Raw genomic sequence first — 72,089 nt, forward strand, 5'->3', positions numbered from 1 at the left:
TCTGTCTTGATCTTTCTGGATTGCTTTGAATACTCTTGGGGACTGGAATGTGTTCTGAGTAAAAAAAGAAAGAAAAAAGGACTGTTTGAACCCTCAGGCTCTGAGTGAACTTATCAGACCCTGATCTAGACTTGGCATATAAAGATTAACTGGGACTATGAATATAGTGGATCAAAGAGGAACTTGGAGTGAGAGGATGAGAGTTCAAATCTTTCCTTAGACACTTACTAGCTGTATGATCCTGGGCAAGTCAACTAACCTCTCAGTCTCAGTCATTCCTCTGTAAAATGGGAGTGATATTAGTACCTACCTCCCAGGGTCATTGAGAGCATTAACCTAGATGAGAGAGTGCTGTGCTTAAAGGGTTATGCAAAGATTAGTTATTGCTGTACTGTTGTTTGGGGGTACCAGGCAATAAGCTTATCTGGCTTATTGGCAGATGTTTGTCTCTAAAGTCAACATAAGCTCTCTTTTATAAAACGGTATTTTGTCTTTTCCTGGTCCTCTTTGCTCAGCCCCTTAATGTTTGTAATGCCATTTTGTTATTCAAGTCATTTCAGTTGTATCTGACTCTTTGTGACCCCATCTGGGGTTCTCTTGGCAAAGATGCTGGAGGAGTTTGCCATTTTCTTCTCCAGCTCATTTTACAGATGAGGAAACTGAGGCAAACAGGGTTAAGTGACTTGGTTAGGGTCACATAGGTAGTGTCTGAGGTCAGATTTGAATTGGGGAAGATTGAGTTCCTGGCTCCAGACCTGGTGCTCTGTGCACTAGGGCACAATCTGGCTGCCCTTTGTAATGCCATACCCATTCATAAACTAATTCTCTTAATTCATGCTCAGAAATACTGTTCTCACTACTCCATGTAGCTTCTCCCTCTACTCTTCTCCACTCCCACCCCCACTTACATGGGCCTCTGCTTGGTGCTGTTGTGTTTTAAGGGACTGACCACTCCCAAGGAAATGGTTTTGGCACATGTTGAAGAGTCATGGGATCATAAGATTTAGAGCTGAAAGGGATTTAGTTTCAAAGAGATTTAGTCTAACTTCCTCAGTTTACAGATGAAGAAACTGAGGGCCAATGAATGAAAAAATTATTTAGAAAATCCTTACTGTGTGCCGAGCATTATATTGAGCTCTGGAGAATACAAGAAAAAATGAGACAGTTTCTGATGAAGGATGCCAAACTCTGGGGAAATTGTACATAAGAGAAAAGTTGGCTTCCGGGAAGACAGAAAGGCTGGGAAGTCCTACGATATAGCAAAGCCCAGGAATGTTCAATTTTGCCCAAGGTCATCCCAGTAAGAAGAGGGGCTGGGACTTGGTCTCTAGTCTTCTGAGTTCAAATACAGGGCTTACTCTCATAACTACAGAGCAAGTCCACTAGTGCCCTAGAAGAGATAGGGACTTGGGAACCATCAGACTCTAAAGAAAAATCTAAGAATGCATAAGTGCAATAATTGAATGTTGGGCAAATAAATTTATCTCTCTCGGTCTCAGTTTTTTCTTTTGTAAAAGGAGTGAACTAGATTCAGGTTCTTAACCTTGGACTGGTGAATTAAAAAAAAATAACATTTTTGTAATCCCATGTATTCTGTGTTTTTTAAAAAATCCACTCTTCAGGGGGCAGAGCCAAGATGGCGGAGTAGAAAGACATACATACACATAGCTCCGAACCCACAACCTATAGAACGGCTACAGGGGAGTAATTCACAGCGAATTCTGCACCCAGAGGCCACGGAATATTGGAGCGAGGGAGATTTTTGTTCCGGAGAGACCTGCAAACCTCTCGCGGGGGGGTCCTTCACGCTGCGGACTGGGCGCCGGGACTAGGAGTTGAGTGCAGCCCAGCCGCGGGCCACGGCACCGAGAGAAAAAGATCCGAGCAGGCTTCGGGGACGGGATCTCCAGCGGCCACGCGGGTCCCTCCACCCACAGAGGGACCTGCAAACCTCTCGCAAAAGGTCCATCGCGCTGCAGACGCGGAGCCCAGCCCAGACCTGCGGCGGCCGCGGCACCGAGAGATACAGATCCGAGCAGGCTTCGGGGATGGGATCTCCAGTGGCCGCACAAGTCCCTCCACTCACAGGTGACGGGGGTCCATGAGAGAGTCTCTTTGGCGGGTCGAGAGGGGAGTGGGGTGCCCCCATAACTCAGGCCCCCCTGGGAGGTAGAAGCTGAGAGGCGGCTGCAGACCGGGGCTCCCCAAGCCGGGGGGAGCCTGAATCCATTGTGGAAGGTCTGTGCATAAACGTCCTGAGGGAACTGAGCCTGAGAGGCGGCCCTGCCCCAACCTGACCACCTGAACTTAATTCTCACACTGAATAGCAGCCCTGCCCCCGCCAAAAGCCCTAAGGCTGGAAGCAGCATTTGAATCTCAGTCCCCAAACGCTGGCTGGGAGGATCCAGAGGCGAGGTGGGTGTGAGGAGAATATTCAGAGGTCAAGTCACTGGCTGGGAAAATGCCCAGAAAAGGGAAAAGAAATAAGACTATTGAAGGCTACTTTCTTGGAGAACAGGCATTTCCTCCCTTCCTTTCTGATGAGGAAGAACAATGCTTACCATCAGGCAAAGACACAGAAATCAAGGCTTCTGTGTCCCAGCCCACCCAATGGGCTCAGGCCATGGAAGAGCTCAAAAAGAATTTTGAAAATCAAGTTAGAGAGGTGGAGGAAAAACTGGGAAGAGAAATGAGAGAGATGAAAGAAAAGCATGAAAAGCAGATCAGCTGCCTGCTAAAGGAGACCCAAAAAAATGTTGAAGAAATTAACACCTTGAAAACTAGCCTAACTCAATTGGCAAAAGAGGTTCAAAAAGCCAATGAGGAGAAGAATGCTTTCAAAAGCAGAATTAGCCAAATGGAAAAGGAGATTCAAAAGCTCACTGAAGAAAATAGTTCTTTCAAAACTAGAATGGCACAGATGGAGGCTAAGGACTTTGTGAGAAAGCATGATATCACAATACAAAACCAAAAGCATGGAAAAATGGAAGATAATGTGAAATATCTCATTGGAAAAACAACTGACCTGGAAAATAGATTCAGGAGAGACAATTTAAAAATTTTGGGACTACCTGAAAGCCATGATCAAAAGAAGAGCCTAGACATCATCTTTCATGAAATTATCAAGGAAAACTGCCCTGAGATTCTAGAACCAGAGGGCAAAATAAATATTCAAGGAATCCACAGAACACCGCCTGAAAGAGATCCAAAAAGAGAAACTCCTAGGAACCTTGTGGCCAAATTCCAGAGTTCCCAGGTCAAGGAGAAAATATTGCAAGCAGCTAGAAAGAAACAATTCAAGTATTGTGGAAATACAATCAGGATAACACAAGATCTAGCAGCTTCTACATTAAGGGATCGAAGGGCATGGAATAGGATATTCCAGAAGTCAAAGGAACTAGGATTAAAACCAAGAATCACCTACCCAGCAAAACTGAGTATAATACTTCAGGGGAAAAATTGGTCTTTCAATGAAATAGGGCATTTTCAAGCATTCTTGATGAAAAGACCAGAGTTGAAAAGAAAATTTGACTTTCAAACACAAGAATGAAGAGAACCATGAAAAGGTGAACAGCAAAGAGAAGTCATAAGGGACTTACTAAAGTTGAACTGTTTACATTCCTACATGGAAAGACAATATTTGTAACTCTTGAAACATTGCAGTATCTGGGTACTGGGTGGGATTATACACGCACACATGCACACATGCACACATACATAGAGACAGAGTGCACAGAGTGAATTGAAAAGGATGGGATCATATCTTAAAAAAAAATGAAATCAAGCAGTGAGAGAGAAATATATTGGGAGGAGAAAGGGAGAAGTTGAATGGGGCAAATTATCTCTCATAAAAGAGGCAAGCAAAAGACTCATTAGTGGAGGGATAAAGAGGGGAGGTGAGAGAAAAACATGAAGTCTACTCTCATCACATTCCACTAAAGGAAAGAATAAAATGCACACTCATTTTGGTAGGAAAACCTATCTCACAATACAGGAAAGTGGGGGACAAGGGGACAAGCAGGGTGGGGGGGATGATAGAAGGGAGGGCATGGGGAGGAGAATGCAATTCTAGGTCGACACTCATGGGGAGGGATAGGATCAAAAGAGAATAGAAGTAATGGGGGACAGGATAGGATGGAGGGAAATATAGTTAGTCCTATACAACACAACTATTATGGAAGTCATTTGCAAAACTACACAGATTTGGCCTATATTGAATTGCTTGCCTTCCAAAGGGAAGGGGTGGAGAGGGAGGGAGGTAAAGAAGTTGGAACTCAACGTGTTAGGATCAACTATAATGTTCTTACCACTAGGAAATAAGAAATACAGGTAAAGGGGTATAGAAAGCTATCTGGCCCTACAGGACAAAAGAGAAGACGGAGACAAGGGCAGAGAGGGATGATAGAAGAGAGAGCAGATTGGTCACAGGGGCAATTAGAATGCTTGGTGTTTGAGGGGGGGAGGGGATAAAAGGGGAGAAAATCTGTAACCCAAAATTTTGTGGAAATCAATGTTAAAAGTTAAATAAATAAATTTAAAAAAAAAAAAAGAGAAAAAAAAAATCCACTCTTCTGAGAAGTGGCCCATCCGTCCATCCTAGGCTTTCCCAGACTGCCAAAAGGGCTCTGGATAACAAAAAAGATAAAGGACACCTAGGCTAGGTGATCTTTGAGGTCCCTTTTAGTTCCAGACCCCTTGATCCTAGAATGTTTATCTGCATATACAGAACAATTTTAGTTTCATTTTCTTGAACTTTTGATTTTAAAACAACAAAGTTTTGGGCACAAGGAAGAAAAAAAATCATACAACTGCTCTAGAAGTATAAGAAAAGAATGAGGCACAAGCTGTTCTGTCAGGGAGTTGGGTTCCCTTGCCAGGTCCCTTAATTACGGTTCTATTCATTTCTTCAAGTTTAATTTTTCCTAGCCTTTGACTAAAAAGCAGATGATGCCTCATAGAGAACTTGGCAGGATTGATTTCTTTCTTCTTCTTTTTTTTTAAAGGAGCCAATCTTCATGGTTCCAGTCTTGATTCTGTCAACAACTTGCTGTTACATTTGGGAGAGTCATTTACGGTTTCTGTGTGACTATTTCTCAAACTGGAAAATAAGGAGGATGACAATATCTACCCTGGACTGACCTCCCAGGAATGCTGGGAAGGCAGGTGATACCTTGAGTGCACCCCGCAATCTTTCAGGAGAGATGTTCATGGTTACAGAATGGCTGGAGGGTCTTGCAGCTGGCTGTGGTCCAACACTCTTGTAACCTAAGAATTAGTTTCTCTTGTCTACTTTTAACTTACAGCCATTGTTTTTTTGGGGAGCCTCTGGAATGATTGCCTCTGAGACAGATGTCAACAACTCTCCATTATCTGAACTATGAAGAAGAAAAATGATGTAGATAATTCCAGGGAGAGGTAATTATTTCCCTGTTGTACTGCTACTTTTTTTTTTTTAATGCAGGCTTATTTTATTAATTGTATTTTACTCATACTGAGATGAAAAAGAACTGAGTATAACAGATAGGTAGGAATAGTAACCTCAAAGAGGAATGAGTCACAGGAAGTAAGTTGTTAATTAAAATATCTCGTATTTTCTACTTCCTCTTTGGTTTCTGCTACAGAAATGTAGAATGTCAGCTTTGGAAGAGACTTCAGAGAGGCTCACAGGTCTGGAGCCAGAAGGAGCCGCAAAGGTAATTTTGTCCAGTTGCTTCATTTTACACATGGAGAAGTTGAGGTCCTAGAGGGTTTTTAGGTATTATTGTTCAGTTGTGTCTGACTCTGTGACCCCATGGACCATAGCATGCCAATGTTATCTATGGGGTTTTCTTGGCAAAGATACCGAAGTGAGTTTGCCATTTCCGTCTCTAGTGGATTAAGACAGAAAGAGGTTAAAGTTACTTGCCCACTGTCACACAACTAGTAAGTGTCTGAGGCTGGATTTGAACTTGGGTCTTTCTAGGCCCAGTGAGCCACCTGGCTGCCTCCAAGGCTTTCAGATACCTAGACTTGTATCTGGAGCTGGATAGGATCTTGGGGGCTATCTTCTTCGAACACATCATTTACAGATTTGGAAACTGAGGCTCAGGGAAGTTATAAATGTCTTACCCAAAGTCAAACCTCTAGGAAGTGGCTTTAACACTCATGTTGATGCTCTGTCTGAAAGGCTGATTTCATAGCAACTTATTTTCATCAGCTCTACTGGCCCACATTTCCCTGTGTTATCAGCCACTCAGCAATACTGCCATGCTCTGGACTTTATCATTACTTGGCATTTCACTTTGAAATCTCAAACTTGTTGCTCCTGTCGGACCACAGTATAACCGCCTTCCCCCCTCCCCCCCCACTAACATCCAGGAATTCTATCCCTTAGCCTTTTTAATTTACATCAAGATGTTCCAGTCTCTAGACCAGGAAGACTCAGTCCCTTAGCATCCTTACAGTTATGGTCAATTTCTTTTTGTCTTTCTTTTCCTGGCTACCATTATTGCTGGAGAATTTCAGAAAGCTGTATTTGTTTGCCTCTCTACAAATGAATTCTACTTAATATCAGCTAACCCTTTTTTGCTGCATAGCAATGTTTTTAAACCTCTTAGTCATTCCTTAGAATATGCCCCATCTTCTCCACTCTTTTCAATCCTCTGTCCCTTCTTCCACCCAAGCTCTTCTTAAAAGAGCTTATGCTATACTTGGGGAGACAGTCTTCTTAGCTTCCCTTTTCTACATCTTAACTCATTGTCTTCGCCTTCCTTATTGTCTGAGTAAAAGGCAACTTCTACTCTTTTCTAAGTGGGGCTTAGGTTCTATCTCTTGAACAAGAGTTCCATGCTTTTTTTTACCTTTGCCATTCAATGGAAACTTCCCTCTTGAATATCACTAATGATTTTTTAACTATTATTTTCTTTTCTCAGTCCTCATTCACCTTTATGTCTCTATAACATTAGACATGATTTACCCAGATTCAAACCTATGCTTAGGTACCTCCTTGAAACTCCTTCTCTTAGATCTCATTAGCAATCAGCCAACATTTAGATTGACAATTAGAAAGATATAATATGTCAGAATCTGGCTGAACAAAGTCTAAAGACTTCCCTGTCTTCAAGGAGTTTATAGTCTATCAGGGGAAATGCCGTGTAAGTGCAGTAAGTTTTTCTATAATGATTGTTTTGAAAACACAAATCAATTCCAACACAATATGTTGGGGAACAATTTGGACGTAGCATGGATTTTGTGTTTGCTTATGCTCGATTTTATCCCTGAGAAACTGTGAGAGAACGTGGAAAATGACATCACTTTGTAACTAACGAGCTGCAACCCTTCCGGTGACCATTTCCATCAGCAAACATTAGGTCTTTTTCAAGATAAAGACTTATATTTATTGTGTATATCCTAGTGCAGTAGGAATAGCTATGATCTGTCCCCTCTCTTCCCTCTACCTTCTGCCATGGGAGAGTTTTGGCATATGAGCCTGCCCTCTTGCCCTCCACAATTCAACTTTGCCAGCCCTGGGCAGACTTTGGACACTGCCAATGTATTACAGTATTTATATATTTCTTAACCTTTAACATGTAAAAATGTGCTACTATTTTTTATTAGGTTTCTATATATTTTTGTGTGTCTCTAAAGTTTTTGAATGTTGAACCCATCAATCTCATTTTCTCCATAAGCCCTGTGGTTTTTATTGCTTGATTTTGTATGTCAAGATGATTTCGGGGAACTCATGTGTTCTGTTACAACAGTACTAACTTTAAAAATGTGAGATAATTAGGGGAAGGGTGGTTAGCAGCTGATGGGTATCAGGAAAGGTTATAATGGTTCTCCTCTGTATCTAACTGGGGTCCTCTCACTGGATCCTCAACATCTTACTTCCTAACTTTAGATGTCCCTCACAATGCATTTCTTGGTTCAGTGCTTTTCTTAATGCCATTTCCCCAAGTATATACTACCCCCTTCCCTACTAATTCTGCTATATGTGAAATAATCATATGGTCATAGATCTGGAGTTGAAAGGGACCTGAGAGGCAATCTAGTCCAACCACCTCATTTTACAGATGAAGAAACTAAGGTTCAAGAAACTGTAAAGAGATCGACTCAGGTTACATAGGAAGTGTGAGAAGAAAGAAGAGATTTGAATCCAGGTCTTATGACTCCAGAACCAGTGCTCTTTCCACCATACCAGGCAGCCTCCCTGGGATTTAGGATTTCATTTGTGTGGGGGCCTGTTCATTATGGAATAATTTTAGAGTGAGTTCAGATTTGGCCACAGATACCTACTATGTGATTCTGGGCAAATCAAATAGCCTCTCGACGACTCTGTGCCTTCATCTGTAAAGTGGTGATTATAACACCTGTACCCTTCACAAGTAGTGAGGACCAAATGAGATAAAGTGCTTGGTAAGCCTCAAGCAATATGTAAACAAAATTTATTATGCAGATGACTCCAATTCTCATCCTCAGTTCCTACAGTTTGGACCTAATTATCTTTTGTTGAAATTTTTACCGAAATCTTCTGTTTTCTACATTACTATCATTTCCAAATATATCCCTTCTGCTTCCCCTTCCCAGATACCCTATAATTAAAAATTTAAAAAGCAGAAAAAGGGAAAAATACAGTGTAGTAAAACACCCACATTCTTCATCCCGTCACAAATCATCTATTCCAATCAAGCTCTAAGCAAACTAAACTATGCCCCCTAAATGGCTTTATGCTCTCACTTCTTTATATCTTTGACTATACTATTTCTTCTACCTAGATTGCTGTTCAGTTGTTTTTCAGTCATGTCTGACTCTTCATAACCTCCTTTGGAGTTTTCTTGGCAAAGATACTGGAGTGGTTTTGCCATTTCCTTCTCTGGTTCATTTTACCGATGAGGAAACTGAGGCAAATTGGGTTAAGTGACTTGTCCAGGGTCACACAGCTAATAAGTGTCTGAGGCCAAATTTGAACTCTGGTCTTCCTGACTTCAGGTCCTGAACTCCATCCGTTGTGCCACCTCCATGCCTCAGTCTACTTACGTTGTCCTTCCTTAAACCACTCCATTAAAATTCCCACTCAAATGATATCACCTCAAGCACAGACCTTCTCTTTGCATCCATGCAGTCTTGGTTTGATCTAACTGTGTTTCTTATCCTTACTTTCTTTATTGCCATTTCCACTTATGTATTGTATCAGGGTTATCACTGTAGAAAGTAGCTAGAGAATATCTTGACAGATCTTTTTCATTTTTCATATATTTGTTGTCCTACTTTCAGTTTCATCCTTAAATGTTCTAGAGATAAACTGGGTCCACTGGGTCTCATACAAAGCTTCCCACCTCACTCTTTTACTGTTTTTACAATTTTTTTTGCAAATCCAGCAATGGAGAGATGCATTGTAGACATAATTGTAGATGTAATTAAGTTATATCTTGTATAGTACTTACGTTTTGCTTTATGGCTATTTGTGTACTTATCTTTCCCATCAAGCTGTGGGTAACTTTAGGTCAAGGATCATGTTTTTTTTTTTTTTAATTTTTTCACCTTTGTATCCTCTATAGCACCTAGTACAACGTCTAAGTGATATCTCACATTATATTTTTGTAAATTTGTCCTTTGTTTTGGAAGAGGACCAATGGATGATATCTTGACCTGTTCATGAACTTGATTTAAGTGAATTAGAATTATAAAGTCATCAGCCTGGCTCTCTCTTCCAGGACTCTTAAAGGCCAGTGGCAAGATAAAAGTCAAGACCACTGGCGATGGTCTGGGGTACAGTGGATGACCTGGGCATCGATGATGTCTGACCAAGCTCTAAAAGTGCTCCCCAGCACCTGCTTCAGTTGCCTTCATTGTTGTTGGAACAAATTATTTGCATCCATTCATTCCACCGTAAGGAAGTCTTCAATTGCTTAGGGTGGACATCATCTGAACTCACTGCCTGGTTTAGGCTTTTCACTTAGTAGGGAAAAGGTTTGGGAGAGGTTAAGAGATTTTCCAAGAGTCATTCGTATCAGAATTAGTACTCAAGCCCAGGTTTTCAGATTCCAAGTCCCTCATTTTTCTACTCTGCCATGCTAATTTTTAACAGGCATTTGGTAAATATTTAGTGAATGAATGGATGGTAGACCATTTCTTAAATTCTTCAGATTCCTCACATATACTACATGCTACATACTTTGTAAGTACTTAGTAAATATTACTTGATTGACTAACTACTTGCTACCGATAATCCACACAGTGGATATCCCTATACCTTTCAAGCAGTGTCACCATTACTGTTTCTTGAACAAGACTTTTCATCTTGCGAGCATTTTCTCTGGTACCCTGGAGTTGTTTGCGTGTTCTCTCCCATAGTTTGATTGTTCCTTGAGATCCAAGACTTTCTTTTACCTTTCTTTTTATCCCCAAAGCTTAGCACAGTGCCTAAAACACAGTAGGTACTTAATAAGTATCTGTTGATTAACTATCCTGGTGGACAACTGAAAAGATTCCCCCATTTATGAGCAACATGGATTAAAGTTCAGGTTCAGATCCAAGTCAAACTAACCTTTAGAATCAGTCCCTAGAGGATTTCAGTTTCCTCATCTGTAAATTAAGTTCTCTTCAAGCTCTATGCCTATGAACCCATGATCCATAGCAAATAGCTGTCTCAAAATGTTGACTCTTCCCCAGACATCCAGAAGGGGTCACTAGGTCACTAGGTTTGAAACTCGAACAGATGTCTGAATAAATCCTTATTAAGAAAAACCAAGTGCTGGCTTATTTTTTTTAAATTTTTTTTCCAATTACATGTAAAAACAATTTTCAATATCCATTTTATTTTATTTTGACTTCCAGTTTTTCTCTCTCCCTCCCTTCCCCCTCCTTCCCTGAAAACGCAAGCAATTGAATATAGGTTTTTTTTTTTAAGTATATTCTAGAATTACAGTTCTCAAAAACTTGCTAACTATAATCATTTAAGTGCTTACTATGTTCCAGGCATAGATGCTGGGGACATAAAAACAAGAATGAAACAATCCTTTTCCTCAAGGAATTTATGTTCTTTTTGAGGTAGATAATGTGAGTATGTATGTGTGTGTGTGTGTGTGTGTGTGTATGTGTGTGTGTGTGTGTACACAGAACAAATGTGAAATAAATACACATGGACTAGGAGAGAGGGGTGAGGATGAGTATCAGGAAAGGATTTCTCAAAGTGATATATTAGCTAAGTTAAAGTATTCTGTAAGTCAGAGAAGGAAGCACATTCAAGGCACCAGGGACAGATGGAGATGGATGATGGATGACCATGTTTATGGAACTGAGAGAAAGCTAGTATGGCTGTGCCATAGAGTGTGGAACGGAAAATAATGTATAATGAGACTGGAAAAATAGGTTGGGGTGACACTCAGTTGTGAAGAACTTTAAAAGCCAAAGAGAGGATTTTATATTTTGTCCTAAAAGGAACAGGATTCCAGCAGTATTTACTGAGTAGCAGAGTTACATGGTTGGACTGGTATATAAGAAGAATCATTTTGGCTGCTATGTGGAAGATGGAGAAATATGAGCCAGGGAGGCCAATTCAGATGCTATTACAATAGTTCAGGAAGGAAAGGAGGAGGACCTGAGTGACTGAGTATGTGGAGACAAGGGATCAGATGGGAGAAATATTGTGGAGGGGGAAATAAGATTTGGAATCTGATTGAAGAGATGGGGGTGAGGGAGAGTGAGGAGCTAAGGAAAACGCTAAGGTTACAAACATAGAAGCCTGGAAGAATGTTACTGTTCTGAGCAGATATAAGGAAGTTGGGTAGAGGAATGTAGGGGGAAAGATAATGAGTTCTATTTTGGACATGCTACGGTTGAGCTGTCTTTTAGACATCCAATTTGACGTGTCCATTAGGCACTTAGTGATGCAGGACTTGAGCTCAGAGGAGAGACTCAGGTTATTTATAGTCAGAGTCATTTCCCAAGGAATAATCGATAGGTTTTCCTTGTATTTCTGTCTCAAATAAGACTCCTTCCCATTTTTAAAAGTCAAAATTCCCTTTCACTGTCTTTTCCTGCACATGCATTTATGTTCATATGCTATTTTATGGTCTCATATTGCTTTAATATTTCCTGTGTCAATTATGATCCTCATAATTATCTTAGGATTTAGGTAGGACGGGAATGATCACTATTTTGTAACTATAGGTTAGGAACTCCCCCAGACTATTGCTCATTTTCCAGAAGAGGAAAATAAGACCCAGAGAGGAGAAGGGACTTGTCCAAGTTTATATACGCAATTTAGTGATGGAGTTTGGACAAGAACTGCTAGTCCTTGACTTCTAAGCCAGTGCCATATGCTTAGAAAGAATATCTTGACATGATCCCTAAACAGGCAAACCAGTAACTTTGCACTCCCTGAGCTATCAATCTAGTATCTCCTAGATGCCTCCCAAAATCTTAAAATGAGAAAGTTTAAACAAAAGTGTGGTCAGGGTGAAGCTGGGTTGTTATTCTGCTAGTAAGTCTTCCATGCAGCAAGGAACACAGGTAATGACCCTAAAGAAGAAAGAGGTAGGGTGGGAAGGATTGTGGAAAGGGGGTAAGAAGAAAAATAGACAAAAAAAATGATCTGGAAATCTGGAAAGTTCTGTTCTGGGGATGATGGTGGGGGAGAAGTTAATGGATAATTACGAACTCAGCTCTCCAATTGTTTTGTCTTCTGAGTGGATGTTTCCATCACAAATGCCACATAGAAACAAATTCAGAGTTGGCACTAGAGTGCACTGGCCCACTTCATCCTCCTGAGACAGATGGCAATTAAGAAGAGAGCTTATGGCATTTACCCCTTTGGCAGTGACATCAGTATACTCATTCCCAAAATTCCTACTATGGATTAATTGAAGAAAGTCATAGGATCAAGAGCTGGAAGGGACCTCAGAGACCATTTGGTCGAATCCATTCATTTTTAAAAATAATATTTTATATTTTCCTAACTGCATATAAAAAACCATTTTTACCATTCATTTAAAATTTTTTTTGAGTTCTAAATTTTCTCCCTCCCCCCTCCCTGAGATAGTAAGCAATTTGATATCACTTTTGTATGTGCAATCATGCAAAATATATTTCCATATTAGTCAATGTTGTGAAAGAAAACAGACAAAAACCATGAAAAAATAGAAAAATAGCATGCTTCAATCTATATTCAGACTTCACTAGTTCTTTCTCTGGAGGTATACAGTATTTTTCATCATGAATCCTTTGGAGTTGTCTTAGATCATTGTATTCCTGAGAATAGTTAAGTTATTCACAATTGATCATTGTACAGTATTGTTATTACTGTGTACAGTGTTCTCCTGGTTCTGCTCATTTCACTTTCCATCAGTTCATAGAAATCTTTCCAGGTTTTTCTGAAACAACCATGCTCGTCATTTCTTATAGCACAATAGTATTCCATTATAATATATATATGTATATATATATTTATATATACATATATATATACCCACACACACATGCCACAACTTGTTAGACATTTGCCCAATTGATAGTCATCCCCTCAATTTCCAATTCTTGGCCACCACAAAAAGAGCTACTATAAATATTTTTGTACCAAGAAGCCTTTTCCCCATTTCTTTGCTCTCCTTGGGATAGAGACCTAGTAGTGATACTGCTGAATCAAAGGGTGTGCACAATTTTTATAGCCCTTTGGGCAAGGTTCAGAATTGTTCTCCAGAATCCAACCCCTTCATTTTACAGATGAGGGACTTAAGGCAGAGGGAGGTTGAGCTTCTTTTCTTTCTATCAGAGGCAGGATATGAACCCTGGTCTTCTGACTCTAGTGGCCAGGTTCTTTCCCTTGTCCCACACTGCCTCTGTAATGGGGATGTTTAGCCTGTAGAAGAAGATATCAGAGAAACATAATAGCTGTAATCAAGTATTTGAAGGGTCATTTCATGAAGCATGGATTGACCTTTTCCTGCTTGGCCTAGGGTTTCAGGAATAATAGGTGAGTGTTACAGAGGTAGGTTTAGGCTTAAACTTTTTAAAAATTAGGACTCAGAAATAGTGTGAGCTCCTCCTGGTGGTAGTGAGTTCTACATCACTGAAGGGCCTCAAATGAACATTGGATGCCAGGAATGTTGTAGAGGGAATTTCATAGTTTAAAAAAAAAATAACAGCTCATATTTCTATACTGCTTTAAGGGTTGCAAAACACTTTACAAATTTCTCATTTGATCTCTCAACCACACTGGGAGGTAGGCGATATTATTATCATTCCCATTTTACAGATGAGGAAACTGAGGCAGACTGATGTTAAGTGACTTGCCCAGGGTCAACAGTGTCTGAGGTTAAATTTAAACTTGGGTCTTCCTGACAAGATATAGAAGTCACCTATATGTTTTGAACCACATAGACTCCAAGGTCCCTTCCCACCCTGTGGTTCTGGGATTCTACATCCATATATCTTTTTGTCTTACCCCAGTCTTTATTATTCACACCAAAAAGTAGGTATTCCTAATAAGCAAATCATCTCCAAACTTTTCCTGTTCCATCACAAAAAGTCAGCACATTGTCCTTCTCATGATGTTTTGCTCAAGCTAATGATATCAAGTTCACTGATTTATTTCTAAAGAATAGTAGCTGGGCGGGTGGTAGAGAAAGGCATTACCAGAAGTGTGCCAGATGGTCAGGAGATACCAGCCTAGGATTAAAATTAATGCAGATAACCCACAGAGTGGCTTTGTCATTCATGATTATTGAAGAGTTAACTGTAGAAAGGTCTTTACATCAATTAATCGATGCATGAGACACTGTACTAAGTGGTGGGGATTCAAATACAATGGGATTCAATGCAATGAAACAATTCCTTTTTACAATGTCATGCTGCAAATTAAAGGGAGAACTGAGCTAGAACGCAGTTTAGCACATAGATACCGTGAAGACAAATGCTGAAAATTTTCTCTTAGGACATAAGTCATAGAATCTCAGGGTTGGGAACAACCTCAGAGGTCATCCAACTGCTGGATAAGAACTCCATCTTTACAACAACCCTCAAAGATGGTCATCCAGTTTTCACTTGATACCTCTAGTAATGGGGAACTCATTATCTTTCAAAGTAGCCCATTCTATTTTCAGATAACTCTGATTGTTAGGAAGATTGTCTTTATATCAAGGCTTTAGCTGACACAGAGAAGCTACCATCAACTGATCCTAGTCATGCCCTCAGGGGTAAAGGAAAAGAAAAACAAACCAAATCTAATTCCCCTTCCTAGTGCCAAGCCTTCAAATACGTGAAGATGGGAGTGTGTTGGTAAATGTTTAACGATCAGCTTGGGTGGAGGAGCGAATACACAAAGAATATTCTTTGAAGTTTAACTGGTATTATTAACATTTTCTCCACTATTTTCTTAAGACTAGACAATGAAAAGTAATAAATCAAGCCTTTGGGGATTTCTATAATGTAAATGCTCACACTGAAAATTTAGCAATTGCCCCCTCCCCAAGATAACAATCCTGTATCCCACAAGTCTTCTTTTCTCTAGAATGAACACAGTGAGTAGTAGCTGCGGGATCAGTGGTTGAGAGATAGGCACAGGGTTGAATATGGTGGGAAAATTGGTAACCTGTTGGCCTAAGTATTGGGGACTATGCAGAAATTTGGACTAGATAGCTAAAATTCCTTCTGATTTTATATTATGCACTATTTGGTAAATAAGAGCAAAAAGTCCTTCTATTTGGTAAATAAGAGCAAAAAGTCCTTCCCTCAAAATTACTGGTCACACATATTTTCTCATCCTATTTTCCCTATGCACTGAAGCTCTGTGATCTCTGGTGTGCTTTAAGAGAGACCTGGTACATTAGGAAATAAATCTATTTATGAATGCACTGGATTTGCAGTTAGTGAACTTGGATTTAGATCTTGACTCTGTTGATGCGACCCTTGGCAAACCATTTTATTTCCCTAGGCATTAGTTTGCTCATCTATAAAATGAGAACTGTTATATTCAGTAACAGCAAAGTTCCTCCCTACCAGCTCTAAACCAGAAAGACTAAAAAAAAAATTTTTTTTTAAATGAATAGGTTATTTATTTACGTAGGAGAAAGATGGTTCCCTCTCACAAAATGATTTGTCATGAGTTCATTTTAAATAGTGAGGTCTTCTACTGCATTCGGAATAGAGTTCTGTTGACATGTTAAATCCAGACCCAATTTTCAGGGACAAGGCAGTTGTGTACAAACAGACCCATCTATCTAAAGAAATTGAAATAAAAGGTTTTTGGTGTGGGGTTTTTTTTTTCTTTCTTTTTACTAGCAAGGGAATTGCATACTCCAGGCCAGGGCAAATTCAAACTGCTCAACAATAAAAGATAAGCAAAGAAAAAACTAGCAGATTCAAGGCCAGGATTGCGTCTCTCCCCTCTCATAATAATAAGGAAACAAAGCATCGTTTCATATAGCAGAGCAGCTTCGTGCTTTGTGGCAGTTTCTGAATGAGAGATTTCAGGACAATGAGGACAACTGATTTTCTTTCACATTTCTTTGGAGAGCTTTTGTTTTTACAATGCCTCAATTTCTCCCAACATCCCTACCCTTACCCCTTGAAGAAAACCATTACATAGAACAAAGGATTAATAGATAAAAGAGGAAGAAGAAAAACATTTTTTAGCAAAATTGAGCATGATCAAAAATGTACAAAAAAATATATAATGTTCCATATTCATGGAACTCTTGCCACTCTGCAAAGGAATTAGGGAGGGGAATCTTCAGATCTCTTTGGGGCCCTATTTATTTTTTGTAATTCTGCAACGTTCACTTTCAGTTGATCGGTCATAATTGTTCTTTCCTTTTACATTACTGTAGTCACTGTGTAAATTGTTTTTTTGGCTTTGCTTCATTCTTGGGGAAATTTATCCAGGCTTCTCTGTATTCATCACACTCATTGTTTCTTCTTGAACAGTAATATTCCATTATATTCAGGTACCACAACTTGGTGTCATTCCCCAAATGATGGGTAACTACTTTGTTTCCAGTTCTTTGCTACCTACAAAAATGCCATTATAAAGATTTTGGTGTATATATTCTTTTCAATGGTTGTCTTTTTTTTTTTTTGCCTAGTAGTAAAATCTCTGGATCAAAGGATACGGGCATTCTGATCACTTTATTTGTAAAATCCCAAATTTCTTTCCAAAATGGTTATACTGATTCTGAGCCCCACCAACAATGAGGTAATGTGCCTATCTTCCCGCAACCCCTCCAACATTGACTATTTCTATTTTTTGTTCTTTGACAATTTGCTGGATGTGAAGCGAATCCTCAGTTATTTTGGTTTCCATTTTTTAAATTAGTGATTTGGTGCATTCATTCATGTGGTTATTAGTGTGTAATTCTTTTGAGATTTTTGGTCCCTCTCTAACCATTTATCTAACAGCTTTTGATCATATATGTATATATGACAAACACACGTGTGTATCTATGTATATATAAAATTATATATAGGAGTAGTTATATATCCCTATTGTCTATATATTGGACACCAAAACATTATCTTAGAAATTTGATACAAAGAAATTTTTTCCCATTTGGTCACTTCCTTTCTTTTCCTAGGTATATTTAATTTTGTTGTTGTTGAAGATTTTCCATTTCATGTAATCAGTCATCTATCTTATGTCTTGTAATTGCCTCTATCTCTCTGAGGGTACAGTAGATAAGAGTTGGGCCTGGAATCAAGAAGAGGCGAGTTTAAATATGACCTCAGACACTTACTAGCTGTGTGACTCTCAGCAAGTCATTTAACTTATTTGCCTCAGTTTTTTTGATCTGTACAATGGGGTTTTCTCTATCTACCTCCCAGAGTTGTTGAAAGGATCAAATAAGACATTTACAAATCACTTGGCACATTGATGGCACTATACAAATGTCAGTTATTATTGCTATTATCATAGCTATGAAAGGGATATGATTTGCTTTTTTTCTAATATTTTAATGGTATCATCTCTAATACTAAGGCCATGTATCTATTTTGAATTTATTGTAAAATATGCCATATTTTTGTTGTAGTTGTTCAGTTATGTCTGACTCCTCATGGCCCCATTTGAGGTTGTCTTGTCAAAGATACTAGAGTGGTTTGCCATTTGCTTCTCCAGCTCATTTTACAGATGAGGAAACTGAAGCAAAAAGGGTTAAGTGACTTGCCCAGGGTAACACAGTCAGTGTCAGAAGTCATATTTGAACTTAGGTCTTTCTGACTCCAGGCTCAGTGTTTTACCTACTGCATCATCTAGCTGCCTCGTTGTGTGATAGTGATTTAAGCCTAATTTCTGCCAGATTGCTTTCCAGTTTTCCAAACAGTTGTTTTAAGTAATTTATGTTTTCTGGTTTATCAAACACTGAGTCATTGAGTTCCATTGTTTTTGATTCTCCTTCATCTTATTCTCTTTTCCTTTGAAACATTGATTTACTCCTTTTTAACCAAAAACAAATTGTTTTGTTGACTACTGCTCTATAAGAGAGTTTGATATCTAAAAGTGCATATTGTATATATATTTCTGTAAAAATTACATGAGGTACTGAGCAATATGTATATTCTTTAGCAGGCTTATTTAGAAGATGACTTGTCTTTGAACTTCAATTTCCCTAGCAATTTGTTAATTTTATGTTTTTGTTTCAGATATCTTTGTTAGATTTTTCCAAAACCAGAGAGAAGTATTAAAATCTCTTAATATTATTGGGTTACTATGTTTTCCTGTAATTTAGCTAGTTTTGTCTTTATGAATTTAGATGCTAAGGTATTTAAAACATGTGACTTTAATATTGATAATGATTTATTGTCCAGGGTTCCTTTTCAGCATAATTTCATTCCCATGTCTATCTTTTTACATCATGAATTTTTGCTTTTGCTTTGTCTGATAACATGTATTGCAGCTCCAGATTTTTTGGATTTACCTGATGTATATTTTATTCTTAACCCTACCCCCCCCCCCCATTTTATTCTGTGTATGTGTTTATTTTTAGGAGTGTTTCTTATAAACAACATATTATAGGGGTTTGTTTCCTTATCCAATCTCTGATAAATTCACTTTAATCCAACTCTATTCCCATAGTTGCTCTTCTCCCCCTCAAATGTTCACCTCTTTCTCCCTTTTTGGAATTATATGTACTTTAATAATCCTATTTTCTTTCTTTTATGTATTTATCTAATTCTTGCCCTCTTTTCCCTTCAGTTATTAAAATTCTTTCTACTCTCTCCCCCCGCCCCATTTTCTTCTACCTTTTTTATTTTCTGGTTGTCCCCAGAAGCTCTGATTCCTCTTATCTATAGGTCCATGCTGTCCTTGGAGACAATGTTCTCTGAGGAGATCCCTATAGACTATTACCGTTGTAAGGTCTCTATCTCCTATTTTAGACTGTATCTCCCCCACCATGGTAGTGTTCTTTAGTAAGACCCTCTTCCCACTTCTGAATTAAGGTTTCTTCCTCTTTTCTCCTAGTTCTAGTTCTTCCTTTTACCACTCATTCATTTTCCTCTTGTCTCTCCTCCTCCTGAGATACTATCAGTTATTTTTCCATTCATTGATTATCATTGACTTGATTAGGGTACAGTATACATTCCCCTCTATCTTCTCCCTCCCTTCTCCTCTTTTATGCACCCTCCAATATTTCAGTTTAGTTACCCCCACCAAAAAAACCCAAACACGAATTCACTTGTGGGCTAGGCAGGTATTGTGAGGCTTAGTCCATGGTGTTTCAGGACTCCCTCCACCATCATTTCTATTTAAATTCCACTTTCTTTGTTTCCTTGTATGCTTTTAGAAAGAAATGCCTTAATGCTTCCTTTATTTTGCTGCAACTACATTGCTTTTTGACGCTTTAGATAGCTTTCTCTTTCTACTCCCCCCACTTTTTTCTGTTTTTGTAATTTTGTTTCTTGTGCAGTATTTCCTTGTGCTTTTGTTATCTGTGTGTTTGCAAAGGAAATAATCTCTCATGTCTGTTTTTTTATCATGGGGTATGAATATTTTTTAGAAAAAATCTTTTTAAATTGATGATTAGATTCAGGTTTGCAGAATATGTTGCCTTCGGTTGAATCTTGAGCTCCTTTACTCTTTAGAACACATTATTCCATTACTTTCTGTGGTTTCTGGTGAATGCAGAATAATCTTGTTATTTAAATTTCTTTTCTTTTATGTTTATAAGTCTTTCCCGACTGTCAAGTAAAGAGCTTGTTGACGGCATTATTTCATTTAACCACTAAGTGTCTTGGAGCTTGCAGCATAGGTTTCTCCCTCACTGACCTCGCCCACATAGGTGATTTATGTATTCTCTTGTTTGGCACTTTTCTGTATTCCGAAGCTCTGGACAGTTTTCTTTTATTATTTCTTGCATCACGGTTTCCAGGCCAGCATGTCTGGAACCAATGTGCCACACAACCTTAATGAAGGAACACTGATAATACCAGAGTAACTCCATTTATGTTGAAATTCCAATCTCACTAAATTACACAAATTCTTAAGCATACCTTCTGTAAACATTCTTTGTTCCATGAGAAAGTAGATAAGAGAATCATTTCAGTGGCAAATGAATATGTGGCAGAGTGATATAGCAAATGTTATTATTGGAGCCAAAGAGGCTCTGTGGATAGCAAGACATGAAAAACTTCATAAGTCAGAGGCTTTGCTATATGAATTCAGTTCTAAGACCAAGGTTTGGTAAATGAAAAGTGAATGTTTCCATTCATTCTGCAACCGAAGTGCCACAGTGGCAGGTAGGAAGGAAGGCCTTGGGAAGGCCAATCTAGTTCTTATAATAAATGTTGGCAGTTCTTTTTAAGGCTATTTCATGAAACAAACTTAATTTATATTGCAGAATCAGGTCTAGTATACTTCTTTCCCCTGGTGGTTATTATGAACTTCCCAGGTGATCTGAACCCAGGCAAAGCGTTAATCTCATGGAAGGTGGAAAGAGGTAAAAGTCCTAGCAGGTCAATAGGAGCCCCCTTAGACACTGGCATCAGTGTTGTATTCTTAAGGTCCAAAATAATTTTTAAAAGATGCCTCTTTTAAAAATGGAATAAAAATTGGATAGTTAGCAGCCTGCATTGCAGGGCTTTCGTTGAACATGTTACATATCTGATAGCATTTCAGTTAAAGTTCCTTTCTCTGCTTACTAAGCAAGTCTATTATAACATGGATCTCCTGGTATATCTAATATACTACATAGAAAACTTCCTTTGGCTAAGGGGCAGCCAAACATTATCTATAATTTCCCTTAAGTAACTGCGGGATGAAAATGCCTGTTGATGAGCATTCATTGGAGATGTCATTTCAATTATTTAAAAGGATACTGGAAAGTTCCAAACTATAGAGTATTTATTTTTCCTCCCATGCTGACTATTGAAACCGAACAGGCTAGTATGTGAATTATAAATTCTGGATACGCTCAAACTTTAAAAAAAGGCAAAGCCTTCATTTTGGTAGTGAGCTAATTTAGAGACAATGGAACAAGTCCAAATTACAGTTTTATTCAAGACTACAGCAGGATTTTACATAAGTTTTAGTGGTTTTGACAGTGCTACTTTTGAACAGAGTAAAGGAACCCACAAAAAACAGTAATATATTAAAACAAATGTACACAGGAAGACATCAGGCGTCCAGATGTATGAGAATCATGCATATAAAAGAGTGGTCTGTGGTTGCTGTAACTGGGGCCTGCTTTAGACCATGAAATTTTTGTGTTTACCACTTAATAATATAGAGGTCTTCTGCTCATTCATTCCCACATAATTTATACAAATGTGCAGAGTTCTTAACATAATAAAACAACAACAAAATTTATCTCCTTTAAAGCCCACACCAAGAAAGAAAATTAAAATTTAACACATTAGTGAGTCTAAAGTAGATTATCAATGTTAGGTAATTCTCACAGATCAGGTCCATTAGTGGAAAACAGGCAATACCTGGAATCAAAGCTGAAGGCAAGAGGTTGTTTCATTATTAAAAATATCAACATGAAAGACCAAGTGAATGAAGTGACAGTGTCAATCTTAATATAAGACATTGACAGAAGGTTAAGACAAGATACAAGGGCATGCTAAACACACTACTGCCATGACATTGGGCCAAGACTGCAACTGTACATTCTAGACTTACAACTTTCAATCCTGTAATATTTGAAAATTTTATAGGAAGAAAAGGAAAAGTGTGTTGAAAGATAGGAATATAAATGAATCAATGCATCTAACCACACAATTTAAAGCAAATTTCACATGAGAAGATAGTCAATACTGAAGCTACGATACATCAACTTAACCACTGGACACCAAATAGGCAATGAGTATTCAATTTAATTCATCATAATCTTCAAGGATTTTTAACCAATGGTTAGCCCAACCTCATGAATACTGACCTGATACAGAGGTATCCCCATATCCATCATCATCCAAAGGATCCCTGAAGTAATGGTGGCAAAGGCAGAGGAAGAGTTGGGTCTCCATAAATGCTAATGAGGTCAAAAGAATTTTTTCATTACTAGTAGATTACATTACATCAAGTGTCTGAAGCAGCATTGAATTTATAGATACAGGTTGGCAGGCAAGTTTTGAATCTGTAGTTTTAAAAAATTGGCAATTACTTGACATAATAAAACCACTGGAAGAGGTATAATGTTTATCAGTGTGTGGAATGTTGACTGCTGGCTGCAGAGATTTGCAACCCAGATGAATGAATTAACTGCATAGATGTCTTCTCAATGAAATTCTTTAAAAAATTTACAAAAACCTATGGATTCCATTTAAAAATAAGCACATTATGCCACAATGAAACATGGCCAAAAAAATTAGTCTGAGTTCTGTCCATGATTCTTCACAAAGCTAATGGATAAAGTGGTAGAAATTATTTTTAAAAAGAAAAAAAAATTGTTATTGCACTTAAGCACTGACTTCTTACATTTTTGAGTTACTAATTTAAAAAATCCATGCGGTAAAATTGTAAGATTAAAATACAAAAATCTCATTTGTAAATATTCATTGGCCATTCTATACAGAGTATTTCATGAGGGTGGAATGGAATAGAGAGTTAATACAATATCTTATTTGCTGAGGGGAGGAACCCACCCAACACAGATCATAATTTCAGTTCACAGTAATTGTATTTTTAAAAAAATCTAGCAAAGTCAGTGCAGTTTTTTTTTCTGTGCAATTGTCTACTCTTCTACCCTTAATTTCACAACTGAAGTAATACTGGCTTGGAGACTTAGCACAGCTTGGATCATAAGTGTCGGATAAAGTCTGTAGGACTTCGGTAAAGGTATTTCCAAATGGCATAATAATGTACTGCTGCCGCTGTGGCCACAAAAAGGTGCCAGATGGCATGGGCGAATGGAATGATGCCATCACTTTTGAAGAACACGACTCCCAAGCAATAAATTAAGCCTCCACAGGCAAGTTCTTGCAGCCCATCAGTGTTATTCTGTCAGAGGAAGAAGAAAAATTCTGACATTAATGTGACAGTAGAAACTACCTGGAATTATTTCAAAGTTATTGAATTTCTATATATTCAAAAACTTGGAATTAAAAATTCTGGTTTCATTATTCACTGATCTGGGTCTACTCTGATTTCACTTTGAATACTGGTTCCAGTCTGATGAAGCCCCACTCTGTTTTTGTACAGCAACTACAAAACAATGCTCTCACAGTCCACTTCACATGTTCCATGCTCCAGTCAAACTGAATTTATTATTACTCATACCTGCCTTATGCCTTCCATACCCTCATGCCATTGCTCCCACTGCTACCTGTGCCTGGGATACCTTCCCCACCTCCACCTTTTGAATACCTACCAAGCCTTTTAAAGTCTAGCTCAAATGCAACTCTTTCCTGGAAACTTTCCCTCTTCCACTGCTTGGTGACAATTGTCACCTTGTTGTACCTCTCAAAAAACAACAACAAAAACAAATTCACATCCCAAAAGCCTTCCAAAAATATACAGAAAAGAAGTGTGTAGCTGTTATTAACTCACAACTAGACTATGATTCCAACAAGAGCATAGGACGCATGTACAAAAATGCTTATAGTAGCTCTTTTAGTGGGGGCAAAGAATCTGAAACTGATAGGATGCCCAGCAGTTGGGGAATGACTTTGTAGTGTATGATTGTGATGGAATTTTGTTGTGCTATGGGGAATGATGAACAGGCTGCTCTTGGAGAGACTGACATGGACTGATGGGGGAGGGAGGATGAGCAGAATCAGGAGAATGTTGTGCCCAGTGACAGTAGCATTCTGTGATGATAAACTGTGAATGACTTGGCTATTCTCAGTGGTGCAGTGATTCAGCACTGTTCTGAGGAACTTGTAATGAGGGATGCTATCCATCTCCCAGGTGGGGAAATGGTGGTATCTGAGTGTAGATCATGGCATGCTTTTTTTTGCTTTCTTATTTTCCTTCTTTCTTTTGGTCTGTGTTTTCTAGCACAGCATGATTAGTATGGAAATGTTTTGCATGGCTGCACATGTGTAGCCTATATTAAAATTTCATGCCTTCTCAATGAGGGGGAAGAGGAGGGAGAGAATTTTTAACTCAATTTTAAAAAAATGAATGTTAAAAATTGCTTCTACATGTAATTGGAGAAAAAAATAAAATATTAAGTATTTTTAAAAGGAAAGAAAATAAGAGCAGAGTGTCTTATTTAAACTCAGTCTCTTTCCAGCTTACTACATAGTGCTTTCCCCAAGGAGATATTTAATAGACATTGCTGGATTGTATTTTGTTCTTCTGAGAAATTTATACCACTTGGAAAAACTTGCCTCAACAGACACTGGTATCCATTTTAAATAAAGCACCCATCCTCCATGTTTACCAACACTCTTAAAAAACAGCTTCCCTTCTACCCCCTACAGCAGGCAGCATTAACAGACCACCTGTAAATAACACCTTGGACTTCGTTCTGGTCACACATCCTACCTATACTGCTTACTGGACTTCACATAGCCTTCCTTCTGGCTAATCCCCAAACTGCATACAATAGGATGCCTTTTCCCCCTTTTTTCTGTTAATACAGTCCATGTTTATTAATATCCATGATGATTAGATCAGGAAGTAGGGTGGTCTACTTCATTTTGATTTAACAGACATAACTGAATATACCCTTTATCGATCCCCACTTCTCAAAGGATTCAAATACAATTTTAAAACTACACTACAGACTAAAACCATACCAAATATTTCTATTACTTTTTTTTTGATTTCTGGAGATTTCTGGTTGATAGTTCTAGATATAGTTATTGCACATGGAGTAGATTATATGAGTTGTGATTGTAAAGGAAAATTTCTACCATAATGATTGCCACCTTTGTACGCGTAGTTTGTCCCAGCTTACTGCTTTAGGTGTCCTAGTGGCTCTTTCAAGGCAGACTCAAAGCAGATTTGTTTGTTTTCCCTCTAACCTTCAACCTCAAATGACAGGTATTCAGGATGGATTAAGTGCTCCTACAAACTCAGGAATTCAATGGGAAATCTTTTAAAAACTCTGTAAGATATAGATCATACATTCTTCTAAAATCACCCCAGCAAAACACCTTGAGGGAGAAGCAGCATATGATAGGAGAGTCAAATCATCACTACAATTGACCACCATCACCACTCAAACCCTGGTGGAGATAGTTCAGGACCGTGGACCAATGAGCATTGGCAACAGCAATGCTTTCAAAAGCAGTTCAGTGCCCTCCACCATCACCCTTGAAGTAATCCCCATGAGCTATGGCCTGGTAACTTCCTACAGATGCTACAAGCCACAGCTCCTGAAGACCCAGACGAGAGAGTTCTTGGCATTGTCAAGTGGTTCAACATCATATTGGATTGATCAGAGCAGACATGTCTTTCACAGTTGATCATCATTGTAACATTGCTGTTATTGTATACCATGGTCTCCTGGTTCTCACTTTACTTTGCATCAATTTGTACAGTTCTTGCCATGATTTTCTGAAACCACCCCCTTTATCATTTCTTATAGCACGTTAGCACACCATCATAATCATTTGCCACAACTTACTCAGCCACTTCCCAACTGATGAGCATCCCCTAGATTTCCAGTTCTTTGCCATCACAGAAAGCGATGCTGCAAATATTGTTGTACATTTAGGTCCCTTTTCTTTTTCCTTGATCTCTTTGGGATGCAGATCTAGTAGTAGCATTACTGGATCAAAGTATAAGTATAGTTTTATATGCCATTGGAAATAGTTCTAAATTGCTCCAAAACAGTTGAACTAGTTCCACCAGCAGTTCATCAGTGTACTTATTTTTTCTTTATCCTCACCAGCATTTATCATTTCTGATAGGTGTGAGGTGGTACCTTACAAGTGCTTTAATTTGCATTTCTCTAATCAATAGTGACATAAACTCAGAAGTCAATAATATGAAAAAAGCTTCCAAAAAGAGCCTCAGAAAGAAATATTAATTGGACCCAAACCCAACAAGAATTCCTGGAAGAGTTAAAGAAAGAGATGAGTGACTGAGGGAAAATTGGGAAAAGAGAGTAATGAAAGAAATTTAAGAAAAGGAAGTTAACAACTTGGTAAAGGAGGCAAAAAAAATAATGATGAAAATAACTCCTTAAACAGAATTGGCCAAATGGTAAAAAGAGGCACAAAAATGTATTGAAGAGAAGAGTTCCTCAAAAAGCAGAATTGGCCAAATAGAAAAGGAGGTAAAAAAATCTCACTAAGGAAAATAATTCCTTAAAAATTAAAATTGGGCAGGTGGAAGCTAATGGCTCCATGAGACATCAAGAAAAAATAAAGCAAAGTTGAAAGAAAAAACAGAAGAAAATATGAAAGATCTCATTGGAAAAACAACTGATCTGGAAAACAGAATGAGGAGAGATAATTTAAGAATTATTAAACTACCTAGACTTTATATTTCAAGAAATTATCTAGGAAAACGGTTCTGATATGTTAGATACAGAGGGTAAAATAGAAATTGAAAGAATCCACCAATCACCTCCTGAAGGACCACCATCCCACAATGAAAACTCCTAGGAATATTACAGCCATAAAGAAACTATTCAAATATTGTGGAGCCAAAGTCAGTCAGGGTCACACAAGATTTAAAGGTTTCCACATTTAAGTTATGGAGCACTTGAAATATGATATTCTAGAAGGCATTTTATAATGAGGGGGAAATGAGCGGGTGGGCAATGTTTGAAATTACTCATCAAAATTTGTTCAAAGAGAGAAGAATATATACATATACATATATACATATATATACATATAGATACATATATATACTCAGTTGTATACAGAAATATAACTTTACAATAGGGAAATTGAAGGGGAAATGGAGCAAGGGGCAGGAGGTGGTAAATGATAAAAAAGAGGGCAGAAAAGAAAATAGGATGGATGGAAATATACAGTAATCATAACTGAATGTGAATGGGATGAACTCTCTCACAAAATGACAGCAGATAGCAAAATGAATTAGAAACTAGAATCCAACATTATGTTCTTTATAAGAGACACACTTGAAATAGAAACATACACACAGAATTAAAGGGCAAGAGCAGAATCTAATATATTTCAGTTGAAGTAAAAAAGGCAGGAGTGGCAATTATGATCTTAGACAAAGCAAAAGCAAAAATATACCCAATTAAAAGAGATTATCAGGAAAACTACATTATGCTAAAAGGTATCATAGGCAATAAAATAAAAGGTACCATAGTAATATCAAAATATTTACATCAAGTTTCTCTAATAAAGGCCCATTTTCAGATATATGCTGCATTAAGTTTATAAAAATAAGAGCGCTTTCCCAATTGATAAATGGACAAAGGATATAAACACACAGTTTTCTGAAGAACAAATGAAAGCTATCTGTTATTGTTATTTTTGCTCAGTCATTTGTCATGTCCAACACTTCATGTTCCCATTGGGGTTTTTTTGGGAAAGATGTGGGTTTGCCATTTCTTTCTCCGGCTCATTTTATAGATGAACTGAGGCAGACAGGGTTAAGTGACTTGCCCAGAGTCACACAGCTAGCGTCTGAGGTCACATCTGAATTCAGGAAGATAAATCTTTCTGATTCTAGGCCAGGCTCTCTATCCACTGCTCCACTTAGCTACCTTAAAATTATCTAGTCATATTAAAAAATGCTCAAACTCACTATTTATTAGAAAAATTCAAATTAAAACAACCCTACACCTATTAAAAATAAGAAATGCTGGAGGGGGTAAGGGGAAAATAGGCATACTAATGACTGCGGTGGAGTAGTGAACTGGTTCTGTAGAACAATTTAGAACTATGACCAAAGGCCTATAAAACTGTGCATATCCTCTAGTGTAGCAAAACTACTATCTGTATCCCAGAGAGAAAAAAGAAAATGTACAAAAATATTTGTAGTAGCTCTTTTTGTGGTGGCAAAGAATTGGAAATCTAGGGGATGCTCATCAATTGAGAGATGTCTGAGTTAAGTTGTGGCATATGATTGTGATGATGTGCTAATGTACTATAAGAAATGATAAGGGGGGTGGTTTCAGAAAACCCTGACAAGAAGTATACGAACTGATGCAAAGTGAAGTGAGAAGAGCAGAACATTGTGCACAATAACAGCAATTTTACAATGATGATCAATACAATAATCCAAGTCAATTCCAAAAGACTCTTGATGAAAAAATGCTATCTGCCTCCAGAAAGAGAACTGATGAACTGAGTACAAACTGAAGTAAATTTTGTCACTTTTTTGGGCATATAGCTAACATTGAAATGTTTTGCAAGATTTCACATGTATAATTCACATCATTGCTTGCCTTCTCAGTGGGGGTGGGAGGGAGGGAAAGAATTTAGAACTGAAAATTTACAAAGAATGCTAAAAATAAATAATAAATTGAAATGCTAAAAAAAAAAAAAAAAACTTTATACAACTCACACTGTCTACCCCCTTTTGAGGGTCCAGAAAGTCTTCAAAAGAAGGTAAATGGAGAACACCGCCACAAGGAAGCTATGTTTCATTCTACGAAGCAATTTTTATCACTAGTTCTGAAAATCAGTGTGATATCAACTTAACACTTGCTCAGTAGAGGCAATGTTTCCTCTACGATTTTGGACAGCACCTGGGAATACTGCAGACATGTCATGGTATCTTTTTTTTCCTTTAAAGTTTCTAATTAAGTGGAATGTGCATAAAACCTTATGATCAGAATAAGGATCACAGCAAAATGCCATAGCGATTCCCTAACAAATTTTTTTTGAAAGTTAAGATCATGAGGTCATCAAAATAATGATTACATTTCTTACCATTGATGTTACTACCAAGGCAGGAGAAAATCCCATTGTCAGATAGAAAAAGAGCTCGACCACTTTATACCTAGAGGAATAAAACATGAGTTATAAAAGTATGTGTATTTCCATCACACCAATCAAGATACTTCTATGCTTTTTTCTTCTTCTCCTTTTAAAGGGTATGTAAATTTTAGCTATTCAAATGATATGTATTATCCTGGAAGGAGTCCATGAGACCCCAAACTAAAGCAATAAAAACGTGTCATACTGAAATCCTTACCTGGCAAACATCTTTTAACAAATGTCAGCTACTGTTAACTGAAATCCTTTCCCCTACTTCCATTTCCTGATCATGTGTTTCATATTTATCTTTATGTTCCAACACGGAACCTTTCGTTAAAGGACAAAGGATATATGTTTGAAAGGACTGAGGAAAGGAATTCTAGTTTTAGGCTATAGGCTACAAGAGGCAAAAGGACAGCCCTATGGAGGTGGGGAGCAAAGAACAGAAGCTTTTTGTTCTGCAAAAAGTTTCAATGAAACAGAGGCTCATCATGAGGCTACAGAAGGTCTAATGTCTCTAAAAAAGACTATTCATGTCTACCAGATTTCCTTATATTTCTATGTATAAGTAGGGCAGGTCTTCCTATCCCCATTTTACAGATGGAGAAACTTAGAAGTTAAGTGACTTGCCCAGAATCACAAAGACAGTAACTGGTGGAGCTAGGACTCAAACCTGGGCCTGTTGCACAAGTCTAATGCCGAATGGCTAAGAGTTGCCCAGTGACAGTATTCTTGCTATTCTAAAACGTTACATCATTCTTGTAGTAATCGGATTATAGTAGGGGCTCTTAACCTAGGTTCTCTAAACTTGGTTAAAAAAATACATATATATGTATGTATGTATGTATATGTATATATATATATATGTAGGTATATAAGTGTATATGTGTATGTATGTGTTCTGAGAAGTCCATAGGCTTCCTCATACTTCCAAGAGGGTTCATGACACACAAAATATTAATAACCCCAGGGTTATATACTTTGACAAGAAAGAGTATGAAAATGGAAATTAATGTTATAATTTCTGATGTCAGAAATGACAACTTTCATTTCAACTTTCAAAAAGGGAAATACATTTAATGATAAATGTGAATTATGTTTGGTTCTGAGAGATGTGACATCGACTCTAACAAAGATAGTATTTTAATAGGTTCTAACTAATGAGGAAGGTCCTAAGTATGCTTATAATATTTCAAATTAATAGTGGAAGCAACATGGTTTAACAGAAAAGGCACTACAGTAGGAGACCAGAGTCTCAAGTCATCCCTGTTACATGACCTTAGATTGAGTTTTTTCAACTTTGGAAGGCTGTCAGTAGGTGCAAAATAATCAAGTTGGACTAGATTGTCTCTAAGGGTTTTTGATTTTTTTTTCTTTTTGTGCTTGTGGAGCAATTTAAGTTTCATTAGGAGATGATCATGCTCAAAATCTTTATCATGTCTTGTAGACTCAGACTTGTAGACTTGTAAATTGTATCATAATCAAAGTCCTGCCTTAGAAACCAACCTTCTCTCTCCCTAGTATAACACAACCCTCAGTCTGGTCAGGCTCATCTCTTTGCTGTACCAGGTCCTCCTGCCTCTGCCCCATTACCACGTTCATACATGGCTATGCTGTTTTCCATCTGACATGTGCTTCCTTCTCTATGCCATCCATTGTCATTCTTTGTTTAATGAGTAATCCTTTTCTAAAGATAATTTTTGTTGTTGTCTTTTTTTTTGTAGAAGTCAATTAATATTCTCTACTTCCTCCACTAAGCCCTCCCTCCCTCCCTTATAACAAAGAAAAATAGTTATAACTGTCATACAACCATGTTTAACAGGGTATTCAATATTTCTAAAGTCCTTTCAAGCTCCAAGCACCTAACTTTAAACTATATTTTCTTCCATTTTTCATAAATTCAATATATTGATATAGCCTGCTCTGAGTACAAACAAATATTTATATCCTAAGGCATCATGTGTATTTGTATTTAATTTATTTGTATGTTATCACAGCTCAACATAGCTATTGTTCTTAGGATAATAATTTTTCTATAAAAACAATAATCTTTGTAACTTTTACACCAAATGGATCTATGCATTTGTTGAAAAAAAAAGTTTACATCCTATTTATGTATTTCTACTATTTTGAAATTGTAAAATAGGAATAGCAAAGTTGTGTATTTAAGGAATCTTAAAGTTGAATCTTAAAGTTAAATGCAAATGATCAATTTCTTACTTTTCATGGTAGAGAAATACATAAATGGTTCCTCCAGCTGCCATGAGCCAGATAAACCAACGCATATGAGATGCCAGGGGTCCAAGTTCACGGAGATTTAACCTAAAAATGTAGAAATGACAACAAGAGCAGAAGTGATGAACGAATGGGATTAGTGTATTTTCCTCCCCCTAATCATGAGAGCAGAAAATTAGCTACAGAAGATGTAACTGGAGAAGAAAAAAAGCTGAATGAAAGAAAGCACTCAACATGAATGGGTGATTTGGGGTTTCTTTAGTCCTAAATATGGATTAAAATTGGGCTAAACGGAAGCTGGCCATTTGTAGGTACATCTCTCCGATTCTGTGTAAATGGAATGCTGCTATGGTTTCTTTGTTTCTTGGCGATTATAATTGTGAACCGATGAACATACTGCATCTGAAACTCAGAGAGGCTGTGATAAAAGCCTGCATGTAGATCACAGAGCAAGAGCTGCTCTTCTTTCAGTACAAGTATCAATTGCCTCATGTGCTAGAATGAGAGGGACTGCTCGAATAAGGCATTCGACAGAGTTTTTTCAATGAGTCTTCGTTAAAAGAGTGCTGAACTCAGGCTGATTCTCTAAGCCTCTGGCTTTTGTTCCCCAATGTGAACTGGGCCCACACAATTTTGGATCATGTTTATGAAATCAGCAGGGTTTGTTTTCACAGCACCATGTCAGTAGGCCTCTAAGAACCAAATGTGTTGCTGTAGCCAGACCCAGAGGCCAACTACCTCTAGTGGTCTACTGCAGATGCTGGCATAGTGAGATTTTTGAAAGAGATTAAAAACTTCCTTTGTGGGAAGAATATTTTTTTTAATCTGGAAAGGTTTTTTTTCAAAGCAATAAAGGCATTATTAGGTCTGCACACAAAAAAAAGGATATAAGGATCAAATAAGTAGAATAAAATTTTGAAAGGTATTCAGAACAGGGAGAATGCATTTGGAATCCCATAGTTGCATGGGATTAACGTGACAAGTGAGGAAAGTGGAAGAATCCATTCTTAATAGGGAATGGCAAATGAGTATACTCATTTGAGTAGATTTAAGTAAGTGTACTCTAAGTGGCAAATGTACATATAAGAAATATTTTTTTTTTTAAAAAAGCAGCATTTAGTAAAACTATAATAAACATCCTGGCAGGAACAACCAGAACAACAAAAGTCAGACAAAAAATAGACACAAAAAACCCCCCAGATAATACTATCTTAAAAATAGAAAGTTAGTTTCTTACCATGGTGCATAGGAGGCTGCAATGAAGAAATAGATCACCATTCTATCGCACATATGAAAACAATGCTCCATTGTCCTAGCAGATAAGATAAAAATATTGAGGTATATCTTTTTTCCTAGAAATGATGCACAGTAAAGGCTACTCTTATCATGTTGCAATTTCCACAGCATTTTTGTTCTATTTTCTCATGGTAATTACGAGTCTTTAAAAACAAAATAGTAGGCAATACAAATAAAACTTCTTTTAGGAATATTTTGTTCTTAAAAACAGAAAGGGCATTTATAGATTCACAGAATGATGAACAAATGAAAAAGTGTCTGAGCACCTTCCCTCATCCAATGGTCTAGCAAAATGAGCTGCACGCCTTGTGAAGGGCTATTTTTCAAGACCCATTTTATTTCCTCTAATTAAAAACAGCTTACTTTGGAGGCAGAGATATCACCCTCATTGTCTAATCAACAATATGTTCATGAGGTACTTGTTTAATCTCTAGAATCCATTTGATTCAGGATCTCTTTAGGAGTATAAATTTCTTTGCATGTCCTATAAAAAATTCTTGAAAAGAGCTGTGATTTTATTAGTGCCTTCACTGATGCAGTTTTCAACCTTTTGATGTCTTAGTATGCCCTTTCATCAGTTGATGTGGTCAAAGCAGTCATCTAGCATCTAGGTCCAAGGTAAGGCAGTTTTTTGAATGGTGCTTGGCTAAGCAGGCCCTTGAATGACAGTCCCCTCTAGTTTAGTAGTGCCTGCCATGGCGTGGGTTCTGCTGGCATAGCTTTGGAGAACCCAGGATCCCTCTACACTCTGGGGTAGCATTTGGGCAAAACTGCAGTGGAGTATAAACATCCTATTTTAAATGATCTTTAAAAACCAATTTAACCAGAAGAATGAAAAGCAGGCTTGTGACAAGAAATGATTGAACACTTAAGAATCTCTCCTCAAGTGGGAAAATGACTGAGCACTTTAGGGTTCTTGTTTCAGTTGAGTTTGCTTATTAGAAGTGCCAGATACCACTACCCATTTCAGAGTAAAGTGCTTGAGCCCTTCTCCAAGACTTTTTCAGTACTTTAAACGCAATAGTTAAGGATTGGTGGAAAATTGGCATTTGGTCTTGCCCTTCCACTGTACTATGCTATATTCATCAAAACAGACTTAATGGGGGAGAGGAGGTCACAGATCTAGAGTCAGAGGGCAATGAATCTATCATAACTTTTGAGCCCACTAAAGGAATTTAAGGATTCAAGGAAAGGATGGATGCGTAAGTCTGTACCAAGATCTCTCTCCTGGTCCATTACTTGTACCACAGTGTAAAACTGACTTTACAAGCTTCATAGATGTTCCTTTCCAATCTGTCTCCCTCCTCTCTTTATCCTTTCTTGTTGAGATATACTACACAGTAGCTTTATTGTACAGGATACTTTACAGTCAAGGTTTCCTATGACACGGAGCTATATATTGGTATTTGAATAAACTTTCAGGAAACAGCAAAATTCAGGAATTTTATTACATGGTTTATGGTACTTTTACTTTGCATTCTCTTCATTTCCCTAGCTCATGGCAAGGTGGCTCTGAATGTTGTGAAGCAAGCATCTGTAAATGTTTATTGATTCAGAAATCAGAATGTCAAAGTAAGCCTCCTGAAGTAACCACAAGCATTTGCTTGTGCCAAGATAATAAATTATTATGTTCATTGACTAGCCTCTAGGGCTTTGGAGAAGTATGACCCAAAAAGTCAAGGGAGTTTTTTCTTTACATTTTGCTGATGGCTTTTGTCTTTCTACCACAGTCATTTCAGTGTCTCCCTAATTCTGTTTATAACATCCTCTCCCCTTGCCCCCCCAAAATCTATTAAGTAAAAGCATAAAATACAGTGACTGTACCTGACAATGTATATCATACTCTATCTCAGTAGTACCCTGTCTCCCTGCTGGGAAGAAGGTACACTATATTTCACTCTACTCTCTGGGACTTCCATTTTCTTTTAGGGCGCTTTTTATTTATTTATGTTGTAGCCTGTCGTATACATCGTTCCCTTGGCTTTCTGCTTATTTTGTTCTGCATCAATTCATACAAATCTTCTCATGTTTCTCTGAATCCCTCATACTTGTCATTTCTTGCTGTACAATAATATTTCATCATATTCATACTCTGTCATTTTTTCTAGACATTTTTCTAATTCTTTGCTTCCAGAAAAATATATAGGGCACTTTTTTCTCTTTGACTTTCTTAGGATAGGTACTCAGTATTAGAATTACTGTGTCAAAGGGTACAGACAATTTAATAACTTTTCTTGCATAATTCCAAGCTGATATACAGAACAGTTGGACGATTTCACAGTTCCACTAACAATGTATAAGTGTGCCTGTGTTACTGCCTCTCCAGTATTAGCTATTTCTGTTCTTAGTTATTTTTGCCTATTTTCATGGCATGTGGTATAACCTCAATAGCAATTTAATTTTTGATTCTCTTACTATTGGTGATTTGGAGCATGTTATTTATAGTTTGCAATTCTTCCTTGGAAAACTCTTTGTTCATATCATTTGACCACATCTACTATTGTGAGAGCTTTTTCTAATATAAGAAAAAATGTGATAAATTAATCAACAAATATTTATTAGGTGTTTACTAAATGCCAGGCACTCTACCATGCAAAAGGAAAAGTAGTGAACTGAAACAGATAGGAAGGGTGGTCACAAAGAGTTCTACTGACCGGGTAACCTTTGAGAAGGGGATGTAAGATTGCAAAAATGAAGAAAGCCCTGGGCTTGGAATAAGAGATCTGGGGTTTAAATTTTGACTCTACTACATGTAGTTGGTAACTGGGAGACAAGTCACTGAACCTCCTCTGGCCTTAATTGTCTCAAACGAGAGGATGAACCACCTGATTTCTGTGGCATCTGCTGTGAGACGACGAGTAGATGACAAACTAAAGGCCCTTCATTTTTGAATCTCTGAATTACCAAACCTACTTTGTCTATTGTTAAAACACTTGAAGCGCATTTCTAAAAGGCAATTCAAATTGGTTGTAGGCCCTTCCCTTGAAGATTTCAAATTCATAATTTTTTCCCTTTCAAGCTTTGGATATGGGTTCATTATGGGTGGTAAAATCATAATTAAAAATCTCTAAACTGAAGGCAATTAAACTTTGCTTTTAATTGAGGCATTTTGCAACAGTTGGTTGCTTTGGGCTACTCAGACAAATTCTACAAATCAACAGGTAATAAAAATAACTATTGACAGCATTTGAAGATTTGCAAAGCACCTAAAACATGCCCAATAAATTATCATTGATTGATTAGCTTATTAGAGCCCAACAACCCTATAAAGTAGGAACCACAGGTATTATTATCCTCATTATACAGAAGAGGAAACTGAGGCTCAGAAAGGTTAAGTGACTTGCCTGGGGTTACATAGCTAATAAGTATCCAAGGCTGGATTTGACCCAGTTCTTCCTGATTATAAGTCCAGCATTCTTTCTGCCAGGCCATACTGTTTTCCATCTTGGCTAGGCATCTTGCTTAGGAGACTTCCCTTTTAATAGGGATTTGGCTCCTTCTAGCTAAGAAATCATTTAATAATTATTTTCTTTCTTGCCTACAAAATGGCATAAACTGATTTTATTTTTGTCAGCAGTAGGGCCATGATATTGTATAAAATACAAACTTGAATAACTACAACTACATTCAAAGCAAGATTCAAGAAATTCAAATAATCTTTAATATCCTTGGAGAGGGGCTAAATTTCTAAGTAAACACCTTGGCCTTAACTCAGAATATTGAGAATGAGCTTGAAACAAGCAGTTGCTAAGATTTCTAGTACTATGTCCTATATGGTCAATATAATTTTGCTTGTGGTTACTATGTGCACCAACAAAAAACTTCAAGCAAAGGGCTGTTTGAGATCTGGGAAGAGAATGATTTCTAACTACCTGAAGCATGAAGGAAAAAAGACTTCATGGTGAAGGTGGTATTGGAGCTGGGTTTTAGGAGTCAACAGGTGTATTGGCTTTTGAGTGTAGGGACCAACAAGAGCAAAGTCACAGAGTTGGGTTGGTGCCTAGAATATGTCAAAGGGAGTGATATAAATCTGAAGAGGACAAATGACAGTAGGTGGGGAGAGACCTTAAAGGCCAAGCAAAGGAATCTGAAATTCACTTGGTGGGCAAAGGAAGACATCAACAGCTTTGAACAGAGAAGTTAAGAGATCAGAACTACCAAATTATAATCTGCTTTGCCACAACACATACACACACACACGTGTGCGCACACATACGCACATGCAGGTGCACATGTCTGCAGTCCAAATGGGTTCATCTACTGAAAGAGTAGGCTGTTTGCCATACCTTAAGTGACTTTTTTTCCATGAAACAATGTGAAACACTGTGGAAACGATGAAGAGGGCACATAGGCCCATTCCATAAATCCATGCTGTGATCTTTTCCCAACAGTCATCTGATAGTCGATGGAGGAGGGCACTGCCCACAATAGCAGGAACAATGAGGAGCTATGAAAACAGCACAGATAAATACTTAGGTTTTATCGAATTTAGAACATTATTCCTTTATATTACCTATATGTTCTCATCTCAGAAAAATAAAATTTCAAAATAAAACACCTCCTGCTTTTGGTATCAAAATAAAGACTATATATAGACTTGAAGATTCTTGGACTGGTTATTGTCACTAATGTTCCATGGCTAGCAATCATATCACCTACCCTCATTTATGAAATCAAGTGCTTCATTCTATTTGTTAGACTCAATTTAAAAATTTTTGCTTAAAATATTCCAAATGGGATTTTTGTAGTACCCCATAAACCTTTTGGTCAACCTCTGGGCATCTGCAGATTCTAAGTCTTTTTACAATGTCTTCTCTTAACATGAAAACGCTCTCCCCTAAAGCTCATTTGTACAATATCACTACAAGACAGACCAGAATCACAGAGGCAGAAGGAATTCTCCTTTCTGGTTCACTGACTATACTCTGCCTGACCCAATTTTTAAAAATATCTATAATATAAATATCTATAACATTTAAAAATATCTATAACATATAAGTCTTATTACCCAAGGGAAATAAGCAACCTAGTATCTGAACTAGAAAAATCTAATCCTGGATATAAATTGTTAAGATTTCCACTGCTTCTCTAACACAGCTGTCCTTACTGCCACATCTAAACTTGATGTTCCTCAAAGAACATGAAGTCATACCCCTCCTACGTGTCCTAGAGGATTTCCCATTTAATTGAACAACTTCCCTTTCAATTCTTCACTGTGGGGGTGAATTTGCTATTTATATAGAGTGAGTTTGTTGTTTCCCTTATGAAACTCACAGAAGTGGCAAGAGAAGAAGGAATGGAGAGCTGCAAAGCAAAACTTTTAACACTTGTTTCAGCCTCATCTTAAACACAACCTGTACAGTATTCATATTATCTGTGTTCTGTATATATATATACATACTGGTTTTCTGTACAAGATTAAAGTGCAGGCGATTCTACTGGTACCATTAAGGCTACCTTTTAAAAAACTCAGTATCATGTTTATTTCAATACACAAGTGTATCTAAGGATCAAATTTTTATTGGTTGATACTATATAAATAAGGTGTGTGTGTGTGTGTGTGTGTGTGTGTGTGTGTGTGTGTGTGTGTGTGTGTGTGTGTGTGTTTCATCCATATGTTCTATCTGGAGAGGCTACTGTATATCTATGAGTTCTGGAGGAAAAACAAACAAACAAATACCCTACCCTAACCAGATTATAAGCTAAACTTTCATTTTTACTCTGGGTAGCTCAATTATACTCCAGATTAGACTTTCTTAGTGGTTTATCAGCAAACAATTGTCCTCAGAATCAATTATCTTTTCAGAATGATTAGTTTCATTGTACTTTTGTGGGGAAGGGAAGGGAAGGGACAGTGGCTAATGGGCCTGGCCTAGGAATTCCTATTAGCTTTTGACCCATACTTGCAATCTGTTACTGTGCAGGTCCCTTAAACACTCAGTGCCTCAGGCAACTTCCAAAACTAGAAACTGCAGAAACTGCTAGATCTACATGAGTAGAAAAATTTCCTCACCTTGAGATTCCCAACCTGGATAGAATACTAGGTCCAGACACCTCCTCCTCACTCCCAACAAAATAGCAATTTGCACCTCTATAAAACAGAGGGGGTGGGCTATGATCTCTCAAGTCTTCTCTGGTTCTAAGTTGTACAATCCTTAGTGCAATAGGGAACAAGTTTTTGTTTGGCATTTGGCATTTGAAAGGAAGTTTGAGAGAACAGGCAGGGCAGCACCGCTCCCATTACAGAAGATGTACCATTGTCTTGAAATTGGGACTTTGTCCAAAACCAAAGTAGACTGGAGTGTCATAATCCATTGCATCCCTACTATGGGACCAACTTTAAGGAGGAATCATCTTGTAAAGGGGGCTTTTGGAATTTCAGCATTTTATCTCCTTGATGGGAGAAAACATAGATCTACCTGGAGCTATTCTATTGTACATAGTGTTAAAATCCAGTTCCTAACAATAACATATGTATTTAACTGATATTTTATATCCTACTGTAAAGGATATCCAAGAATACCCCAAGTAGAACTTGTTTTAGACAACTTATGCAAGAATACCTTAATCTTAACATTAACACATATAGAAAAGAAACTTTATGAAGTTAAACAATGAACAAATGATTTAGAAAACGAAACTAAACTAAACCATTAGTGAATAAGAATACTTGATGATCAAGTAATCCAGTCATAAAAGCTGGTTTGCTCACGGATTATTCAACTTCACTGTTCCTGAGACAAAGACAGGTGATCATATACTGGGGAAGGAATGAGGACTAAGGGAACGAAAAGATACAACTATTTCAGTGATTTTCATAGAATCAAAGATTGTGTTGTTGGAATGGTGCTCAGTAGTCATCAAGCTCAACCTATACTCAAATAGGAATCCCAATTAGAACACACAAGCCAAACCAAACAGGCACCCTGCCTATGCTCAAAGAAGGAACCTACTATTGCCCAAGGTAGCTTTGGACAACTCCAATTATTTGGGAGTAGATTTTCCTAACATTGAACTTCGAACATCTCTCTCTGGAACTTTAGTGTGTGGCTAAACCAGGGGTCTGCTCTTTCTGGCCAAACAGAACAAGACTAATTCCCCCTTCACCTGACAACCCCTCCCTACCCCCATTCAGTCTTCTCTTCTCTTCTCTTCTCCAGCTCAAACATTCCCTAACTGAAGTTCCCTTCAATTGCTTCTTATATGATGTGGAAACCATTCTGTGTAAAGATCCCTGTGCTTTGGTATCCACTCAGCTCAGTGATATGGCAGTGTAATAGCTGTCACACTGGCTAAAATAATTTAATACCTTTCTCTATCCTCTAAAAGGATATACATTATTGCTCTTATAGACTAGCCCCTACTGCCTCCTCCAAATTGTCTAGTATTTTTTTCTTATGCTGTTTCACTTATGTTGTTTTTACCCCCAAAAAATAACCCGCCATGCCAATTCAGCAGAGTAAATAAATTATTTACTAAATTATCTTGGACCAGAAAAATTTGGATTAGTCTGCAGTCTGAAGTTGGACACTAAATTTAAAGGATCCCTGAGGAAAAGACAGTCTCCCTATAACTTTTGCCATTTTAGACCAAAAAAAAAAAAAAAAAAGAGTTAAGGCACATTTGAGAAAGGTGAAATATTCTTCTTCTTAAAACAATTCTCTTTATTTATCACTAGTACACATGATTATTCATTTTATAAAAACCTCATCAAAGAGAGCAAGGCCAGGATATAGTCCACTTAATTGAAAGGGGACTGCAGTTTCCAAGGTGACTCAACACAGACACCCTGGTAGGGTAAGTATCACTTTGCCAGGGTCTTCCTTGGCTCATAGATTGCAAATTGCACTGATTGGGTATTACAGATAATACTAAGAACCCCCCTACTGATCACTGGGAAGAATTTAGAGGCTGGCTGACCAGCATACTCACTGCATGTGTGTAACAGTTAGCTGCATGTTCATAGCAAGTAGGTTTATATCGGCTGTTGGCTGGGGCTCGATGGTTCATGAACCTGGTGAAAACAAACACATCATGTTAGGAAAGTAATGGTGAAGTGCGGGTAGCGTGCCTTGTATGTGGCAGATAAGGAAGTGGTGATTAGAAATGCCTACTTACAAAACTGAAACATGGGAAGTTATGGTGGGCAACTAGGTGGTACTGGACTTGAAGTCAGGAAGGTCTGAGTTCAAATCCTGCCTCAAATGTTTTACTTAAGGTTGCTAAGCAACCTTAACCTCTCTCAGCTGCAGTTTCCTCACCTGTAAGAGGGGGAAATATTAGCACTTCTCTCACAGGGCTGTTGTCAGTATCAAATTGAGATAATGTGTAAAGTGCTTTGCAAACCTTAGATAAATAAATGCTACCTATTTTATTTAATAAATGCTGGAAGAAAAAAAACAAGTTACACTGAAGATGTATACTAAACTGACAGCAAAACATCTGTAACATTGTTTGTTTGGCTAATTGTTCCTTTGGTTCATTAAAGGAAAAAACACGACCTTCCCAACCAATAATGTGTTTTTCTAAACTTATACAAATGCAAACATAGGGCACTCTTCTGGTCATCAAAACACAAAGGAAGATAATGCATCTGAATGGTTTCTATTCCATTGCTCAGAATTCAGGTTAGACACCTTCCATCTGAACATCCCCAGGTGTTTTCTGCACACTGTCTAGGTCCCAGAGCCCTAAGCCCATATGATTATCAGGGCTGTCCAACTGGTTCTTCAATATTATGTTACAAAGCACATGCCCCCACACCGAGTAGCGTAAAAAAACGATACTTTGCTAGCTCAACCCTAACAGAAGTGGGTAGACTGTCCCCTGCTCTCTACATGAATAAGTGAGGTAGGCTCCAAGCCTCACCAGGAGTACCCATTACTTTTGTTTTATTCTATCATGAGAAAGCTGAGTTTCTTTTGGACAAGTTAGGTGACAATTTGAAAAGCTGACTTAGGACAGTCAGTATCGAACTTCTTTTCTATTTGGAAGGCTGCTTTCTCGATAGATGAACAAGACTCTTCCATATCTAAAGGGAATCCTGGAGGAAATCTGAAGGAGCTTACTGTGTCACATGGCAGTCATATTTAGGCTGCCCTAAGCCAGACCTAACATTAGGGTCCCAAGCTATTAAAAAAATAACACCTATTTTTATGCAAAGATGAAGCCAAACATACCCACTTCGGAATTGAGTAAGACATGATTTTAAAAATGATGCATGAAAATAAGGCCTCCAGTAGTGAATTTTTACACAGATTGCTCACCTGCACAATGATCATAGTTTGATTGTAACCTAGAGTGACTGAGGTGCTAGTCATTTTGCAGGCAGTCAACAAATATTTGCTGAACTGCATTTACTACTTTGGAAACTAATTGTTAGAGAATTACATAGTGAAGCGCTGCAAAATTCTTTTAAGCTGTCCTCTCATGTACTTGTGTAGACTTGAAGCAACATTTCTGGTCTCCTGATAATCCCTCAAATAATTTTGCTAATTTCCTTCAGGACCAGTGTGTTGCCATATAGGTCTTATTAGGAGAAAGGAAAATAATTACACTCTAGGGAAAAGTATTTTAAAAGCGTCCAAAGATCTAACACATCATTAAGTTCAGACACAGCAACATATCTGTAAGTAGCACACCCTACGAGGAATGATTTTATAGGGTAAATGGCAATGCCTCAGGATGGTTGAGGTTAAATTAAATTGGCAGCTCTCAGCCTAGGGTGGAGGAAACAGAGTTAAAACCACCCACCATCAAGACTAATGCTAAAATAGCAGTTTATATCATTGTTGCTCTACAGTTAGAAATTGAGACTCTTATGTAGAAACAGGCACAAATTGCTCTAAAATTCTTCTAAACACAATGAGACATTATGGATTTACATAGAATGACTTATTTTATCCCCACATTGAACAATGTATGTTAAAATAACATTAAGTTTAAGGGAAAAAAATACTACATCTGTTCTCCCCCACTCCCAATGCCTTAACTTTATCTAATGGACAGCAAATATGAGACATGTGATTATCAGCTATTCTCCTTTAGAGCAGGGGTTTTTAATCTGGGGTCCTTGAACTTTTCTTTTAAAAAAGGGCTTGATAACTGTAACCCTACATATTTTATCTTATGCATCTCTACACATTATTCAGAGAAAGGGTCCATCTTCATTGGTTTCACCAGAATACCTAAGGAGTTCATGATACAAAAATGGTAAAGAATCCCTAGAGTATTTCTTTTTCTCTCCTTCAAAAAGTACTCTCTGGTGGTAAATGGAACCTTCAGCATCCCTACACTGGAGGAAAGTTTTTGAAAACAAATGCGCTGTAATTTCCCAACTGGTTTGGCCAGAAGCCCAACCTCCATACGCTCCATTCTGGGGTAAAAAAAAATTGCATCTAAGACTAACTAGAATAAAAATAGCATTTACTCAAAATAAAGATCAAGAAAGGATCTCAAGTGTTATGGTAAAACACACACCCCACTTCTAACACGGATATTGATATACTCTACAGGTTACCTAATATTCTAGCATCAGGAGCAAAAGTATCACCTTCCTGAAGGAGAAAAACCAAACCAAACCTGGGTAAATAATGGCCATTTACAGAGTTTAACCAAGACAAAAATGATTAAGTAAGGAAAATGATAATCCTTCACTTGACTCTTCCTCCCACACTTACATAACTTCTCCCTCATCCTTTGGTGCCATTTTCTCTTTTCTGTCCCATCTGCCCAAACCAAAGCCCTCCTACTGCTTCCCCAAAACCTTTTGGTCCATCCAGGCTGCTCCATCTTCATCCCTCCTCTCTATTAAAATGTACCCGCTCTGGAATTCATTTTGCTTGATTATGGATATCTGTTACACGGGGCTTGCTTTTTTTTTAATGGGGAGGTAAGAAAACAGATTTTTGTTTATTGAAAAAAAATAAAGTTAATAAAAATAACATCACCACGTCCTTTTCCTACTCTGCTGTCACCTAGCTTTGGAAAGCTGCTACAAAAACTGATTCACAGTTTTTGTGAATACCTGATATATCACCTATTAGCCCTACTAAGACCAACGACTACAATTCAGATAAGGGATTCCTGAAGATTATAATGCCTGAATCCAAAGAACATATCACTAATAATGGAAAAGAAGTACTACAGCAGATTAAGGGAAGGGAGTTGAAAGGGGGGAGGGGAGACTGATCCATTGCTCTCTAAATTATATCACATAGGCAACTGCCTAGATAGATGTAATATCATCCCTACTCCACAGTTAGATATCTGATATCCTACGTTTTGAAATAAACACAAAGTTAGAAAGGAATCCTATCGGTAGCATTCAGTGCTTCTCTCCTTACTGGGGCTAAAACAAAGTGGGCGTTGGGAGGAGAGAATGAGCAAGATTCACAACCAGCAGATTAGTTGTCACAGGTTCTTGGGCTCCTTCTTAAAGTTGAGTATTTTCTGAAAGCAGCTTTGCAAATCACAAAGGATCTCAGAGGATTAGTAGGAAGAATGCCCTTCCTTCTGTAACATTAATACTATCCCTATCTTAACAGGAAAGTGATACTCCATAACAGTTTTGTTTCTTTAAGTTCAGCAAACTGCATCTCAATTTAACAAAAGGAAACATGGACTACCTCATTTAGAAATGAAATATTTTTGATCCACAACAACAAAAGTGCCCTTTACAGAGACCAAGATCTTGAGCATAATAAATAAGCCTTCAATCCAATCATCTGTTATGAATATCAACCTACCATGAATACTTCCGTATTTCTGCATATTAGTTGTCCTTCACATTATGGGACATAACTGAGAGAACATTTCTTCAAGAACAACTTCTATCATCATCAGGGATTCAGAATATAAACTGTTCATTAGGATCATGGCCTAATGGCTCATACAACTTGATCTTCCCCATCCCCAAATGGTTCCAGCAAGTGCTACAACATAAAAAATGGAGTAAATGGGGAAGGTGAAGTGCTCCAAAAAGCTTTCTTCCTATGTATTGTTTTTAAACTGTTAAAACAGCCACATACTATATCGATTGCTGTGGGCCATGCATCTTTTGGGTAGATGTAGCAGGGTACAAATCAATCTCAAAATCTCAAGGGAGAAGCAGGGAAAAAAATCCAGAGAAACAGGAGAAAATGAAAATTCGAGGAGATTAGGGCTACAAGATCCTGGAAGAAATGCCGCAGGTATTAGAAGAGGAGCTAGGAAAAGGAGTGACTGGTAATTGTCAGAGTGGTGGGCAGATAGAAATGTGGTCATACTGGGGCCCAAATAGAATGCTTACACCTTTATGATTTTAGCACACCAAGAATAATGCTTCCTGCAAACTCCGCAGAAGACTGAATTTTCCTCAGATCCCCATTCTGTAGAAACTGAACAATTTCTGGAAGCTGACCCAAAGTCACAATAACAACAAAATTTCCATTGTGGACAACCTAGTAGAATGCTTAGTGTTCTCTTATTGTGTGCACAACTAGAAACTATGGTTTAATGTCATTTTTCCTAAAGTAATTTGGTCATGAAATGCTTTGGGACTTGAGATATATTGAAAAAATTCATAAATACTGACCTAGGAAGTGTAGAATAAAGTAATTTTTGAGTAAAGGAGAAAAATTAAGTTCACTTTCTATACTCCCTCCAAATTTCCAGGTATCTGTGATACATATAAGGAAAATCTCAGACATTGTGTCAGCAACCTTTTAAAAAAAACAGCTGCTGGGAGGAGTGCAGTGGGGACACATTGTGAAAAAAAAAAACAAAACCCTGGTCTAATGAAATGTTACCCCCATTTACTATATGTAAATATAGTAAATATATGTAATTGTACTATATTTGACTCATACTTACTTACAAATATCCTGACTACTTCTAAAGCTATGAAAAATGCCTTCCTTGTCTTTTCCCCTCCCCCAATCTGCCCCTTTAAAAGTATGCAACATACACAGGTTCCTTGGTATGTTAGTATGTGAAGTGGGGAGAAGGGATGCTGGTCTCTTTTGTTAAATGGTACTTTTCAGTCTCATTGTATTCGAACATGTCCAATGAGAAATGGAAGTACATTTTCTATAGAATAAGTGAATTATGGGGTTACCACTTAAAAATGAATGTAAAGGCCACTGGGAGAAAACAGAGGACCACCTACAAAACTGGAGGCGGTGATTTCAATAAAACTGCAGCTCCTTTCTCAAACAGGAAAACCAAAGGAGGTATATATACATAGAGAAAAGCAAAACCAAATTGAATAAACCACAGGGACAGAGCAGGCCCAATCATGCACTTAATTTTCTTCCTTTTTGTCTCCACACAGGATTGTTTTCTCAAGTTTTCAGCCCCAACACACCGTTTTTTACGATTAGAACAGGGCAGAAAGCTCGGTTTTAATTTAGGGATCCTGATAGAAAGTTTCCAAAAGGGGCAAAATTCTCAGGCAATCAGTTGATGGAATACTCCTTATCACTAAGAAATTAATCTGTCTTAACCTGTATCCTAGCAAAATGTGACCAACCTCATTCCTGTTCATTGTGGGCTCCTATAGCTTGTGGGGGATGGGGGGGGGGGGTAGAGGAGTCAGGGAGGAAGCTAGAAGCCCTGAACCGGTAAGGAGTTTGTGAGGGAACTAGAATAGAAAATATCAAAGAGGATCTTTCATTCAGAGATAAATTAAAATTCCCCTCTTTTCTCTGCTACAAATTCAACTAAAATTTTTCCTCACTAAGTGAAATCCTTAAAAGGGCTCGAAATAGCAACATTCTCAAAATTCTATTTCTCCAGGCTCACAAGACAAACCTGCTAAGTGCATAAAAAGGGGAAGTCTGCGTGATCCAGTCAAAAGGCACATGGATGAAGCGTGGCAAGAGCCACCGGATAGGTGACCCTTCACCCACTTAAACTAAAAAGGAAAATCTCTTTCCCCCAGCACCCCCCAGCTTCCTTTCGGAAACTACGCGCAAATCCCCCTTCTATTTCTAGCGTACAGAAGACAAGAAGCCTGGAGACAAAGGCAGGCTCTCCGAGCCTCAGTGGGATCCTAACCAGCTCTTCCACGAAGGACCAGCTCGGTCTTTCCTAGGAAGGGCTGGGTTCATCTTTCCCATTTTCTAGGCGGAGAGGGCCAGAGAGCGGATCTCTCACGCTGAAATTAACATCTGACTTCCCAGTGCCTAAGAAGAGCACAGCCCGAGGATGCTAAGCCCCCCGAAGGCATGCAGGGAAGTAGCGCTAAGCCGAGCAGAGGCTGCAGCAGCCTGCCTCAGTTTACCTCCCCTCCCCCACCTCAACCCTCGAAGCTATGAAAGAGGCCCCACAAAGCAGCCGGGGATGCGACCAAGCTTGGGAGAAGCTCAAGGCTGAGCAGCTCCGGCTTTGCCATTCTGAAGCTTTTACCTCGACTCCATGAGCTGCAGCCACAGGGGAAACGACTGCCTGGGCCCTGGGCCCCCAGCGAGACCGGTGGTTACGGATCCGGGGGCCAGCCTGGGACTGGGGCCGGGGGGATGGAGGAGGGCAGGATTAGGAGAGCGGCAGAGAGCTGCTCTCAGACCCTGCCCCTGCAGCCTGGGGCTCCCAGGCCATATAGGGCGAAAGAACCGGCTCCCTAGCGCCCCGCCGCGCGGCTACACCGAGATCAGGCGGGGACTGGGGCGGGGGTGGGGGGAGGAGATCCTGGGAGATCCAGGGACAGCAAAGGGAGCCGCTGTGAATAGTTCGTGGGGAGGGAGGAGGAGGAGGTAGGACTCCCTTCTCCGAAGGAGAGTTCCACTGGGGACATCCTACACGGAGATAGGATCCCCTCCGAGAGACCCTCTGAAGGAGGGATGAGGGTGCGGGCTAGGGATCAGCCCTTGAGAGAGATGGGGGAGAGATAGTGTATGGGGGGGCTGGGATCCATTCCGACAGATGGGAGGGTGGAGGGATCGCCTCTGGAGGGAGATCCTGGATCCAGAACTGAGATCCAGTCCTAGAGATCTCCTAGCAGGGGGTGGGACGGGATCGCCCCTGGGGGAGAGATCCTGGAGCTGGAGCTGAGATCCACCAGCAGGGGGTGGATTGGGACCGCCCTGGAGGGAGAGATCCTGGAGCTGGAGGTGGGATCTACTCTTAGAGATCCACCAGCGGAGGTGGAGTGGGATCGCCCCCGGGGAGGAGAGAGCCGGGTGGAATCCCCTCCAGACTGGATGCGCGAGGCTGGGCAGGGTCGGGATAAGGCCTCAAGGGAGTCGGTGCTCACCGCTGGAATCGGCTCTTGAACCGCATGGATGCTCCGGGCGCCTCGGGGGCTCCGTCTCGGCTCTTAGTGTGGCTGGCCCCGTGGACTCAGGGCCCTCATCTTCCGGGCTCAGGCTCAGGCTGCTCCGGACACGGCCCTCTCGGCCGCCCGCCCCCCGTCCCCGCCCGAGATGGCTCTGCCGGGCTAGGGCTCGACAGACAGGGCCGGAGGGAGGGCGACTGGAGTCCGGGCCCGGCAGGCCGGGAGGCGGCTGGGGAGGCCGCTTAAACCGCCCAGAGCCTCCCGCCTCCCCGGCTCCCCCGCCCCCGGAGCCCCCGGCCCCGCCCTGGAGCCCGGCCCCCCGGAGCCTCGGGCCCTCCCACCGTACGTGCTGCTCGCGTCACCGTCCCTTTTAACCAATCAGAATGCGGAGCGACCGCGGCGGCAAACCTGTCATTCATTTGGGTCGGGCCTGAGTGGGGGAAGAAGGTGGGACTACGGGAGAGAAAAGAGAAAGAACTGGGGAAGAGGAGGAGCGGGGCTAAGAGGATAGGGGCGGAGTAAGAAGCCAGGATGAAGTAAGGGCTATGGAAGAGGGGCGGGTCTAAAGGGTAAGGGGGCGGAAGGAGGAGCAAGGACGGAGAAAAACCCAGGGCACGGGGAGGCAGGGCTAAATGGAAATAGGGCAGAGAGAAGAATAAGGATAGAGGAGGGGCTGGGGAAATATGGGCGGGGCTACGGGAAAGGGGCGGGCCCGGGCGGAGAGAAAGCGGGTGGGGGTGCCGGTAAGAGGGGAGGACGCAGGTGAAGAGATAAGAAGAACAAAGGGTGTACACGGGGATGAGGAAACATGACTCAAGGGGAAAGGACAGCGAGAGTCAGAGAACCTGGGCTCCAACCTGTCCTCACAGTCCCATTCAATGGACAAGTTCTTCGCTAGGGCAAGACAGCCTCGGGGACCGACCCCGCGGCTAGCTTTAAATCTCCGATCCTCAGCTTTTCCTGGAAAGAACACAGAATGTGGACCCTCAGGACCAGGTTAAGATCGCAGCTTTGCTGCTCATGGGTGTCCGACCTTGCCCAAAGCTCTCAGCCGTCTGGGCCTCAGTTTCTTCATCTGTAAATTTAGGCAGTGGGACTAGATCAGGAGCTCTCACGCTGGATTTTTATGATCTTAAGCTTAACCTTTCAAAAACATCTTTGGATAACCATTTCAATATAATTGGTTTCCTTTGGGATCTATGTGTTTATTTTATGCATTTAAAGACATTATTCGGAGAAGGTATCCGTAGGCTTCACCAGACTGTCAAAGGGGTCTGTGACACAAATAGGTTAAGAATTCCTGGACTAGGAATTCTCTTAGGTCCTTACCAAATTAAGAAAAAGAGAATTTGAAAGAACACAGATAAAAAGGACATGGAGAGGATTGGAAAATGAAGAAATCATCGAGGAGACAAAAATGCAAAAACCAACCCTCTAATATATCAAGATAGGACTGTCCTTTCCACTCACGCCATCCTCCAGTCTTCTTGCTAATAATTTCCACTGAATTTTAGATTAGACACTGTAAGCCCTATGTGTTCAATAAAATATACTTGATTCAGCGCCCTGTCTCCAAACTTCTAAGCAATATGAACAAGCTAGAAAAAAAGATTAATTTTTTATACCTGTCCAATATGTTCCACCTTGCCTTGCCTTCCTATTTCCCCTATCCAAATCCTAAGGAATCTTTGAGGGCCACTAGTGTTTAATCACTCTACTTTCTATTGAGTATAAAAAAGGCTCAGGATAAATGCTTTCACTTAGTTTTTAATGATTCCCTCCTACCCAGGGTGTGCTGGTAAATGTTAAACAAACAATTCCTCTTCTACCCCCAAAATTTTGTATCCCCAGCATCTAACATATAGTAGGTGCTTAATATATGCCTAGTCAATAAATCAATGAATGAATTGCTACCACTAAAAGAGCATTTCTCCCACCAAAGAGCAAAACTTGGGGTCTTCCGCTCTATTGTCTGTTAATAATCCCTTTTCTCATCCTGTCTCTTCCCCCCCCACCAACACATTTGCATGTTCATTAGCATGACCGAACTATACTGCAGCATGAGTGAGTCCAGGGTAAAAAATTATATACAGGAGTCAGCATGGTACAACAGAAAGTACCCTAGATTTGAGGTGAGAGGACCTGGGTTGAAATACCAGCTGGGCCACTTAACCGTAACCTATGTGAAGCTGGCCAAGTTTCTTTTTCTCTTTGGGTCTTAATTGTTATATCTATAAAATGAAAGGTTTAATGAGGCCTCTAAGTTCCTGTTCAGTTAAAAATCTATGATTCTAGGTGGCACAATAGATAAAGTGCTGGACCTGCATGCAGGAAGATCTGAGTTCAAATGTGATTCAGTTACCAACTGTATGACCCTAGGCAAATCACTGAGCCTTGCCTGACTCAGTTTCCTCATCTCTGCAAAGTGAGGACAATAAAAATACCTACCTCTCTGAATTATTATGAGGATCAAATGAGATAATATCTGTAAAGTACTTTGCACACCTTACAGTAGTATTTAAATGCTAGCTATTATTAAAGTACTTTGTGAACTTTAAAATGCCATACAATGTGTTTGTGTATCATGTTCTGATTTGATATACGATTTCTTTCATTCATCTTAGTCTGACTACATAGCATGACTATAGTGAAAATATACTCAATAGGAAAGTATATGTAGAATCTATACAGAATTGTAGGCAGTCGTGGGGAGGGAGGGGGGGAGTGGGGGGTAGGTGGGGGGGATAAAATCGCAATTGTATGGGAGTGATTGTTAAACATTAAAAAATAAAAAAAATTAAAAAAAAAGATGGATAAGACTGTAAAAAAAAAATGCCATACAAGCTATTTTTATTATTCTTCACTTAAAGTATCTCACATGTTCAGTTCTTAGTATTCACTAAGCTTGGGTGTAAGCAGTGAACAATCTTCCCCAGGGGCTCTGTGTTGTAAGATGTATTTTGTCTGCCGTCCCATTCCTCCATAGCCCCCAACCTTGATGTTACCAATACTTCTGATTATTTCATACAACATGCCCCAAATTAATGTATTATGTTTCTTCCGCTTTGGTTTTTGAAAGAGCAAGGTCTTCCTTGTTAAAGAGCGTTAACTTTGTAGCAACCTTCCTACCACCACAGCTTGAGTCAAAGCAGCTGCTCCTAGGAAATGCTATTTTCTTTCTTTCTTTACTGTCTGCCCTTTGACATAGCCTGCCCCAGAGATCTGCAACTCCAGCTCCTTTTTACTTTCAATTAGCAGACATTCTGAGTTTTACTGACTACTCTTTCCCCCTCTCTCATTGCTCCCCCTTCTCTAAATGAGAACACGCCCATATGGCCTGATCAAAGGTCCTGTTCTCCTTTTCCCCTCCTCCCCCATTTCTGCTGGTCCATCGTATTCCCCTTTCCAATATTCCTGTTGAGATATTCACAGTACATGTCTGCTTATTAAGATTAACTCCCTGCCTTTCCAAAGGAAGTTCTAGGAATTTTGATTTGACTTAAAGCCTGAAGGAACCTCAGAAATCATCTATTCCTTATAAACAAGGAAACTTAGACCCCAGGTGGTTTAAGTGACTTGAGCAAGGTCACACAGCTAGTTCCTGGGCTCAAATTCTGATTGGCTTCCTGAACCTCTGTTTCCTTGTCTGCATTATGGCAGAGGTAATACTTACAGAGTATTACCTACATACAGAGGTATGTTACCATGCCTACACCCTTCTCTCTTCACTCCTGACCATCTGGAATCCCAAGCCACTCTAGGCTCAGCTCAAGTACCATCTTCCTACAAAAGGCCTTTCCTAACATTCTATCCTTCCCAGCTTTGCACACACACACCCTCCCCAATTGTTAGCACTGCCTCCTCAACCACACTTAATTATTTTTTCTTAATGTATACAAGAAAATGTATATATGTATACATGTACGTATGTATTCACTTATCTATATACATGTAATTTCTTCCTTCCTTGAGGTTAAGGACTATTTTCCTTCTTGTCCTTTTAGCACTATTGCATTCCGCTGCCTAGCTCTAAAGATAGTTGTGAAGAAAATGCTTTTTAAACTGGCATGCACTATATAAATAGCATTACTCTTATTATTACAATTGTTATTTTAAGGTACCAAAGACTGAACATTTACATGCTGTGACAGGCACATTTGTGCCTTCACCCCCTTCTAGGGATGACACTATAATTCATAATCATAGGGAAAGGAGATGATTCAGAGTCATCAGTGACAGTACGAGTTTGGATTAGCATTGGGAGGGTATTCACCCTCTATAGGTCACACCTGCTTTTAAGGAATATGACAAGAAATATAGTTAGGCTAATAGATCTAGAACTGGAAGAGATGCCAGAGGTCATCCAGTCCAACCCCTTTTATTTTACAGATAAGGAAACTAAGGGTCAGGGTGGTTAAGTGGTTTGCCCAAGTCATATGGGTAGTAAGTGTCCAAGCCAAGACTTGAACCCAAATCCTCTGCCTCTTTTCATTCCAACATATTGTCTCTTCATTCTTTTTTCTCTTTCTCTTTCTTCCATCTTTCCTTCCTCTTTCTTTTCCCCCATGCCTCTCTTTTTCCTTCCTTCCTTCTTCCCTCCCTCCCTTCCTTCCTTCCTTCCTTCCTTCCTTCCTTCCTTCCTTCCTTCCTTCCTTCCCTTCCTTTCTTTGTTTCCTTCCTTTTCTTTTTTGTGGGAGCCAGAAGACTGGGAATGGAAAGAGTGTAACTGGTAATGTTCTTAAAAGAAATTCAAGTGAACAACCCTGTAGACTAAAGACAACTAAGAGCAAGAAGGCTCTGGGAGAATATAATAAATCCAAGATATGCATGTTGAATAAAAAGAAACCTTACTTGTAAGGTATCTCATCTATAACAAGTTGCTATGTTCTGTTATTTCTACCCCTTTCAAGTATTTCTTGCATCTACTCCCTCCTTTCTATTTGTACACCTGCCTCCAGTTCAGATTTTATTATTATTCCTTTGAACTATAGCCTAAGAAAATGAAAAATATGAAAATTCAGAGGATTATCAGAAGATTTACATAAGCAAAACCAGGAAGACAATGTATAAAATATAGTAAGGGAAAGGGAAAGAACAAAAAATGGAAACTGAAAGCTTTGTAATTATATTGACCAGGTTTCATCTGGATAAGAGCTGAGAAAATGCATTTCCCTCTCCTCCTTGTGAAGGCTGGGAGTTATGGATGTGGACTATTTCATATACTGTCAGACATAGTTGATGGTCAGACTGGTTTTGGTCAACTGCTTGTTTTTTGTTTTTTTTTTACTTTAGTCTTTGCTATGGGGACTGACTTGTTGGTGGAGAAGGAAGGAGGCAGTATATTTAGAAATGAAAGTGATATGAAAACAGAAGACACTCATAAAATAAGAAAAAACCATTATTTAAAGAGGGGTGAGGAGAACAGTGAGTAGGGAGGATCCAATGATCTCTAAGGGATACTTCTAGCTCTAAGTCTACAATACTCTGACTTTCCACTGGGAAATACATATCAAAATTGTACCTACTGATCAAGTTCAAATGTCATCTCCTCTCTGAAGTTTTTCCATAACTGAATACGACCTCTATTCTCCATATCCCTGTTCATCTCTTTTCCCTTGTAATGTAGTTATTTGTGTATCTATCTTATCTCACCTGCTGGACTTTAAATTCCTTGAGTGAAGGGACTGTGCCTTTTTGATCATTTTATCTACCATATGACCTAGAAAGAGACCTTGTACGTAGGTGGACACACAACAGTTCTTTGTCAAATTAAACCAGATAAATTCCTGCTATGAGAAGAATCCTACACTAAAGTGTGGGAGGTTACAGAAGAAAAAGAAGATGATTCCTTCTTTCAGGAAGCTTATGATGTGAATGAGGGAGACAATATGTCCCAATACAATAATCTTTGTTCTGTGTATTTTTGTGACACTGCTCTCTTCCAGCTGCTAGTACCTTCCACAAAAACATCACCTTATATCTATTTTGCATCTATTGTATGAGTGTGTATATTATATGTACTTGTTTCCACTTTTTTCTTTATGTGTGTATATATGGATATATACACATACTCACATATAAGCTATATATATATGTGTGTATGTATATGTACATATACATACACACATATACATGTATATATACATATGTAGTTTTTATATCCCCTGGAGATGAAATATAGTAGACACTTAATAAACTCTTACTTGCTTGCTTGATTCTTATCCTGCCTGTCTGATCACTCCTCTGTCTTCTTTGCAGGGTCATCATCTATATCATGCTCCCTCACTGTGGGTCTTCCCCAAGGCTGAGGCCAGGCCATTTTCTCTTCTCACTCTATACTCTCTCATTTGGCGACCTCATAAACTCTCATGGGCTCAATTATCTTTCTGCAGATAACTTCCAGCCTTAGTCTTTCCAGAGCTCCATTCCTGCATCAGTAAGAGCCTACTGGATATTTCTAACTGGATGTCCTTGGGCACCTCAAACTCAACATGCGCACAATAGGACTCATGATCTTTTCCTCCAAATCGACCACACATTCATATTTCTGTGTCTGTTGAGGGTACCACCATCCTTCCAATCTCCCAAGTGTGTAACCTCAGCACTACTCTTAACTCCTTACCCTCAGTTCACATATCCCATCCGATGCAAAAAAATCTTGTTTTTTTCCTCCAAATGATCTGCCAATCTGTCAAATTAAACTGGATAAATCCCTGCTATATGTTGAAATATAATACTCTCTCTTCTGTATATTTTTATGACATTACTCTCTCTCAGCTGCTAGGACCACCCCACAGGTACCAACTTAGGTGATGTTCTTGTCACCTCTTACCTGAAATATTGCAATAGCCTCCTAATTGGTTCTTCAACTTCAAGTCTCTCCCTTTTCCAGTCTATCCTCTAAAAGTTCCTGTCTGATCATGTCACTCACCTGCTCAATGAACTCTAGTGATTCTCTGATGCCTCTAGATCAAATATAAACTCCTTTGTTGGACATTTAAAGTCCTTCACAACCTGACCCAAACATATCTTTCCAACATTGTTATTCATTATTCATCTCCCAGTACTCTAGGGTCAAGCCTATCTGGTGGCCTAGTTGTTATTTTCCACACATGGAGCTCCATCTCCTGTCTCCATGACTTTTCCCTGATTGTTTTCCATGTCTAGAATGCACTTTTCTATCACCTCTGACTCTAAAAATCCTTGATTTCCTTCAAGACTTGGCTCAAACATCACCTTCTACGTGAAATTTTTGCTGATCCCATCAGCTCCTTAGTCCTCTTCCTCTCAAAATTATCTTCTACATTTTCTTTATATATTTATTTATGTATTTGTCTCCTCTAATAAAATGTAAACTTCTCAAGGGCAGGGGTTGCCTTGTTTTTGTTTTCATATATCTATCATGCCTAGTACAATGCTTAGTACATAAAAGAAATGAATAAAAACTTGCTTATTAATTGATACAAAATAGCATACAAATTGATTACAAAGCAACCTGCCATCCAGGGCTAAATGGTATTTTGCAAGTAGTGGGCATATATTGGGGTAAAATATAATGGAGAAGTCAGAAGGCATAATCATAGAAAGAGCTTTAATTAACATTTCTGGCATGAAAGGCAATCATCATAAAAATGGGAAGCAGACAGAGACCCTGGGAAAACTTCCCTTGAGGGCAGATCACTAGCGACATATGAGACCATTGCTGGGGACACTTGGGGAGTTTATAGGATGGGGGCCGAGCTGGGAAGGAACATACCTACACTATGGTCTGGGTGGGGGAGGGAAAAGAAACACACCATCCCAGTAGCCTCCTACCTGCTAAGAGAGCACAAGAGAGTGTCAGAAGCCTCTAGATTGCAACACCCAGAGATAAAGTCTTGTTTGCTCCCCTCCGAGGTTGTGACTCTGATGAGAGATGGGTATCAACAAGAAGTGAGCTTTAAAAACTGTTTTGGAAGAGATGACAGAAATAGACTGGGTGAATATTCCAAGGGGTCAGGAATTGAAGAATATAGTCTTCAGAACAGAGAAAGCCCTTAGGCCTGGAGAATCTAATGTAAGCTGTTCACACAGGGGGAAAATATCCCCTATATCACTGTTACAGAGAAGCTTTAAAAAAAAATCAAACAGCCGTCCCAAAAGACATATGGGGAATTCTTAGATTTCTACGCCAGGTATCCATTGGAATAGGAACCTAGACTATTTACAGCATGATGTTGGTGTTTTGGGAGATTTGTGTGGTAGGGAACAGAGAGAAGAAATTGCATCTGAAAACTGTAGAATCCCACAGTCATTGACTTAGACCTTTCCTTTTCCCTCTCTCCCAAATCCTGGTACTCAAAATCTATAAAGATCTCTGGGTGTCTTTTCCTTCTTTATTTTCCCTTTAAGGGAAGATCCATCATTCCTGGGGAGCTCTCTCTTCCACTGCTTTTCCTTCTTTCCACCTCCCCTGTGTAATGGGACCCAGAACCCATCACAGCTGTTTGATTGCTCACACCAATGGAATTAAAAGTCACAAACTTTAATCTTTCCAGGGAAATGAAGAGCCATCACAACTTGTCATCAGTCATCCCTCTACACCCTCCAGACCTTGTCATCTAATTATATACTCTAAAGACCTCGGAGTCTTGCCAGCCACCCAGGTGACATACCCTTTGAATATCTGGGCCTTTCCATCCACCCTATTAGTGAACTTTCTTTTATATGTTGTATCCTAATTAGAGTATGAGCCCCCTAAGAACAGATATAATCTCACTTTATATATCGATCATGCCTAGTACAATGGGATAATTTCACTTTTTCTGTTTTTATCCTTAGTACTTAGCACTGTGTTTGGCACAGAAGAGACAACTGATGAATACTTTTTCCTCCATTCATTAGAACTGAAAGGGACCTCAGAATCACCTCTTCTAGATAGAGGTTATAGATGGGGAAACTGAGACTTAGGGGAAGTGAGTTTTCCAAAGATATATAGGGTAATAAGAAAAAGTGCTGGGATTCAACTCCTCTAAGTCCAAAAGCAAGGCCTTTTCTCAACTAAGTATAGACAGTTTTGATAGTGGTTAATTTTTAGACTCACACATATATTTGGCAGTCCAGAGATTTAAAAAAATTTTTCTATACACATGCAAAGTGAACATGTTTATACTGGTACTTGAATGTTGCCTATCCATGGAAACATTTTTTCTTCATATCAGATGTGGGCAGCACAATGAGTTCTACACATTATTTTATTCAGGTATATTTAATTAGAATTAATTAGAATTATTGTCAATAACTCTGATTGTCATAGAATTCCAGATGTAGAAAGGGCCTTAGAGATTATCTAATTATCTCATTTTATAGAGAAGGAAACAAGCCCAGAAAGAGGAAAGGACTTGTCCAAGATCATATGGCTAATTAGAAGCAGAACTCAGACAGAAACCCTTTAAGAAGAATAGACTCATTTTTCAAAGGCCTTACTGAGGACAAATATTAAAGTTTGCTGTGGTTTTCACCTAAAAGGACTTTAGATGATGGGATGAAGAGGAATCATGGAAATGACCTTAACAAGCAGCAGCAACAGGAACCAATCAACAATCCAGAGGGTAGAAGACAGATTCAGCCTCAGATCTTATGGTCTTTTATACAATGAATGTCCCTAATTTATGCCATATGTGAATCATAGGGGTCATACAATGATGGAGTGTCAGAACTGGAAGGGATCTTACAGATGCTTTAGTCAAACCCCTTTGTTTTACAGGTGAAGAAATTGAGACTAGACAGGAATGACTCACAAAATTACAGAGATAGGAAAGAGATAAAGTAGGAGTTGAACCCAGGTTCTTTAGCTCTAAGGTCAGAGTCCTTCCATTCCACTTTACTGACACTGAGTCATTCTGTAACGTATTTCACTTAAAGGAAGCATTTCAAGGACAGAGAATATTGGTCAACAAGCAGCCTATAGGATTTTAGTGCAATCCCTCCTGCTCTATTGGCACTTAAATGAAGGGAGGAAATAAACATTTATATGATGTCTACTTTGTGCCAGTGCTCTTTTTAAAGAAACAAATATTATCTCTTTGATCCTCATGACAACCCTGCAAACCCATTTTACAGTTGAGGAAATGGAAGTAAACAGAAGTTAAGTGATTTGCTCAGGGTCACACAACAGCTTCATAAAATATGAGGTACTACTGATGATAATTATCTTTTTTTCCCCAGAGTTTCCTATGAAGTAATGGAAAGAGCCCTGAATTTAGCATCAGAGAGCCTGTGTTCAAATTCCAGCTCTGCTCCATAATATCTGTGAAAACTTGGGTAAGTGATCTCACTTCTCTGGGTCTCATTTTTCCCCTTGGAGAAAATGGGTGGTGTATCAGATGGATCAGATGGTTTCGAAGATCCCTTCCAACTCGAAATGCCTGAACAAAGGAAAATTGTGTATTGGCTTGAATACTTATAGCAAATGAATACCGTAGGTACCATTTCTCACCTACTAAGTTTTTTACAAGACTCAATAAATGACCTTTTAGGAAGTCTTTAAATGAAGAGAGGGAATATGATTCTGTTGGTGATTGCTGCTGGAAAGGCTACCTTTAATGCCCAACTCAGTATCATTTTTATAAATAGCAGTCAAATTATGGAAGGGAAATTGAAATAGGGCAGATGCTCTTCCTTAAAATTAGCTCAGTTCTCTTTCAATATGGGCATAATTAAAGTGACCTAAGGACCTGACCTAATTGGAAACTACCCAGCCTTATGATGATGCTAGAGCTTACAGATGGCCACAGGGTCCATGATCTAGAATTAGAGGGATAAGTCATTAATTTGGACTAACTGAGGGGAAGAACAATAGGATAGCTAAAAGACTGAAATTCAAGATATTTGGAAAGAAGTGGAGTTTTGTTATGCAAGAGGTCTGGGTTCAAATTCTGGTTTTGACTTTAACTAATTGTGTGATCTTGGGTAAATCACTTCATTTCCCCGAGGCCTCAGTTTCCTCCTTTATACAATGAGAGGACTGGGCTAGTTGCTTTCTAAGGTCACTTCAGTTCTTTGATTTTATGACAGTCTGAGTCATAATTGCCAAATTTAGATATAATGTTACCAAATGAATTCTAATAAAATATTTTTAGGTAGGAATTTTATGGGCTTGTATTAACAAATAAATAAACCATTTATAATTATAGCATACCAACAATATACTAAAATCCTTAAGAAAGTCAAATTTTGCCCTGATGGTGGCCTATAATCCCTGCTACTGGGGAGGCAGAGGCTGGTGATTGCTTAAATTCAGGAATTCTGAGTTGCAGTAGACTAAGTAAATTAGGTCTCTACTAGGTCTGGTCCTAATATGGCAAGCCCCTGGGAGTGGGACAACCATCAGGTTGCCTATAGAGAGGGGAATGAGTCCAGAATGGAAAAATGGAGGAAATCAAAACTCCTGTGCATTGGAATCAGACCATAAGTGGTTATTGCATTTCCTACTTCAGAAGGATAGGGAGACCCTGTCAACAAAGAAAGATAAGAAGGAAGGGACAGAGGGAGGAACAAAGGAATGAAAGAAGGAAGGAAGGAAAGAAATAAGGAAGGAAGAAAAAAGGAGGAAAGAAGGAAGCAAGTAAAGATAAAAAGGAAGAGAGGAAGAGAAAGAGAAAGAAAAGGAAGAAGGAAAGAGAAAGAAAAGGAAAAAAGAAGACAAGGGCAAAGAGAAGGAAAGGAAAAAGGAGAAAAGAAAGTAAAGGAAGGAAGGAAAAGAGAAAGAAAATAAAGAGAAAGAATGGAGGGAGGGAAGGAAGGATGAAAAAAGAAAAACAAGCAAGTAAAAATAAAGGGAGGGAGGAAGAAAGAAAAAGAAAGAAGGAAAGAAAGAAAGAAAATTAAATATTTTTATCAGTTAAACCAGCTGAGGTCTGCAGAGGTTAAGGTCACATAGAAAATAAATGGCAGAGCGGAGGTTTGAACCCATGTCCTCTGCTCCAACGATTTTACTCTTTCCACATTACACCATATTGCCTCAATATCTATCCAAATATTAACACTCTTGGGGACACAAAGATTTCTCAACCTCTCTGACTCAAGGGAGGAAAGAGGGTCAGGCCACGACTGTGCAGGATGTGAAATAAGGAATGAAACAAAAGGGGATTGGGAACAGCTGGAACTGAGGCTGCCTGCCTATGGAGAAGCAGCTCCGGGATACAGCTTAGCTGATGAGTTAGCAGAGCTACAGAAAAGCAGATCCATCCTGCTCATACAGGGGCTTAGCAAGGACAAAGGAATGTGGGGGCTTGTGGGCAACAGCTGTTCTCTGCAATCAGAGTCTCTACAGCCTAGGGGTACACCAGGCTGCCGACCTCTCTCTCGTATTTGTTTTCTACCAACAAGCTCATGGATTGTATACAACCTCAGTATAATAGGTATGTGTCTCATGTTTTATTCAACCGTACACCCTGTGAATTTATTTATTTGAAAATGGAGATTTTTTGAATATTCATTCATAAAAAATTGTTTTTATTCATCACAACTTAATAAACTAAAACTGAACTAAACATTAAAAAACAATTAATGGCTAGTTAATCAAGTTAGAGTGTAATATACAATTTGCTTATTAGGCAGTGATCTTGAATACTCACTCACCAGACCCTGCAAGCCAGTCAGTTAAGCAGCACCTTCCAACAACTGTGGGGAATGTGTACATGTGTGCATGGTGGGGGAAGGGTGCTGCTGTTGCTGCCAAGACCCATACTTGAGGAGAATGCAGACTCTCTATGCATTTCTCCATCCAAATTATGCAATTTGTTACTTATTGCATCTATAAAATTTATACTTTGAAACTGAAAGAGACATCATTAAATTGCAAAGCCATATTTGAAGATATTTTAGGGTGTACCCAGATTGAGGCTCTTAAACCTTAATAATAATGTGTACATACATGTGTGTACATATATATGTGTATTTATATAAAATGTATGTGGATATGTGTGTGTATATACATACATTCACACGATATAAGTGTGTACGTATATATATAATGTATGTGGATATGTGTGTATATACATACACTCACATAATGTAAGTGTATATATATATATATATATATATCATCACTAGCATCTAGCATAGTGCTTTGCATATAAGTGCTTAATAAATGGGTGAATACACACATACATATATTTACATACACACGCATGTATGTATAGCTTTAAGGTTTATAAAGTGCTTTGTTTACATTATATTATCTCATTTGAGTCCTATGACAACTCAGTGAGGTAGATACTATTATCATCCTGATTTTACAGAGAAGGAAAATGAGATTGAATAGTTAAGCGACTTGCCCAGGGTCACAAAGATAATGTCTGAGGCAGGATTTGAACTCAGAACTTTTTGACTCCAAGTACAATGTTCTGCATCACCTGTGTGTGTTCATCCTTCGCTGCCAAAGAAGACCATGCCATCGGAGAAATAATGACATGACTTTGCACTTGACTTTGTTTTGAGTGAGGGAGGGCTGTGCAGGTCACCAGCCTCACTTCTCCTCTAGAGCCATCTGAATCCAGTGACCACATATTTATCAGGATGACAGGAGATCACCCAGGATGAGGCAGTTGGGGTTAAGTGACTTGCCTAAGGTCACACAGTTAGTGAGTGTCAAGTGTCTGAGGTGAAATATGACTTGTTGAGGATGACATAGAAGACTGACTTGAGCTAGGTGCCTTCTGAGATCTCTTTTAATTTTGAGATCTTGTGAAATTCCTCTTAGGTAGAAAAATATAAGCTCCTTGAGGCCAAGGACCACATTTATTTTTGCTGCTCCATCACCACCAGTATTTAGCATGGTGCCTGGCACATAGTAAGTGCTTAAGAAATGCTTGTTGAAGGAATAAATGAGGTTTTTTTTTCTCTGGAAATGAAACTTTTCCTTTAAGAAGAGGTTATTTGGGGATCCAGATAAATTACTCTTACTGGTTTCTTACAAAATTTTGCTTCTGATGTCCCCACTTAGCTACAGTCAACAGAGGTATTTTTTGGTAGGGGAGGGTTTATGGAGATGGTGGTAAAAGAGTTATGACAGACTAGATACCAGAGAGCCCTCAGGAGCTATGAAGACCTGGGTTCAAGTCCAGCACCTACTGTGTAGCCATGAGAATATGGGTGTCACAGGTTCCCTAAGTCTCAGCCAACTCCATGATATTTATCTCCTAAGTTATAGTTGATGGAAGGAGGTCTCATCTTCTGTGATAAAGTCACAGAACTTTAATGATATGGCATGAGATGACCTTAGCCACTTTCACTGATGGCTTCCCTTTCTTGGATGGTCCCTCTAGCTCAGAAATGTTTCATTTCCAATCATTAGGGTCACCCTGCTGAAGGTAGCCTGTAGTTTTTAAGAATCTAATTGAATTACTTCTGGGCAGAGTCTCTAGAGGAACAGATGGGTTGGCAGAAATCCTCCCTCAGAATCATGTTCAGACACAAGCACACACCTTATATCATTTACATTATGTGGCAGAATTAGCTAATGAAATATTACACAGCTTCTACTGGAAAAACAGGACAGAATAAATGCAATAAGATTATGCTTTGGTTAGTGTTTACCAAGACTTTCCTCCCCCAAGGTGTTCAAACAGGGCAAAGTTTCCATCTATGCTTCAGTCTGCTAGTAATGCAGGTCTAGCAGATGTGCAGTGCTTATATTAGCTAATGACTCACAATTAAGAGAAGAGGGACCTAATGCTGTTTTGTTCAGTTGCTTTGATAGGTTGCACTGACTCATCCCACTTTCCACCTGGCCACCAAGGGCACACGTTTGAAAAGTCATTGGCTGTATTGTTGGGACTCCTGTCTGTGTTCTGTGGCCTTAGAATGAGAAAAAGCTAAGCAGAACCTCATCCACATTATGCTAGCAAGACAGTTTTCCCTACATTTGTTGCCTTTGTATTTTTTGGATAAGACCTGTGATTTCATCAGGTAGCTCCTAGGGAGAAAATTCCTATCAAGGCAGAGGGACATCTGATCTGGAACTTATGGTTGCCTAGGGACACCAAAAACTTAAATGGCTTGCTTTGGTGCTTGTGTCTCAGAGATGGGCCTGGAACTCAGGTCTTCTTAATTCTAAGTCCAGGACTCTTTCCACTATCACATTGCCTCTTTCTTGTCCTATTTACCTGATAATTGAACAGACTAGTCCCTGGGAATGAGTAGGGCATTCCTAGAGGTGGGTTCACTTTGTCTAGCTGTTCTAGTAACTGTTTTGAAAATATTAAGCAGGTTCCCAAAGGACTAGATGCTACTAGTATCTGTTAATTCATGAATATATTTATTCATAGGTTCATTAATTCCTTCATTGTATGTTTATTTATGTGTAAATCTCTACTGAAGTGGTGTCCGTTTTCCACATCATGCTGTGAAGGTGAGCCTGGGCTGAAGAACAAATTCTTGATTACTGAACTGAATGGCATTGGGTGCGAGTCTCTTGACAGACTTTTGTGTATGCCCTCTGCAAATCATCTTCCCTAAATTCAAATGGATTCATCATCAGCAGGCTGATCACTGGGGAACTTTTTTCTTTCTTCCTCTTCCTTCCTTCTTTCCTCTTCTCTCTTTCTCCCTCCCTTGCTGTCTCTCTCTCTCTCCCCTTCCTTCCTTCATCCTCCTTTCCTTCCTTCTCTTTCCTTTTTTCTTCCTCTCTCCCTTTCTTTCTTTTCTTGTTTCTCTCTCTCCTTCTTCTTCTCTTTCTCCCTTTTCTTCTTCTACTATATCTCATGAAGATGATCTTTCATAAGATCACAAGATTTACAACTGGAAGAGACCTTAGTGGTAATCTAGTGCAACTCCCTTATTTTCCTGTAATAACCCTCTGTCAGATCTCTGCAACTAAGAGTTATATGTTCTGTCCACAACAGGGCTCCACCACAATAAAATCACAGTCCCTGGTGCACAGAGGTATTCTTCTGTAAGGCACCATAATTGGCACCACAAAACATACAAAGATAACTGATAAAATTCATGTTTCTAGCTTTGTGATCCTTAACTTTTATCTGCCTTAGTTCCCTCAGTTATAAAAATGGGATAATAATTATACCTCCCTCATAAGGTTGTTGAAAGGATCAAATGAAATATCATTTGTACAGCACAGTGTATGGCACGCAGTAGGTACTTAATAAATGCTCATTTTCTATCCCCATTTAAGCAGCATGTAGTCTAGGGAGGGACTAGCAGAACCACTTTTCCATTCTGGACATTCTTCTGTAATAGAACAAGCACAGAATTTGTATTCTGGGTTTGAACTTTAACTTGGCTGTTTCATGTACAACCTTGAGCAAGTCATTTCCCTTCTCTGGGTCTTCATTTCTCCTCTGTAAAATGAGGCAGTTGGACATGATGGTCTCTAAGGTCTTTTTAGCCCTAATGACTAAAGCTCAAATCCAACTTGAAACACTGGTTGGAGACTCTCTTTCAATAACTTGGAGATTTTATTGAATGATCAATTCAGTACTAGGAACTAGGGATACAAATTTTAAAAATGAAATCAATTTCTGCCATTGGGGAGCTTTCATTTTACTGGAGGCATAAAACATTCAGACAAATAAGTGCCAAGACATATACTATGTATGTGTGTGTGTGTGTGTGTATGTGTGTGTGTACATATAGATATAGACATAGAGAGATATAGATATGCATATATATGTGAGTGTATATGTATGTATAGGTGTGTAGGTATATATATATATATATATATATAAGTATGTATATATGTAGATAAAGACAGATATAGACATAGAGAGATATAGATATAGATATATGTGTATATATAAATAAAGTGACACAAAGTAACGCAAAGTGATTTCAAGAGGGATATGTAGTATTGTGTTCCACTCAAACCTTTCTTCTTGACTTCAAGTTACCTCCCCTTCTAGCCTTTGTCCCTTCTTCCCCTTCTAATTTCCTTCTGCCTTTTTTGAATGAGTTGTTTATTAAGACCCTGTGCTGATATAAGCAGAGAATTTGAAAACATTTGTTTTACAAATAAAATTACTAAAATGTCCATATACTTTGACCCAGAGACTCCACCGCTAAATTTATCTACCTTACCTTCCCCACCTCCTTGGACTGTTCATAGGAAGAAAATCCCCATACACACCCAAATATTTGTAGCAATGCTATTAGTGATAGCCAAGAACTGGGAATGATGTCATTGCACATCAATTGAGAAATGGCTAAACAAATTGTGGTGCATAAATGCAAAGCAATATTACCGTGCCATAAGAAATGATGTATATATAAATACGGGGAGCATGTAAAGATCTACATGAACTGATGCAGAATGAAGTAAGCAGAACTAGGAAAATGACAGAAGTAATGTAAATGGAAAGAACAAGCAAAATCAAAATGTTACAATTTTGAATGTTACAAAATTACAAAGAGCAAACATTACTGGAAAGAAGAGCTATGAGAAGACACTCCCAACCCATCCCTTCACAAAAAGTGGGAGGTCCACAAGTATTTTACATTACACATATTTTAAGATTTTTTTCAATGTACTGATTTTTTTCCTCTTTTTTTTTTTATCTTTTTAAGATACTATTTGCTATATGAGATAGCTTTCTGGGAGGTAGAGGGAGAATGGTACAAACTATGGTGATATAAACAAACTAAAGATAGCAATAAAAACTTATTTTGAAAAATACATTACTAATGATTTCACTGCTATCTCTAAAGATTGAAGGAATTCTGAAGCCAATGAAGCTTTCAGGTAAGACTGGAATCCTGCTAGGGGAGGGCAAGCACTGTACTTCCTTTCCTAACGAGTAGTACAGCACAAAAATTCCTCTCCTTCCATACTTTTAGGGCAACAGGAGTTCATGCCAGGGCAAGAGTTACTATGTCTGTGAAATACGTAGCAGGAGATTACATCTCCCTGGAATGAGGGAAGGAACTCAGCATTTATGAGTGACAATGCTGGCCCAGAATCAAATTCCACCTAAAGTGAATCATCAGAAAATTCAAAGTGTAGATAATGTGATGAGACATAGCATTCACATTTGGGGTTTCATAAAAATATAATTGGCAGCTTCTGCCTCTAAGGGGTTTTCCCTGTATTGTAAACAGGGCTGGCCTTCAAGGCTCCAAGTTTACAAACTCTGACAAAGGCAGATGTTTAAATACCAGATGTTATTGACAGACAGCTCTCTACATCCTTGAATGCAGAGAAGACAATAATAATAGCTAGTGTTTAGATAACACTTGAAGGCTTGCAAAGCACTTTACAATTATTATCTTGTTTTATCTTCATAACAACCCTGGAAGGTAGGAGTTCTTATTATCCTCACTTTACAAATGAGGAAACTGAGGGAGACAGAGGTCTAGAGACTGGCAGATTTGAATTTAGATCATCTTGAATCTAGGTGTGGCACTCTGTCTACCTAGTAGCCTATATTTCTCTTCTTCTAAAATAATCTTGGAGGTTGTACCTGGCTCAGTGTCTTGCATGTGGTGGTTACTTAATAAATGTTTGTTTAATTCAAGAAATCTAAATTAAAATTAACCTCTGATGACCAGTCACCAGTCAGAGATGTTGGCACAGGATGTCTTTTCCTTTCAGAGAATGGATTTCATTTGGGACTGGAAAGAAGACTGGCTTTTCAGGTCTCATTAAGGAGCCAAAGCTTGGCAGATCTCAAGATTCCCAGTTCTCCAAAACAGGGAGGACCTGTGCTGAGCTGTCTAGGTAGCATGTGACTCTGGAGCACCAGTTATTCTATTAAAAAAAGAGATACTAAAAATAACAGATAGTGAATACAAAAGTAATTTGTGGGGAAATGGTAAAAGAGTGCCAACAACTGGTGGAGAAAGGGAAATTAGGATAGGCCTCCTTGAGGAAGGAAGTGGTGGGTTTTGAAGTGGTCTAAAGATTCAATATCTCTGAACCTCAGTTTCCTAACTGAATAGATTGGATTAGATGGCCTCTATGATCTCTTATAACTTGAAACATGCCTCTGTGAGCCAAAGAGGTAGAAGTGAGGAGGAGAAGCATGGTGGATAGCTATTAGAAATCAATCATTGTTGGAATTTCTTCTGAGAGGTTCAGTCCCTTAGCTGACTTCCTAACCTGAGTGTAGTGTGGATCTGGCTCTGCTGCCCAACCACTGCATAATACCAGCAAACCAATTATATCATTTATTCCTTTGTTTGCTACAACTCTTTCATGTGAAACATGTGGATCAATGGCAAGCCAAAAGGCAGATCAATGCCTACTATGTGCTGGACACTGTACTAATCGTTTTACAAATATTTTTCCATTTGATCCTCATGACAATCTTGCAAGGGAGGTGCCATTATTATCCCCATTTTACAACTGAGGAAACTGAGGCAGTTAGCAGTTAGGTGACTTGCCCAGGGTTACAGAGTTAGTAAGGACAATCTAATGCTTGTGGAACTCTTGGGATACAATGATGAGGATGAACAACTGTACAGTGATTATGTCACTGAGACTAAATCACTCAGAGGAATTTACAGTTATAGTTGTTTATATTTTTCCTTCATCTTTCTAATAGGCCAGCATTTATGAATTTTTGCTATAGGTGTATAATGGAGTTGCATCTTATGCAGGAGTTAGGTTGGAGAATCAGCAGATTAGGTAAGAAACCTATCCAGTGGAGTTGCTTCTTAGTTGGGAATTAGGTTGTTAAATTATTGTTCAATGGAAAAATCCTCCATACAGTCAAAATTACCCTGGAAAATTCTTTGAATTGCCTATAGAGTACAGTATTTTAATAGTTGGAGCGAGAAAAGATCAGGGTCTCCCTCTTTGAAAGGATTCTTAACAGTATCTGGTGTCGTGCATGTACCCCTTTGGCAATAAGATGAAACCTACGAACATGCTCTTAGAATAATGTTTTCAAATTCATAAAATAAAATGCCCATGACTACAAGAGAAAACAGTGATACTGAAATACAGTTATCAAAATATGTTTCTTTTTAAAAAGTTTGTGGACCTCAGGTCAAAACCCCCTTTAAAGTGTAAAAGAAGGCAGTATGTATCAGAGAGATGACGGATGAGTTGGAAAAAAATGAATGTAAATTTTATTTTTCACAACACCCAGCAGAGCTACTTATTAGGAGGAAGGCAGGAAATAGGACCTCTCTTCAAATAGAAGAAAATAAAAACAAGTAAAGATTTGACTGGCAGGAATACTGGCAATTGGGGGAAACATATCCTTGAAAGGGTTTCACATGTAGGTGTGATTATGTTAGAGGGTGATTGTATTACCCTAGTAATTGTTTTTCCTGCTTCACCATAAGGCTAAAGGACATTAGGAAGTCAAAGGGAACCCAACAGAGGGCTTCTAGCTGACCGGGAGGGCTAGGAAGACCAACCAAGGCTGTGCTTATTATCTCTATCAGCTTAGAATGAAGGATTGCCTGTGGGTTTGAGAGATTCTAGAATAATACAGTGTGAGATGCTGGATGTATGAAAGGCATGTAGAAACTGGGACTCAACGAGGAAATAGTCAAAATCTGTGTGACAGGCACTCTGCTAAGTTTGAATTCCCATCTCCCTTTCATCGTGGGACACCTTCTCATTAATTCAATTGTTCCTCTCCCATTCTCTTTTCCCTTCTTCCTTCCTTCTCCCTCCCTTTCTCTCTCTCCTTTCCCATCTCTCCTTCCTCTCTCCCTCCTTCCTCTATCTTTACCTCCTCCTTCTCTCTTTTTCTCTCTCCCTCTCTCCCCTCTCTCCCATTCTTCCTCTTCTCCTTACCTCCCTTCCTTCTCTCTCTCCCTCTTTCTCCTCTCTCTCCTTTCTCTCTCTCCCTACCTCTCTCTCTCCCTTCTCTCTATTTCTCTCTCACTCTCCCTCCCCCCTCTCCCTCCTCTCTTTCTTTACCTCCCTACCTTCCCCCTCTCTCTTTCTCTATCCTTCTTTCCCTGCCCTTTCTCTCCCTCCCTCTCTTGTTTATCTCCCTTTCTCTTTTGCACAGCAGGTATGATTCAATTCTGATTCACTAGATACACATACGGTGATACACATATATGCTATCCTTACTACAACTTATGGAAATGAATAGTATAATCTCATCTGTTTTCTTCCTTCTCCACAATCTACCCATGAGGTTTTTTTGACCACTAGGTGGTTTGAGAATATATACTTTAATCCCCCCACTTGTACCTTTTAAGCGTGGTATGGTAAAAAGTTGGTCTACAAACCCAGCTTATTAGTCACTGAAACTTTCAGGGACAAGTAACGACTTTTCCCTAGCTGGAGGCCTTGAAGTGGTTAAGATTTAATATTTTCCCTATAAAGATGACCCTGGCAGTAACCAATCTTCTCCTCCCAACTTTTGCCTCTGAAATCAAAAGGAACTTTCAGAATATGGTTACCAGACACCAAAGGATTAAAAGGAGAACAGAAAAGTTGGAAATGAAAGATACAAGAGAACAAATTTAAACTGGTGATCTAAAAAGCTAGAAACTCAAAAAAAACACAAACACCTCACTTTCAAAAAGAACTGTTTGATTGTGAAACTGGGTGTTTAAAATGCTGGCAGGACAGAGGACATCTGGTAACCTAACACTTGAAGAGGAGGGAGAGCGACATTTCTGAGCACAGCCATCTGCTGGTAGAGGTGGCCCAAGTAGAGACTTTGGATCTCAGTATTAAGAAATCTTTTCCTTGCAATCCTACACATCAGATGGAGCAACTTTCCCTCCATGAATTTGGTATTCTGTCTGGAATTTTCTTTTGGGGATGTTTGCAGCAAACATTTTTCAATTAAAAAATTGTATCCTTCCTATGTCTCAAGAAAATAACTTATTCCTTGATTTTCTCTCCATTGAGAGATTTGTGCGGTACAATACAATTATTCTTTGTAGAGCAGTAATGGCCAACATTTAATTAGAGATAGAATAGTTGATACTGATATGGTACATTAAAGTTTGTAAGAGGGGCAGCTAAGTGGATAGAGCACGGGCCCTGACGTCAGGAGGACCTGAGTTCAAGTCTGGCCTCAGACACTAGTTGTGTGGCCTTGGAAGCCACTTAATCTCAATTTCCTCCAAAACAAAAAAATTTTGTAAGACAGCTCTTGTTGATCTCATTTAGCGATCTTAGTGATCTAATTTGATCCTCACAACAATACCATAAGTGAAAAAATGGAAAAATTGCACGTGAAGAGTAGAAGTTCTGCAGGCTGGGGTGGAACGTCTTAGCTTGTTATTGGAAGGAGAGGTGCACTGTGATGTGGAAGGGCAGGAAGATGCTGAGTATGTGAGTTTAGGACTGAAAGGAGAATGGTAGGGCTAAGTCATAAGGCCACCAACTGAGGCTAAGACAGAAAAGACACTAGATTACGCTGAGAGCAAGGATGGTGATACTTTCCCTCTCCTCTACCTATCTTTCCTTCTCTCCTTTACAGAGAAAGTGAGTTCCTTTCTCAGAGATTTTCTGTTCTTTAAGGTTGTGCTTACATTTTATATTTTAATTTATATCAATGTTGGTTGGAGAAAGCTCAACACTAATTTTTCCTTAGGTGTGTGCTTCATTATTTGTGAAAGGAAAGGTGGAAAGAAAGCAGGCAATGAAGAGTTTATGTGGTACAAAGAGATAAAGATTTAGGTCTTCCATCTAAATTATCAGGATATTATCCTGTCTAGGATCTTGAACCAAATGAGGGAATATTACTGATACAGATTTTTAATTTAATTTTATAAACTTTCCAGAGTAACAACACATGAGACCTTGGCCATAATGATTCCCTTCCCCCCAAACAAGTTAAACCATTGATTTTAGGAAAAAAGACAGCAGGAGGATGCTTCAGGAAAATTAACTTCCCTCATCTTTCTAAAAGCCCTATCTGCTTCTGACTTGGGTAAAATTGTTGTTCATTCTTTGTTTTTGAAGAAGACCAGTGACATCACAGAGAGATGTCTTGATTTGAGTGTGAATTGGATTGCAGGGAGTCAGAGTCTCACAAAGTCATCAATCTCAGTCTCTCTTCCAGAATCATTGAAGTCCAGTGCTGAGACAAAGGTCAGGACGATTGGTGATGTTCTCATCCATGCAGGAAAGTCTTCATGTGCTTGGGGTAGACATCCCCCTAACTCACCAAAGGATTTGAGGCCTATTGGTTACCCACAACCTGGTTTAGCCCATCAGTTGAGATAGTTTATCAAGTTGTGGCTGCTGTGCATGTTATAACCTCTCTGAGTTACAGGTGAGAGGTGAAAAGAGATGTTGACTGTTGGAAAGTCATCTCCTCAGGATGGCCAAAATGAGGAGTTGGGAAAGAATGGTTCCACCCTCATGAAGGTAAGGGACATTTAAGAGGGAGTAGCTAGGTTTCTGTTAATCTAAAAACCTCTAACCCTAGCTTGTGACTATAGTAGCATAGTGTAGAGCTGTAAAGGACTTCAGAAACTAGAGGAAATCATTTCCTAGGGAAGTTAAGAGACATACCCCAAGGTCACATAGCTAGTCAGCATCAGAGATGGAACTTGAACCCATATCCTCCAAGTCCAGAGTCAACACTTTTTTTCTATACAGTACTATGTAATGTCCCCTAAATATTTAAGTACCTACTACATACCAGGCATTATGCCAAGTATTGAGGATAAAAAGAAAAGAAAAACAGCCCCTACCCCAAGGGGGGTGGGTTGTACTAGGGTACAAGGGTGCTAGGGGGAAACAATATGGAACAGATCAGAAAATAAAATATATATGCAGAGAAACTTTGGAGGGCTTATTATCCCCATTTGACTGCTGCTGTTGAGTTGTTTTTCAGTTGTTTCCAACTCTTTGTGACCCCATCTGGGGTTTTCTTAGCAAAAATGCTGGTGTGGTTTGCCATTTCCCATTTCACCTTATTTTATAGGTAAGGAGACTGAGGCAAACAGGGTCGAATAACTATTAAGTGTCTGAGGCTGGATTTGAACTTAGGAAGATGCATCTTCCTGATTCTAAGCCTAGTGCTCTATCCACTGTGCTGTCTAGCTGCTCCCCCCATTTTAAAAGTGAGGAAATGAAGATGGAGAGGGCATAAGTGATTGGTCA

At 39.0% G+C, this 72,089-nt stretch overlaps 1 protein-coding gene across 2 annotated transcripts; it reads right to left on the reverse strand.

The window, feature by feature from the left end:
• Positions 1-21,441: 21,441 nt before the first annotated feature.
• MMD (monocyte to macrophage differentiation associated) lies at positions 21,442-48,350 on the reverse strand. Of its 2 annotated transcripts, XM_072646752.1 has the most exons (8): positions 48,035-48,341; positions 47,191-47,286; positions 40,735-40,816; positions 37,089-37,249; positions 32,744-32,818; positions 31,492-31,593; positions 29,224-29,293; positions 21,442-23,407 (listed from the first exon to the last, which is right to left on the reverse strand). In XM_072646752.1, the coding sequence occupies exons 1-8, from the start codon at positions 48,058-48,060 to the stop codon at positions 23,207-23,209; spliced, it is 813 nt and encodes a 270-aa protein (XP_072502853.1). In that variant the 5' UTR covers positions 48,061-48,341; the 3' UTR covers positions 21,442-23,206. The 2 variants fall into 2 exon arrangements, with proteins under 2 accessions (XP_072502853.1, XP_072502854.1); XM_072646753.1 differs by lacking the exon at positions 47,191-47,286 and having other exon boundaries at positions 48,035-48,350.
• Positions 48,351-72,089: the final 23,739 nt, after the last annotated feature.

Source organism: Notamacropus eugenii, chromosome 2, assembly GCF_028372415.1.
Source record: "Notamacropus eugenii isolate mMacEug1 chromosome 2, mMacEug1.pri_v2, whole genome shotgun sequence".
In the NCBI taxonomy this organism is placed as follows: domain Eukaryota; kingdom Metazoa; phylum Chordata; class Mammalia; order Diprotodontia; family Macropodidae; genus Notamacropus; species Notamacropus eugenii.

Bases quoted from the DNA above. Each gene is read 5' to 3' on its own strand.
- MMD (XM_072646752.1), bottom strand. From the start codon at position 48,060: ATGCGGTTCAAGAGCCGATTCCAGCG. The intron at 29,294-31,491 runs GTAAGAAATTGA...TTATTCCTCTAG, and splicing joins GTATTTCTCTACCATGAAAA to GTATAAAGTGGTCGAGCTCT. The intron at 23,408-29,223 runs GTAAGAAATGTA...TTCCTCTGACAG, and splicing joins CCTTGGTAGTAACATCAATG to AATAACACTGATGGGCTGCA.